This window comes from Triturus cristatus, chromosome 3_2 (genome assembly GCF_964204655.1).
Source record: "Triturus cristatus chromosome 3_2, aTriCri1.1, whole genome shotgun sequence".
Lineage (NCBI taxonomy): Eukaryota > Metazoa > Chordata > Amphibia > Caudata > Salamandridae > Triturus > Triturus cristatus.
In genome coordinates, this window is record NC_140584.1 from 1,032,411,079 (window position 1) to 1,032,483,167 (window position 72,089).

Below are 72,089 nucleotides of genomic sequence, written 5' to 3' on the forward strand. Positions count from 1 at the left end.
ACCCAAGTATTATAACATTCAAAGCCGAACAAAGTTGCCCTATTTAAATGCACCAGGCAAGCATAACCCCTGGTTTTAAAACGTAATTTCGACTCATTCAGTCAACTCCTCAATAAGTGGAAAATATGCATGTAACTTACAATAGGTAAAAAAATCTAACTGTTCTTAAACATTTCCATTTGGGAGAGAATCTGCTTATTTCTTTTGTATAGCGCTCGAAAAGTCCGATGGCCTGTTCAAGGCACCAACAGAAACAAAACGATCATAAACCTCGGATATCCCTGCATATGATCTACACATAAAAATAAGCCCTGTAAATCGTATATTTACTTGCATTTATAATACAATCTTCTACATTTTTATCTCATCTCGGACTGTAAAGGGAGTGCTCAATGGGGTTGTGACAGTCCTTCCGGTGATGAAATGACCTTGAATCACATTTCGAACACAAATGTTTTCACCCATGGTTTTTTCATTTACAGTGCCAATAGCTTAAACTCTCGCAAATGCGAGACCTATTGCATTGCAAATGCTTGTTGTTTTTAAAATATGGGCTTCATCCCAAGAGAGTGTCCCTCTCATTAGTCTTGTCTGCAACCGCTCTCCAATGGAATTCCTGTACATTCCAGGTTCACTCTCCAAGTTTATTCCTCGATGTGTGGGCTATTCACCATCACCAGCAAAGTAAGACACTCCTCTGTACTACTAGCACTTCTGTCTCATTGGTACATTTACCCAGTTGTCTGTGTGTCTTGAGTCAAACCTGTTGTAGGAAAATGCAGCTAGCACCCCTAGTCCAGTTCTGATTGATGGGTCACGTGAGTATGAAGTAGAGGACAATTAGATTCTTGTGTCTTCCGATGTCAGTTACAGTATGATGTCTGGGAAAGATCATGGGAACCAGCAGACTTCAGAGGTTCCATAGACAGCACCCATTAATAGTCGAGCACCACAGTGCCACCTGGTGGTTCGGACAGAGGGAGTGAAGGTGTGTTTTAGGGAGGGGATCTGTCAGGATTCAGGCTAAAACACAGACTCAAGGGGACTGAAGTTGCTGGAACACAGGCCAAGGGAAGCTGGGATGGAAACGCTAGACTGCTGCCTAATAGTGACACACATGTAGTCACTTGGTGAGTTGATATCATTTCCGGGTCAAGAGGGGTAGAGTCCTAATTCGACGTCTTGGGAGCATATTCCTGTGCCTGTCATGACGTTGCATGGGGTCATTGGCTTTCCAATTCGCGCTTTAGGTTGCACCCGGTTTACATCCTCTCACTATGGTTTTTCCAATTCCAATGAAACATTCTATCCTGTTCATCTGCACAAACATTCAGGAACGACATGGGCTTTTTACGGGTCCTCAATACCGAAGCCTAACAGGCCTCCCCCATCTCTTCTGCGCTCCTCTATCGGGAAGAAGAAAAAGGCTTCTATTCACGCGTCCTATCCACTAATATCTGCTCTAATTACAGTACCACGGTGATGAGAGGACTAATGTTATCTTTGGAGGAAACCACCAGACACAGAGTCTTTTGGTTCCTCTTTGAGACCCCCAGAGAACACTGTTATTTGGACATCATTTACCCATTTAGTCATTTCCATATATTTCTTCATGTGTTCTTGATTTCAGATTCATTAATTCATTGGTTTTGGATTGTAGAACATACTTAATTTCAAACGTAGTCCTAAATTACACTTATTAAATTCAAAAGCATTTCTTAAACGCAGAGCTACACGTGAAGCTTCCCAGCGCTAAAATGTCTGCCAGACTCCTTGGGAATCATGATTATATAAACAAGTATGTTTTAAGCTGTTTCCTGAAACTTATACAATTGTCATTCTGCCTGAGCACTAGAGGAAGGGGATTCCATAATTTGGGAACCAAGTGTGCACGAGCGCCTCCCACTCCTGGCCTTATTTGCCTTTGGGCCGAACAGCAAATTTAGGTTCCCAGTTCTTAAATCTCTTGTGGGAAAGTAGGGGTGAATCAATTGATGAAGAATGTGTGGCCCCTTCGTATACAGAGCATAGTGAGCCAGGCACAAAGCTTTAAACTGGATTCTTTTTGTATCAGCAGCCAATGTAGCGAGGCTAAAGCAGGCGAAGATGTCTGATGCTTTGGGATTCCTAAGAGAAAACAGACAGCAGTATTTTGGATCACTTGGAGTTTCTTAATCTTGGATTTTGGGCAACCTAAATATAGAGTGCTTCCATAGTCCAACCATGATAGTATCAAGCCCTGCACAACCACGCCTTCTACAGGGCTTGGCAACCAGCTAAGCAGCTTCCTGGGGGTTCTCAGAAAACCAAAACAAGTTGATGACCGTTCTCCAGCCTGGGCTTCTATGGTAAGTTTTCTATCAGTGCTGATGCCCAGACCTTTTACTTTTGACATGGAATATGGGAGATGTCCTGTGGACTTGGGGCAGCTGAGATCACCCCATAACGAGAGATTATGCCCAACTATTAATACCTCTGTCTTAGTGCCATTAAGTTTTAGGCAGCGGGCTGCCATCCAATCTGCAACCTGAATTGAGGTGGTGTCATACTGCTTTGGAATCGGGAGAGATGGAAAAAGTTATCTGTTTGTCACCACTGAGAAACCATGGGAACATATAATGTCTGCAAGTGGGTGGACAAAAAGATTTAAAAGTGTGGGGCTCATTAAAGATCCCTGTGGAACCCTGCATTTTAGATGATAGTAGGCTGAATAAAAAGGTCCTTCTCTGACTTGAAAACTTCTGTTTCTAAGGACAGAGGTGAGACATTTGCGTGCTAGACCAACAATCCCCACTTCTTCCAGTCGTTTAAGCAAAATTAGATCGGACACCAAATCAAATGCTGCATTGAATCCCAGCAAAATGATTGCAGCTGGTCAACATTGGTCGAGGATCTCTTTTAACTCTTCTGTGACCATTAGGAGAGCTGTTTCCGTGCTGCATCCAGGCCGAAAGCCCGTTTGAGTAGAGTGCAGTAGGTTGTGGGCTTCCAAGAAGCCAGAGAGATGTCTATTAATACATTTCTTAAAAACTTTACTAATGCCTAGAAGTGGTGATTTTGGCCTGTAGCTCTCGGCAAGCCCCGGGTCCATGGAGGATTTCTTTAGCAGAGGTCTAATGATGGCATGTTTCCAGGCTATTGGAACCATTCCACTCTCCAGTGACCAGTTGTAAATATCAGTCAGCACTGCAAAGATTGTCTTCTCCTTTCAATAGGACTTCAGAAGGTACTAGGTCAAGTGGGGAACCTGATTTCACAGATTTAGCATGGATAATCTCATCTTCCCTTCCTATTGGAGGGAATGAGGCTAGTTCCTCTTTCATTAGGACCTGCCAGGACCGCTGAGTGTGCTCCTGCGGTATGGTCCCCCGCCAAGGCATCGTAGATGCTGCTAACCTTACCCAGAAAGTAGTCGGCAAGCATATTGCAGCAGGACTTGGATGGAGGAGTGCAAGAGCTCATGTTGGCAGGTTTCACAAAAGAGTTGAGTATATCGTAAACGTCCTTGGATGAATTGGAGGAATTTTCGATCCTCGAACTGAAGTCATTAATCCGAGCTTTTGGAACAGCATATTGATATTTTTTTAATGCTTTTTTGTACAATACTTTACTCCTAGCATCATAGCTTATCCTCCACTTACTTTCCATTCATCAGCACTCTTTTTTTTTTTATCCTACCAGCTCTGCTGAGAACCATGCAGCCTGTCCCTTCAGCCGGCTGGTTTTGTGCAATCTCAAAGGTATAAATTTATCATTTTTTTTTTCCTTTCATTAAATGTAGTATTTATTTTGAAAATGTATCCATGCATGTCAGGAATGGACTTAAGTAAGGTGGCATCCCAACTAACCTAATTTAATTTAGACCAGCACCGACTAAACCTTGGCTGCTGTACAGGAGAGGCCTTCTTTCCAATTTTTAGAAATGGGACAATGTAGTGATCCAACCAGCAGACTGGGAGGGGATCTTCCGATTTCATATTAGAGACATTAGTAAAATTGGGTCAGGAAGATGTACGTTTATGCGTGTGGGACCTTCCCAGTTGAGAGAGCTGTATTGTAGCAAGATTGTGCAAAAGGTATATTACATGGTCACAGGTGCTGTCATCAAAATGTAAATATAAATCACCAAGCAGGGTGAAGCTGGCTTTTAGAAAGCTTTGTTCGGCCAGAATGTCCGGCAAAGCATGAATAAACTGTGTAGCTGGCCCCGGCAGGCGATGTACTAAAAGTCCATTGAGGGTAAAAGTGGGAAAGAGTTCGATCGCAAAACAGATACTTTAGCACCGCAGAATGGTGCTTTGGGTCAAATACCTTTCGAGATGTTCTTTGAAGATTATCACAACCCTGCCTCCTGCTTTGTTTTGGTGATTGCACCTGGCTATGGAGTAGCCCTGAGGGAGTGCCACTACTGCATCAGGCACACTGCCTTGTTTAAGCCAAGTCTGAGTGAGAAGTAAGTCTTCCAGCTGCATGTGTTCAAGGAAGGTATACACCTCGAATTTGTGTTTAGGGAGAGACCTACAGTTAATCAAAAACTTGCACCAGTTATCTTTGTTTGAGTTCCAGAATGTAATATGTCCCTTGGCCTCTTTATGTCGAACTGCCCTATCGTCTGGCTACAAGACCTGCATTTAAATGGAAAACCCTTTGGGTCGAGGCTGTGGTAGAAGTTCTCATCTAATGGGCGCTTTAGAGTTATTCGGATGAGTAATGAATCATCTTTTTGGGTGAACGGGCAGGGGTTCTGGCCCCTGGCCGTGTCTGTGACGTGGGCGGGCACAGACGGGCTTGTCTTTGGCGCCCTGGCCCTCATTAAGTAGGGAGGCCTTTTTGAACATCTAGATCGCTAAGCAAAATGCCGTCTCCGGTGGTCTGAACCACGGCTAGTGCACTGGACATGACTAGAAAGTAAAATGCCAAGCTCAAATATGCTGAAAAACACCCCCTGTCCTTTCGTCCCCCTTTAGCCCAATAGAACTTTTGAAACTTTCCAAATGCAGCAGGGAACAAAATGAAAACATTAAATCACAGGTGAGTACAGCCTAGTGCAGTGCAAATACACAACTACCTTGAGCCAGAGAGACGACGCCTCCCTGCCCTGGCCCTCATTAAGTAGTAAGGCTGGTTTAAGCAACAAGAGCGCTAACAAAAATGGTGCCTCCAGTTGACTGAACAATGACTACTGGCAATCAACATGGCCAGAAAGTAAAATACTAAGCTCAAATGTGCTGAAAACACCCTCCGTCCTTTAGCCCCCTTTAGCCATATAAAACTTTAAAAGCTTTTCAAATGCGGCAGGGAACGAGAATTAAAACATTAACACACTAAATCACGGGTGAGTACAGCCTGGTGCAGTGCAAGTACACAATTACCATGAGCCTGAGAGACCAGGTCATAGCTATGAAACAAAGGACTCTGGTTTTCAGCTAACAAGGCTTCCCATTATGCGGCACAACACCTTTAAATTTATGACCAGGAAGTCTAGCTGGGACTTTCTGGGGGAATATACTTGAGCCCGTTTCCTCTACCAGATTTAAAATATATATATACATTTAATTTTCATTTTTAACAAAACACAGAGGGACAATCATGCGCAACAAGCGCAGATTTCAGCAAATTTCTAATTCAGCTGCACTGAGACCGTAATGTAAATTGTGGGCCTTTCATCCAGGCTCCAGGGCACAAATTACTAATACAACAAATGTATCCTGGACAACACAGCGACAACCATATATTATACTTGCCCTCCCGCTCAGATTCAGCCCAATGTATTGTCCGTCGTCGTTCCCGATTCAGCCCTCATAGAATCCAGCCAATAGAAGCCCGTCCACCAGCCCCAGGCCTTATAAAACTTTGGGGACATGCCCTGCTCCAGTAAGTCACTGCCGCCATGTAAGTGCCCATCCCATTTCTCCATTTACTTATGGAAGGAGTCTCAAGTGCACCCCAGTGCCTCGCTATGTCTCTCGTGTCCGCTCCTAGTCCTAATGTACTAAACAGGAGTTTGAATCGAGAGATAACCATCATTTGGGATACCCAACAGGACAAATTTGGAATCAAGCGGGATCTGGACCTCCAGTATATGGGAGAGCTCTTGAGTAATTTGGGTCCAGTAGGTCTGTATGTGTGGGCATTACCATAATGTGTGTAAGAAAGAACCTATTGCCTCGGTACAATGACAGGTCAGGGTCGGTGCTTTGTCCATTTGGAATAACCTATTACAATCAAAGTATACACCCTGTGGAGAATTTTGAATTGTATGGGATGGAGGCGTGCCTTAAGAGCAACTTTCACGGGGTGTATCAATGCGGCCTCCCAGTCAATATTCTCAAACTCACCTAGGTCTCGTTCCCATTGCTCCCTTAATTTAGATAGTCTGGCATGTTATAATTGATAGTGCTACATGTCTGGGATACTGCCTTTCTACCTAACCCTTCCATTAATAAGTGCCCTCTAAGTGGGGCATATTCAGCGATTTCCATCTCAGCTATCCCCTTTGCTTGCCAGGCATGACAGAGCTGTGCATATTTAAGGAATTGGGATGGGTTTAGATGGTATGTCTTCTGGGCACAGGAGAAGGACATGATATCACCTGCTTCAAGAACATCTCCAATTTTGGAAAAGCCTATTGTGTCCCATGTCTTAAAGCCCCGCACTTTTGCGGTTTCCTTTAACCATTTCCTGGTCCATAGGGGCATCTCTCTTGTGAGTCGACCCCAGAGTTTTCTAGCCCAACCCCATGCCATCAAAGCCACTTGTGTTGCTGGTGCCAGACTGTGGGAGCCCTTCCCTCCATACAAGCATTAAAGATATGAACGCTTTTCCAGCCCTGCCCTTTCCAGTCGAAATGTAGAGTGGTCTTGGTGGGGCGTAAATCCATTTGTTGATGTTGGTAACATGTACCGCCCAGTAATAGCCTTCAACGTCAGGGAGTGCTAAACCACCATTATATTGAGAACGCTGTAGCGTCCGGTTCGATATTCTCGGGTGTCCACCATCCCAAAGTAAAGTCTGTAGAACCTCATTGATCTTAGAGAACGTTGACTGAGAGATAGGATAATATATATTTTGAAGGGAATAGAGCAGCTTGGGTAGCGTAATCATTTTAAAAAGGGCAGTACAATTAGAAACATTCAATCAGGCAAAGCGATGGGACCGAACTGTCTCCCAATAGTGCTGTATAAACTCACTGCATCTAATGTAGCTCCTCACTTGTTAAAGATGTATATGGAGAGCCTAATAAAAGGTGCTCTCCCAGAAAATCAAAGACTTGCCTCCATAATAGTAATACACAAACCGGGTAAACCTCCAGATCAGTGCATCTCCTATAAACCAATCTACAACGTAGAAGCTAAAATTCCAGCCAAGGTCCTGGCATACCGACTTCTACAAATCATAACTAAATTAGTACATCCTGATCAATATGGCTTTATGCCTGGCAGAAATACGGGTGTTCATTTGTGGCGACCCCATGGAGTGTTGGGTTGCGATGATAAAATGGTGGTCCAGTTGCTTGATGCATGTATGGCCTTCGACACCATTGAATGGTCATACTTCTTTGCCGTGTTGGAGCACATGGGCTTCGGCCCTAAGTTTCTTTTCTGGCTGAATCTTCTTTATTCTAAACCTCTGGCTCAGGTGGTTGCAAACGGTCGGACTTCGCGGGTATTCCCCATCCAGTGGGGTACTAGGCAGGCATTTCCTCTCTCACCCCTTATTTTTGCACTAATCCTTGAACCGTTGGCTGCCTGGGTGTGTATGGACCCATTGATCCGCAGCCTGTGAGACAGTGGAATGGGAGGATAAGATATCTATGTGTGCGGATGATATACTATACACTACACAACCCTCCATCGGCAGAATATTAGACATTTTAACCAATGTTGGTAATTACTCTGGCTACACTATCAACTTGTCCACATCCTTTGTGTTTATTCTCCATGGGAAGATGCCACGTCTGCCACCTGAATGTGGGATGATTATGATATTTAGGAATGTATGTCACTACAGATCCGGTGTTATTTCACGCAAATAACCTTCAGGGCCCCCTATTACGTCTTAAAAGTGATATTGAACATTGGAGATCAATACTGCTCTCACTGCTTGGCAGAGCGGGCTTATTTAAAATGATGACACTGCCTCTTTTCCTGTACGTGCTGCAGAATACAGCGTTCCCTGTTCCCACCTCCTATTTTAAACCATAGAAGGTGAGGTTAGAACCTTGCTATGGGACAATGGTGCCTCGTATCGCTCTGACTAAATTGACAAGAGGCTGGTATGATGGAGGAATAGCCCTGCCAGGTATTCAAAAATACTTTTGGGCAGTGTAATTGGCTGTAATTAATCAGTGGGTTCACCAACCTCCAGAAAATCCAGCGTATCGTATGGAATGACACATCTTACAACCAGGAGTGTATTTATGTGCACTATACACTCGCCAAAAACATGAACCCCTAGCGGGACCAACTGCACTTGCAGTTCAGATTTGGTTTGCGACTCTCAAGACAGGTTGGGGAAACAGGATTACCCAGGCCACACCACTATGGGATTCTGAGCAGTTAGGCATGGGCATGCAGAGGAAAAGCCCAGGCTTTGATAAATGGGGCCTTAATAGTATCTCTAAGAGATCTTTGGTCTAAGGGGATGGTGAGTCCATTACTGAATTACTGAATGTGACTATCAATGGCGGAGACCTTCCGATACCTGTAGGTGTGCCATGCCTTAATGGCATCAATCCCCCGAGGTGAGGTACTTCAAAAAGCATCGCCATTAGAGGAGAGATTTCTAGACCTTCATATGATCGGAGGGGCGATCCCCCTCACTTATAAAAAGTGAATTAATAACTCTCCTGATACACTCCTCCCCTAGCGCCACCGCTGGGGAGCAGACCTAGATAACCCGACTGACGAAGACTGGCCGGAAGCGTTAGCCTTCCCTAAAAAAGTGGCGATCAGAGCACGTTTTTGATTAGCGCAGCTTATAGGTAGAATGATTGAGTCAACTTGTCAAAGGAAGTGTGGACAGGAGGGGTCCTTTTTTAATATTATTTGGGAGTGCCCTGTAATTCAGAGCTTCTGTTGTGACTTGTATTAATAGTGTATGTGAAGACAATTTTACGCCTTTGGCCACGTGGTCTTAACTGTTGGGAAGCTACGGACTTGAATCGTATGGAGCAGACCTGGGTGACCCTAGGCATGGTGATTGCTAAACTAAATATAGCTCGTCTTTGGGGGGCTGAATCAGCATCACTTTTTGCATACCTCTATGCTGGAGCATCAGATAGTTCTTTGTGCACACCAATTATATGTTTTTTTTTTCTGGCACATTCATGGCCATGTATTCGTGCAAACCATGCATCAGAATGAAAGCAGCTAGAAGATAACTGAAATGTAGACACATTTTTATTTTTAATGCATTTGCTCAAAACTTTGTTGCATTCCTCAAACAAAAACGCTCGAATGCTAACAAAGGAAATGTTGTCATTATAGTCCGAAATCCGGCAACACCAAATATGTGTAGCTTTTCCTAGGGAATGTATTCTACACAATGAATTATGTAATGTTAGTGCAGATCAGTAAAATGTGGCAGAATCACTGTTTATGATGCTCTGTTCACTTTATGACATATATCAAACTCAACAGTATATGAAAAGTTAAAAAGTATATGTTTTCCAAGTTGGTGCAGCCTAATACATATACTGATGCGAGCCAGATCTCCCTGGCCCTAAATAACTGCCCAATAGAACAGTCACAAATGGCAGGAGTTTAGGAGTTTTCCCATAACATGGTAATTCCCTCAATTAGGAACACATACCTGTCAAAACATGACCCCAGCTTTGTTCCTCTTGTCTCCTGAGCATGGGGATACCAGACATGTGTGGGCTTTATATGGGTTCCAGTTTCCCACGAAACGCAAAAGCAAGGTGCTGTGCACTTCTGCTAATTTCGTTTTCCTTGCATTTCCCTGTGGAAGCATTTTTTGGGGCACCCTGTACATGTGTGGTTTAACATATGTTAGGAATGGTTCGCTATTTCAGGTGGTTTGCGGTGGATGTCATCTCCCTTTTCAGTTTTATACGAACCACATGTACCACAGGGACCCTTAACCTCCCCCGGTGGATTGTATCTGTGAAAATAAAAATGTCTTCTAGAGCAAATGTAACTTTTTTGCCAAAAGGTTTTTCTTTCCCTAAGTAGCAGCCACAAGAGGCAACTAACACACTCAAGTAACATCTCTCAGACGTTGTGTCTACACTGAGCAGCGTTGGGGCCATTTTGAGCGAGGACACTATATAAGCGTTCTCCTTGGTCATCATCTGCGCACATTGAGATTCGCTGCTGCACCTGCCTGGTTGATATCTACTTTCCTTTAGCTGAGGTTGACCACGACCTGCATCTGTTATCAATTTTCTGTTCTGTTTCTTTTACATGTGCCATTCTGGTTTTTCTTTTTTGACTTGCAATTGTAATTTCCTTTGGACCATTGCTCGGACCTCATTTTGTGCAGAGAACTGTGCTTAGTCTGGAAATTGCCATATGGTTAAGACCTTTGCTGGAGTTTATCTTCTACCTTGCTTGAACTACTTTTAAACAGTCTCCTAATTGTGAACTTTTTCTACCAGTGACTATTTTTCCTTCAGTTACCTCTCCTTTACCACGTGTCTTACGTTTGTATTTACTCCTATGTTGTAACCTATTGCTCATTGTGTTTTCTTTCATTTTTAATTTGTCATTGGGGCCTTGTGGCTGGCTTCTTTTCTGTCTTAGATTTGCCAATTGATATGGTGGGCAGCGGTGGTTTGTTGCTGTCGTTACTTCAGACAACATCCTGGGTCTCCTATCTCAGGAACTTAATTTATGCCAATCTTACAGTAATGAAGCATTGCCACTTCTTATAGCAAACATATACCCCTTACCACAAGTGGGTAATTCATGAAGCTCCCTTTCTACGGCTGTCACCAGGTGGGTGGGCAGAGTCTCCAATTGCAGGCATCTTTATGGAGTAAGCACTGCTTTGGCCAAAACCGAATCTGCATGTTCAATTCAAACTCTATAACCATACATAATTACAACTCACATTCTTTTTAACTTCTTGCACTCAAACATTCCACAATCATTCCTCCACAAAACAACTGTAGCATTGTCCAAACACAGGACTATTGAGAGTCCTCCACCTCAGTGAAGTTCTGAACATTCATCTGGAGATCGTGACTTACTGCTGACATGGGTTTCCTCAACTAAAATACATTCAACAATTTGCTCGATTTGGCATGGAACGAGAACACAGGAAAGCGAAATAATAGTAGTTTCCCAAAAAGACTGTATGATAATGATGTAGCGCCTAAAGGTTTTGAAATTTGTAGGGGTGCATCATATTCACCTTTAGTTGGCACCCGCATATAATCAATGTATATTTAGATGTGTCGTGCGAAATATATTAAGAAATTTATTAGCTATATCGCAACATAGAAGTGGTAGAGATGTGAACACATATTGTGAATGTATTCAGTAAAATGCATGACGATTAGTTTCCGTTCAATGCAATGTATTAGGTTAAACGTGTGACATGATTAAAATTACTCATGTAGGTCGCTTATTCATGTATATGAAAGTAAAAGCACTAATGCTTAGAATGTGATTTAATAGCGTGTTTAACCGAGTAGAGGCCCGAATGCACATATATCGTTGAGAAGAAAGGCCTGTTATTTCTTATGTTAGCTGAATGCGGTAGGCCGCAATGATTTATTCTGGTAGAGGTTTTGGGCTGCAGTAAATTGTAAAGTTTAAAGATGCAAAGTATTTCTTCATCCCATGATCTCACCGCAGGTGCAAGGACAGTTGGTTCGTTAGTAGAAAAGGTCTTTGTCTAAGAGTTGAATTATTGGGGAAGCCAGACATGGGAGTACTTTGGAATGTGCCAATCGTAACTCCTAGTGCGGACGGTGTCTGGTACCTAAGGCCAAGCTGATGGACAATGGAAGATGGACAGCTCTGGATGGAAAATTACTGGAAGAAGACCTGGTCGAGGAGGTGTCCCAGAGGGCGTGTTCTATGATTTGGGGATTGTATTAGGGACAGCGCCCATGGGTTGACTAGAGAAGAGGTGGGCGAGGAGCTAGAAGGAGCACTTTAGATCAAGCTCTCTCTAAGTGAAGACTTCTTAGGAAGTTTCACTTCTGACACCTTTTCACGATTTCTTGGGTCTTAAGGGAATGTTAAGCAGGGATGTCATCTAGCATAAAGTAGGGACAGAGATGCTTCTGTTTAATGATTCCTAATATTGACATTGGCTTGGTAGTTATCTACCTCATGCTTTTAGAAGTTGTACTTTTGTTTATATTTAGTCGAATGCGGATTCTTCGTAGAGTAGCATTTGTGTTAGTGCCTATTTACCTGTTGTGCCTTGTGCTAAGGTGCCTATATCTGCAGATGTTTATGTTGATAATAAAATTCCGAGAGCAATAGAGATTGAGTTTCGAGTCCTTAATTATATCAAATTGCGGAAATTATTCTCTGATAATTGTGGTTGCTCCCTCCACGCTATTGGGCAAGTAAAAAGGATCAATCGACCAGAGTGGGTTCTTGGAGATAAATGGAAACCAAGAAAATTGGGCACCAGCAGTTGGTAGCAGAGTCGGATGGTTACTTCCGATAGCGAGGGACGATTAGAATAGGATAAGGGATCCTTGAGACCCATAGACGATAAGTGATGGTGAATCATCAGACGGTGAGCAGCAGACGACGGCGGATGATGAACATTGACAGCGAGTAGCAGTGCGGCAGGAAGCAGCAGTTCGTGGAGTGAGTATGAATAGAATGAGATGTTGTAGATTGCGGTGTTGATTCGTGAATGTTGAGTGATTGTGAGATCAGGCTGTGAGCGCGCGCAGCCCGGGAATTGTGGTGTGGAAGACACCCGTGGTAGATTTTGTTGACCACCCAAAGGAGATCGTGAGGTACCATCAATCACCTGGACCGAGATAGGGGGAGCGAATGTGTGAGTGCATGACTGCTCGACGCTGGTCGTGGGTTGCTGTGTGTGGATTTGGGTATTTGTAACCTATCAGAGGCGAACTGTCTGGCCGGACGGGTACAGACAGTTGCCAACCGAGTTCAACAATTTCGAGAGACTGTGGACGAACAGTCAGAGGCTGTGGACGGACAGCCAGAGAAGTAACTTGTTTGGGACAAACGGTTATTTCAGTGTATGAATGGGACGAGTGCAGGCGTGAGACGTAAAGCGTAAAGAAAGGGAACTGCTGCGAATGAAGGAAGGTGACGTCAGAGAGTGTCGCGCTGCGATAGGCTGGTTGGTGTTAGTCGCGCTGTTATTGGAGGGTTCGACATCAAGAGGTAAACAGAGTGTGGGATCGAATTTTGTCAATCATGAAGTGTTTTAAGGTTTTTCGAGAACTGTGTAGAGGTGACAAACATGTAGTTTCTCGAGGAGGAGAAGAAGCTCCTCCTGAGGATACTCCAGCACATTACATGGCAAGGAATGTGGGATTGCATACGATAATTTGGCTTGAGAATTGGCATAAAATGACTCAAAATGAAGGAGAATTAGCTTTCCAGAGATATGGTTCATTTAGATTAGAAGTGTTGTACCAGTTGAAGTCTGTGATGGCGTCCTTACGACCTTTGCCCAGACCAACATAATTTGAAGCGCTGCATGCGTGGATTAGAGCAGCGCATGATAGGAAAAGAGACAAAAACCAGGAAAGAGTGAAAAAGTCGATTAAGGCGTTCCAGAATGCCAGATGGGATGCAGAAGATAAAAGATGGAGAGCACAGGCAATAGAGGGAGATAGACTGTATCCCTTATTGATCACTTCAGAAGAGATAATAGGTGGAAACTTACCCCTTGAGAGAGTATTAATATATGGACCAGATGAATTACTCTTCGTAGCGAAGGATGAGACTCGGAAGGCACGAGTTGCACATGAGAAATTGTCAGAATTGGCTAAGCGATATGAGGTGGATCTGTCCAAGACTAAAACATTGCAAGGAAGTCATAGGTTGCAGTACAGTGACCAGGAACTGGAGGAGAAAAGGGTTACCGGACTGAGGACCCACATCAGAGATCTGATCACAGCCATGCGTGCATGGATGATGCTTGATAAATGGGAAGAAAAATGGTCCAAGAAGAAAAGCTCTAGGAGAACGATAGGAGAGACCCCACCTCCGGGTGGAGGGGTGTTGGAGATAAGGAATTTCCCTTCAAGGGAAGTGCAGAATGGAGGATGCATGCATGTACCCTGGAGCAGGGGTGATTTGGCGGCGTATACCAATGATTTTCCCCGGCTTAGGGAGAAGCCCGCAGAGTGGTATAAGCAGGTTGACCGCTTTGTAAAGATCTCGAAGGTATTGTGGATCGATCTGAATACCTTATTTGATATTGTGGTTCCGGGAGATTTGTGGGCAGCATGCAAGATTGCTGTTGAGTGGCCGGCTTACGAGCCTGATAGGAACGCGATCACGAATGGTCCGTCACCGCTAGTGATGAGGAAGTACGAGCAAGTGATTACTTGGTTGAAGTCGAAGGTCTCACCACAAGACATCGATTGGGTGAAGATAGACAGGGCAGTGCAGGAACCTAAGGAGACGGTACATGAATTCTATGAGAGACTCTTGCAGGCTTTTAAGCAGTACAGTGGCCTAGATGCGTTGGACACAAAAGATATGGGACAGTTTGTTTCAAAGTTTGTGTTGGGATTGAGGCCAGAGGTTAGTCTCATGATACAGCAGCATTTGATTTGTTGGCAAAACAAGCCTGTTGATGAGATTTTACGGTACGCCCGATATTGCACAGATGAGATTGAATCCAAGCACAGGAAGTTGAAAGATAACTTGATGCTTGTTCAGATGCAAACCGCTCAGGGACAGCCTAATGGGGGAGCGTTGGTAAGGAGACAGAGAAATTATCAGGCGGGAAATCAGAATGTTCGGGCAGGGAAGGCCAAGACCAATAGACCCTAGAACAGGTATGGATGTGGCGACATTGAAAAAGACTACAGCATGTCATCAGTGTCACCTGGTTGGACACTGGAGACGCGAGTGTCCCCTGAACCCATGGAATCAGATACAGCCGGAAGGAGAAGTAGTTCAGGTCCCTGGGGCGGAGGCGGTACCGACAGTGACTAGACCTAAAACGATAAAAGGGGGAACTGGTGTTCCGCAGGTGCAGGTTCCCCAGCCACCCAGAATACAGAATGTACGGCAGGGAGCTCGAACCTATTTGCAAATGCCAATGTTTGAAGTGAGTGAGGAAAATGATACAAGCCTGTTGGCACGATCATGTTCAGAGAGAGATAAGGATTTCATGCTCAGAGCCATCCTAGAAGTAGATCAGAAAGGACCCTTTGTGGAAGCAGACCTTGACGGTCACCCTACAACCTTTTTGGTTGATACGGGGGCTACCAGATCGACTATAAGATCGGCAGTGGTTCCAGGTCTAGCTCTTTCTGGACAAAGTATCCAGGTTGTTGGTGTGGCAAATAAGAAACTGATTAGTCCACTGACGGAGCCAATTCCAATCAGGATAGGAAATTTCAGTGATCGACACCCGTTCGTGTTGTGCGATTCTAGTCCGGTTTGCCTGTTAGGGAGAGATCTATTGTGCAAGCTCAACTGCACGATCTACTGTACCCCGAAAGGAGTGGAGGTACAGACGAGAGACAATGACGCGACCTTTAAGGTTGCAAATCAGCGTGTGTGTGTGGAAATGTACCCAGCATTGACGGCGGAGGAGCTTCCACTTGATCTGAGGGACTCAGTGTCTATTGACGTATGGGACCTTAGTGGTGAGGAGATTGGTTTAGTCAAGGGAGTAGACCCAGTGAAAATCCAGATTAAACCAAACGTACAGTTTCCGAGGACACCCCAGTATAAATTATCTCCTGAAACTATTACAGGGATTAAACCTGTGATTGAGTCTATGATCAAGCAGGGAATACTAATGGAGATTATGGGTAGCCCATGCAACTCGCCTATCATGGGACTACAGAAACCAAGTGGGAAATTTAGGATTGTGCAGGATTTGCGAAAAATAAACGAAATAGTTGTTCCATGTTGTCCAGTGGTACCGAATCCATCTGTGATCCTATTTCAGATCCCATGTGAAGCTGAGTGGTTCACAGTGATTGACTTGTGTCAAGCTTTTTTCTCGATTCCTCTACATAAGGAAAGCCGATTTCTTTTTGCATTTCGGCTGGAAAATCGTGTGTTAACGTGGTGTCGTATCCCACAGGGGTATACAGAGAGCCCATTTATTTTTAATCAGATCTTGAAGAAAATTCTTGAAGGTCTTGTGTTGCCACAAAACTCTGTTTTAGTGCAATACATTGATGATCTGCTTGTTGCGTCGGAGACGGAAGACGCCTGCAGGATTGATACCGTTGTTCTGTTGAACTACCTGGGAGAGAATGGTCACAAGGTGTCTCCAAACAAGCTGCAATACTGTTTGAGCGAGGTACAGTATTTGGGGCACCGAATTGAGAAAGGCAAGAGAAAGGTGTCTCCAGATCGTATTGATGCGATTTTGAAAATGACGGTTCCCTCGACTCAGAGGGAAGTCAGAATGTTTCTGGGAATGGTGGGCTATTGCCGCCAGTGGATCCCAAACTTTTCCTTTGAAGCGAAGCCTTTACAGCGGCTGACGTGTAAGGATGTGAGTGATCCGGTACCATGGGATGATGACTGCTTAAGGTCATTTTTGAGGGTGAGAGAAGCTTTATGCAGCGCGCCAGCTTTGGGAATGCCAGATTATAACAAGGCATTCACCTTATTCTGTTGCGAAAAGGAAGGTTGCGCATTAGCAGTGTTGACTCAGAGTCACGGAGGTGTCCGTAGACCAGTTGCCTATTTTTCAGCTACTTTAGATCCAGTAGCTTCTGCGTTGCCCGTTGCTGCAACAGGTGTCAGTATGGAAAGATGTGAGAGCATTGTGATGGGTCATCCGCTTACTGTTCATGTGCCACATTCTGTTGAGTTGTTGATGACTAGGACTAAAACACAGCACCTCACAAGTAATAGGTTAACTCGTTATGAGCAAGTCATCCTTGCTGCAGACAATGTGACGCTGAAGAGGTGTTCTGTTTTAAATCCTGCTACACTGTTGCCTATTCCAAATGTAGAAGATGATGAAGATTGTGAGGACCATGATTGTCTCGATGTGACGGAACTATGCACCAAACCGAGACCTGACATTGTCGATGAACCGCTACTAGTTTCAGATGAGATTTTCTTTGTGGACCGTTCATGTTTAAGAGACAGTGTTGGTCGACTGAGAGCAGCGTTTGCTGTGTGTACCATCACAGGGGTGGTTGAAGCCGCTTGTCTAGAAGGGGTACACTCCGCACAGGTGGCTGAGCTTATTGCCTTGACCCGTGCCTGTTTGGCCGCTGATAAGATCCGTGTAACGATTTACACGGATAGTCAATATGGGTTTGGTGTAGTTCATGATTTCAGACACCTATGGTCCCACAGAGGGTTTATGACATCTTCTGGTTCACCCATCAGAAATGGGGATTATGTACGACAATTGTTGGAAGCATTGCAAGGACCAGATGAAATTGCTGTTGTTAAATGTTCTGCACACACTAAAGGAAAAGATTTTGTGTCATTGGGTAATAATTACGCAGATGAAGTTGCTCGATTTTGTGCAGAACAGGGATGTAATTTTACTGAGAAACATGTTGTGGAAAGCGAAGAAAAAACAGATTACAATGTGATGTTAGCTATGGCAGACTCATGGGAGGAACTGAAACAGCTGCAAGATGGAGTCTCTGATCAGGAGCGGGACAGCTGGATACGAGCTGGATGCGAGAAGGGAGATGTGGATATATGGGTTTCGAATGATGGACGAGCTGTGTTACCGGAATGTTTGCTGAATCCCATGGCGAGGTTGATACATGGTGCTGTACATCTTGGCAGAGATGCAATGATGCGAGTGTTTCGTCAGACATGGTACAATCCGAAGTTTCGGACGGTAGCTGAAGCTGTGTGCCAGAGGTGTGTCACATGTCAACAGATGAATGTAGGAAAGAGGACCGCTGTGACGTTGAGTCACATTGGTAGGTCAGGTGGACCTTTTAATAGAATGCAGCTGGATTTTATTGAAATGCCGAAGTGTAATGGGTTGAGGTACATATTAGTCATAGTATGTGTCTTTTCCAGGTGGGTGGAGGCTTACCCGACACGTAGGTGTGACACACTCACCGTAGCTAAGTTACTATTGAGAGAACTAATCCCGAGGTACGGTTTTCCGACCTCTTTTGAATCAGATAGAGGAACGCACTTCCACAGTGAAATCATGAAGCTGCTTTGTGCTGCCTTGAATGTAACCAAAGATTGCACTGCAGTTACCGACCAGAGGCTATGCAAGTTAATGGAACTTTGAAAGCCCGAATGGCGAAAGTGTGTTCTTCGACATCTTTGAAGTGGCCAGATGCATTACCTTTAGTTCTCATGAGACTCTGTAGTGTCCCTGATAGGAGGACTGGATTGTCACCCCATGAAATTCTTATGGGAAGGGCGATGCGCTTGCCAGCAATACCTGCCACTGCTTTGATTGACATCACTGATGATATGATTTTGGACTATTGTAAAGGCCTGGCTGATGTGGTCCGTTCTGTGTCTCAGCAGGTGCAGACAGCAACGGTTCCAGCTGCAAGTGACCTGTGCCACGACTTGTGCACAGGGGACTGGGTATTGGTGTGCAAACACGTGAGGAAGAGTTGTCTGGATGCTCGGTGGCGTGGGCCATATCAAATCATTCTAGTTACGAACACAGCAGTGAAGTGTGGAGGATTGCCAAACTGGGTACACGCCTCCCATACCCGTAGAGTTCCAGCACCCTTGGAAGAAACAGTCCCTCTCGAGAACGAGAACCCAGTTGAGGTGGCAGAGCCATCTGAGAGGGCAAGTCAAGCTGTAGGGGTTGCTGACGCAGCTGGTTGTGCACTAAACCAAGCCGAAAGGGAACATGAAAGATACACTGAAACGGACTCGGAAGGAGAAGAAAGAGCTGCAGTGGGCAGTACCGAGTCAAATTCTGCTGAAGAAGAAAGCAGTGCACAGGGTACCAGTAGGGAGAGTGGAGGTGCCACAGAAGCAGAAAGGGTTTGGCCCGTGAGTCAGAGACGGGTAAACTTGAGATCGGCACCAAGAACAGATCTCGCCCCAGTTTCCGAAGAATCAGAAGCAGAGCAAAGTGACGAAGATCGACCCCAAGGTGCTCTGAGAAGATCGAAGAGAACAAGAGTGCCGTGCCAAAAGTACACCTCACCAGAGTGGGCATACACAGTGACTGAAGCCAGGTTTGCTGAACACGGGAAGGTTGAGATCGATCACACTGGTCAGCAGTTTCCCGTTTCCGAGAGTGGAAGTGTTGTTGAGGATTCCAGGAATGGAGATCGAAGGAATATTGACCATCAATATTCCGAATCCGCCACTTTTGAGCATCATTGGTGGTCTGATTTTGGAAACGCTGGACTTCCCAACCTTTGCAGTTATACCAGCTCCCCAAGAACTGACAACCCTTAAACTTGAAATTTTGCAGGGGGTCCTAGAGCTGTTGGGATCGGCAGTTATTCTAGACCGATTGTAAAATTTGCTGTATATAAAGTTTGAAAAGAAAATAACCTAGGCTCGAGAGGAAGAAGAATAAATTTAGGGATTTTCCGTTGGAAGGCGAAGAAGAACTATGGAAGTCTTCCTGATCCAAAGAGATGAGAAATTGAACTTTGTTAGAGGTTTCCACGGTTTAAGAGAGCAGCTGAACTGAATTGCTGGATGAGAAAGAGACTTGTGTCAGCAGAGACTGTACTGAACATTGAGAACATTTCAAAGATGGCGGAACCTGGAAATACACACCGTAGAGCCAAAATAGTGATAGGCACACTGTTAGGGGTAGTGATAGCTGTTATATTTGCAGTAGTAGTAACTTCGTACATGATGGCCCATAGAGGGGAGGGGGAGGTTCAGGGAACACCCACCCCTACCACTCTAGGACAGGGAGGGGTCACTATTAGAGATCAGAGAGCTTGGACGCTTGAGGAGAGTCGTATGTTTCATATAGATTTGTCTAGAACTGATTTTAAACTTAATGCTTATGCAAAGCTGTTGTATGAGTATGTTGATGCGATGGATGCGAAGGATTGTTATGTGTGCATGCAGTTGCCTGATTCAGTAGATGAAGGTAGTAGATACCACCATCTCCCATTGACATATGGGATTTCTTGTAGCTTATTGCTTAGTTTGTTTTATGAAAGGAAACAGTTTGAGTATTTCTTTTCAAATTATGATAAGTACTTCCTGAAGTTCCGGCATATAAGCATTTGAATAAGTATGATTATTACAAGTCAGAGGATAGACTTCGGAAGTATTTCATACCGACTGTGAAGCTAGATACAGCTTATGCCCATAGACATAATTTGACATGTTGGTTGTCCGAAACGGAAAAGAATTTCATAGGTCAGATAGAGGATAGGTATAGAAAACTGACTCAGACACGAGATAGAGGAGATAGTCCAGTGGATTGGACTTATGAGGAGAGATTGCACAAATCTAAGGGAAGTTATGGACCGATTGCATTAGATGAAGTACAGAAGGGGAAATTGTGTGTTGCCCGTCCTCAAACTCCTAAGGAGAAGGTTCCAATGGGGCATAGTACGTGTGATCATACCTTTACCATGGAGGACTCTGCTAAGAACTTCTTGCAAGGTCCGGTACAGGTGATTCCGACTGTGTATTATGTATGTGGGAGGAATGCATATGTAAAATTGCCTGCGAATTGGTATGGTACGTGTTATTTGGCTATCATTTTCCCAAAGATTTATCATGCTGAAGATTTGAATCTACTAGAGACGGGACGTCATTCTAAGGTGCGCAGAGCTGTAAGTGCAGGAGCGGTGATTGGTGATATATTAGGAGTGACTATACCTGTGGTGGATGAATTGTCAATGAATACGGCGAGGTCATTGCTGTTGGTGAATGGAGAAATGTTATCGATACGGAATATGGTTTTGCAGAATCGACTTGCGTTAGATGTATTATTGGCAAAAGAGGGCGGAGTCTGTAAATTGCTGAAGGTCCAGGAATGTTGCACGTATATTCCAGACAATAGTAAGGACCTGGAGAAATACATAGACAACATTACCACAATCCATAAGGAAATAGTAGATTTGACTGAAGAGAATGTGTGGGAAAAGATTGGTCAAGGATTTGGTCGAGTGGGGACTTGGTTTGCGAACTTGGGAATGGGATTTCTTGGATCTGTGTTGAAGCCAATAATAATTGCTGTGGTTTGTGTGATCTGTCTGTGGGGACTCGTAAGAGCCTGGAAATGGTACAGAGGGAATAGGGTCGAAAGAGCCCTCAGAGCGAATGAGCCCTCAGAGCGAATGAGCAGAGAATGGCGAGATTGCAGGACCGTCAATATCAGAATCTTAAAAGGATGGAAGGGATCCGACAGAGTAGAATGGTAACAAGTACCGTTTAGATCAGCTTCTTATTTCAGGAGAAATGAGAATATGATGGTGTGATGACAGTTGTCATCAAAGGGGGGAACTGATGTAGCGCCTAAAGGTTTTGAAATTTGTAGGGGTGCATCATATTCACCGTTAGTTGGCACCCGCATATAACCAATGTATATTTAGATGTGTCGTGCGAAATGTATTAAGAAATGTATTAGCTATATCGCAACATAGAAGTGGTAGAGATGTGAACACATATTGTGAATGTATTCAGTAAAATGCATGACGATTAGTTTCCGTTCAATGCAATGTATTAGGTTAAACGTGTGACATGATTAAAATTACTCATGTAGGTCGCTTATTCATGTATATGAAAGTAAAAGCACTAATGCTTAGAATGTGATTTAATAGCGTGTTTAACCGAGTAGAGGCCCGAATGCACATATATCGTTGAGAAGAAAGGCCTGTTATTTCTTATGTTAGCTGAATGCGGTAGGCCGCAATGATTTATTCTGGTAGAGGTTTTGGGCTGCAGTTAATTGTAAAGTTTAAAGATGCGAAGTATTTCTCCATCCCATGATCTCACCGCAGGTGCAAGGACAGTTGGTTCGTTAGTAGAAAAGGTCTTTGTCTAAGAGTTGAATTATGGGGGAAGCCAGACATGGGAGTACTTTGGAATGTGCCAATCGTAACTCCTAGTACGGACGGTGTCTGGGACCCAAGGCCAAGCTGATGGAAGATGGACAGCTCTGGATGGAAAATTACTGGAAGAAGACCTGGTCGAGGAGGTGTCCCGGAGGGCGTGTTCTATGATTTGGGGTTTGTATTAGGGACAGCGCCCGTGGGTTGAGCAGAGAAGAGGTGGGCGACGAGCTAGAAGGAGCACTTTAGATCAAGCTCTCTCTAAGTGAAGACTTCTTAGGAAGTTTCACTTCTGACACCTTTTCACGATTTCTTGGGTCTTAAGGGAAAGTTAAGCAGGGATGTCATCTAGCATAGAGTAGGGACAGAGATGCTTCTGTTTAATGATTCCTAATATTGACATTGGCTTGGTAGTTATCTACCTCTTACTTTTAGAAGTTGTACTTTTGTTTATATTTAGTCGAATGCGGATTCTTCGTAGAGTAGCATTTGTGTTAGTGCCTATTTACCTGTTGTGCCTTGTGCTAAGGTGCCTATATCTGCAGATGTTTATGTTGATAATAAAATTCCGAGAGCAATAGAGATTGAGTTTCGAGTCCTTAATTATATCAAATTGCGGAAATTATTCTCTGATAATTGTGGTTGCTCCCTCCACGCTATTGGGCAAGTAAAAAGGTTCAATCGACCAGACTGGGTTGTTGGAGATAAATGGAAAACAAGAAAATTGGGCCCCAGCAATAACACATCATCTTAGAACAAAGAATGTGCAGGCAAATAAGGTACTCAAAAGTAAAAGTTTAATCCAGTTCACAAGGGGTAGGGTTTACATCATCACCTCCACCGTTATCTCCACCTCCATTGTCCCCACCCCCTCCGTTGTCTCCTCCTCCCCCATTGTCGCCACCCCCTCCACTGTCTCCTCCTCCCCCATTGTCCCCACCGCCATTGTCCCCTCCTCCATTGTCCCCTCCTCCATTACCTCCACCTCCTCCATTACCATTGTCGTCACATATAATTACTGGCTTGATCAGAATCTCACTAGATTTACAGTTTCCAGGGCATACACCCTGCCAGTGAATCTTATTCTTCGTATTTAGATTTGCAAAGCGACAGTTGTCATACCACCAGCCTCCCCCGCCAACAGATGCACAATTCTCCTGGGAGCGGTCATTATCCTGATCATAAGCAGAGAATTTCATGTTGTCGTGTGCTGCATGGGCGACATCAGTGGTCAGAGCATCGGGGGCAGTGCCTGAGTATTTGCCTAAACGTAGGCGGTAGCACCCAGATTCCCCCTCCAGGCGGAATAGATCATAATCAGCAATTTGTTCCTTTCCATAGGCATCGCGTAACAGGAAGCGAACCATATAAAACTTCTGTTTTGTGATAAGGTGTATATGTTCGTTTCCCAGCCAGTGGTCCCCCCGAAGATCACCAAACCCTCTCTTGTAGCTTGCCCAGTTGTTATTCCAAGTGATTTTCGTACTGTAACTGTTCTTTTGTACCACAGTCCAGCCGCCACCTCCTCCTTTCATGTCACAGTGCACCACCAAATTGCGGTTGATCTCAGGCTGAACAATGTAAAGTCCGCTTGGCTGCCCCGTTGATAAGTCAGCACAATCACCAGGAAATCCAGCTGTCAGAAAACAGACAAAAGTTTGGCTTAGAGAACGTGTGTGCCGCCTTGCAACTCCTTCTTTTATTTCGCATCTACCCGTCTTTAATTTTGGCAGTGCAAAACTTTGGGAGTGGAGTAAAACTTCTTTCAATATTTTATACCGTAGAGATTAGGGGTTCTGTTAAAGCTAGATTCCATAGCTTAGTATGTGAAACCTGCTACACAAACCCTTTTTCTGTTTCTAGGACTTAGCAGTGGCATGTGTAGGAATCTGTTCCCTTCAGGTGAAAATTGTTTTTCAGTATGTTGTGCAAGTATGTAATTCAAGGGTTGCCAGAGCGGTTCAAGGGGTGCCAAAAGAGAGGATTTTATCATGTTAAATGAGAGGGAGGATCAAAGGTGTGCAATCAAAAGAGATTAGGGTAACAACATTAAGGTTCGAGTTCACTCTTTTTTTGATCTCCTTTAAAAGACAATCAATCAATGTGTTTTGCAACTTTACAACAGCTTTATCTGATTGAGACTTCTAGCCTCAGATTCCTTACCTTAGAATTATCCCCAGGAGTCAGACTGGATCCAGAAAGTTTTTCGTGAGCAGTACCCCTGCTCGCCAGTAGGTGACGTCGCTGGGCTCTGCATGGCGCTCGCTGCCTCATTCGTACCAGAAGTAACGTGTGCAGTGCCTATATAGGAGTCGTCTAGCGCCAAGTCTTTTTTTCCATGCCAGACAGAGCAGATCCAGAGAACAACTACTCCAGTCACTTTTTGACTGACCTTTTTTAACCCTTTATTAAAGATTTTTTGAGACATTAGACCTGATTTAGATCTTATCGGATGACAGATATCCCGTCCACCGAAATATAAATCCCATTATATCCTATGGGATTTATATTTCGGTGGACATGATCTCAGTCACAGTTGTCACAGAGTTACCTGTCCGCCATGACCTAAATGAGGCCCATTGTCTCCTGGTGTGGCAGGAATGTCTGCGAGGAAGGCTGGTTTTAAGCTCTGTGGCACCTGTAACCGGCCAATGTCAGTGAAATACCCACACCTCATCTTCCTCTGGTGTCCAGAGCACAACCACGATGCCAAGGCCTGCGTTGATTGTCACGCCATGCACCTTCAGGCCTTGAGGGAGCGGTCTCTCAAGCTTCTTGCCACTCGATGAGTGACACAGCGACAGTCTCAACCAAGGTCGAGCGAAGGTCTGGGATCAGTTGCAGAGCCATCAACAAAACAAGAAGAAAAACAAGAAGCCGAGGAGATCTTCAACTTCACCCCCTCTGTCAAAGTCATCCTTTGAGATGTGGGATGGTCAGCATTCTAGGCCTGACTCCGTGGTTGAGCCTGCGATTTTCCCATCTCCACGCCTCTCCGTGTTTCCTCGAGTCAAAGAGCAACCCCGGCCTACTCCGTGAGCTTTATGAGGCAATGCACCCCATATTTTGGTGCCCCATTCCCGCTGGCACCCCTCAGGATGTGTGGGGGGGGTTAAGGGGCTCCTACTGGTTTTTCGGCTGTAGGTTCCACCCTGTGCCAGTTGGGCCCCTTGGATCCATGATTGGATCTGGACGTACGCTGGTAGAGCCACCTCAACCTTCCCCGAAGCTAGTCCCATTGCTGACATCCCTGGTGTGCCCCATTTTTATCCCTGACTACCAGGAGTTGGATGGGCATCGTCCGACGTCGGCACTGACTGGAGGCATTCCATCAAGGCCCGAGCTGGAGCCCTATACTTATGGGCTAGGACTTGGGGAAGATTGAGAGGAGTCACTGGACGATTATGAACACCAGCCCCTGGACCCCAAAGAGGGCAACTGGTGTGAGCATGTGATGAATGCCAGTGGACTGTACGCCTCCTCAGATACTGGCTTGATCTCTCTTCCTCCTGTGGCTACGGAGGAGGAAGCCCTCATTTGCAATGGTGGTGAGAAGGGAGGCTGAGGTCCTGAACATTTAGCTTCCCTCCGTGACTGTCATGACCAATGTCTTGACGGAGGTGCTTCATGCATGAGTCACCCCTTCAGAACTGCTTCTCTCTTTTAACCAAATCCTCACAGACATCCTGCTCAGGGTCTGGTCCAAGCCCTGCACAGGGTCTTCTAAGAATATTACAATTGCTCAGCTCCATCATCCTACTCCAGGGAAGTTCAACTTTCTTCCCCAACACCCCACCCCGGAGAGCTTGGTGGTCTAAGTCTACGTTTCAAAACTAACTCTTGGCACATTCCCTACTACTCCACTCAACAGATAATCTACGAGGCCAGATACCTTAGAAAATATGTTTTCTTCCACTAGACTGGGACTGTGGTTGGTGAACACAGCATGCCAATATTCCCACTCACTCTGGAACTTTGTTGCGCAGGTGCTGCCTTTGGTCTCAGAGGAGGTCTGAGCCATAATCTCCCAAGCTATCCCAGACAGGAGGGATGCAGCTAAATTCATTATGCATTGTGGGCTGGATATGCCTGACTCACTGGGCAGAGCAGTTTCTTCATCGGCACCCCTTAAACGCCACACCTTGTTGAGAACCATTGGCTTTTCAAGAGATGTCTAGGCCTCGCCCATGGACAGGCCCTTTGATGGCTCCCGTCTCTTTGGAGACAAGGCGGACTCAGTGCTAGAGCACTTCAAGGACAGCAGAGCTACGGTCGGGTCATTGGGCCTTTCCATGGCTCCTAGCCAACCCCAGTCCGCCTTCTCCTCCTTTTGTAGCCACAGAAGAGGCTTCCAGTCACATCTTTACGTGTCCGGCCACCATGGCGCACAAGCCGCTGTGTGGCTGAGTGTGTTACACACAGACTCCGTGGATCAGATAGCCAGAGGTCGGCCAGTCCACCACTCTCCCAGCAGCTGCAGCCTCTAAGTGTCTTTAGTTTGCCCACTGACCATCATAGGCACACAGTGGAAGTCAGGATACACCATCATCTGTACCACTGGAGGTCGATAAAATTCGACGCAGGGTTCCCCAGATTGCCCAAAGGGGCTGTTCCCTCCCCTTCGTGACCCTCCACCCATGCCAATCACTTGCAGCAGGCTGACGGACCGTATCTCCTTAGTTCTCCAGGAAGGGGTGGCTCTTTGACTAAGAGAGCCACAGAGAAGGTGCCGGTATCAGAACTAGGTTGTGGTTGCTGTTCCTGCTTCTTTCTGGTGCCCAAGAAGGATGGAGGCCTTTGTCCTATCCCAGACCTGTGCCCTCCTGATTTCTTCCTGAAAAGGAGAAATTCAAAATGCTCACACTCACTCAAGTCCTGTCTGTTCTTGACCCAGAAGACTGAATTGTAGCGCTGGACTTGCAGGACACATTCTTCTACATACCCATCCTTCCTGCCCACAGACGTTACCTGCAGTTTACAGTAGGTCGCAAGCACGTTCAGTTCACCTTGCTCCCTTTTGGCCTTACCAGCGTTCATTGGGTGTTCGCCAAGGTGATAGCGGTGGTAGGTGCTCATCTGCAGGGATCAAAGGTGCCAGTCTTCCCCTAACTTCACTACTGGCTGTTGAAGGCAGGCTCGTCCCAGAAGTTGGCTCTCATCTCCAGACTACAGCGGACCTCTTGCCCTCACTGGGGTTCACTATCAACATGCCGAAGTCACACCTGACTTCCTCTCAGACGCTCCCTTTCATCAGAGCTGTTCTGGACACAGTTCAGCTTCGGACTTATCCTCCTGCGTGGTAAGCCCAGGATATTCAGGCTATGATACCGATGTTTCAGCCTCTATCCTGGGTTTTGGTAAGACTAACTCTGAGGTTGGTGGGCCTCATGGCCTCCTGAGTACTGCGGGTGAAACATGATTGCTGGCATATGCGGGCTCTGTAGTGGGACCAGAAGTTTCAGTGGGCGCAGCATCAGGGGACTCTCTAGGACATGGTTCAGATCTCGGTGGGCAATGCAAAAGATCTGCAGTGCTGGTTAACGAACCGGGATTGGGTTAGCAGCAGACCCCTCTTTCTTCCCCAACCAGATCTGACAGTAGTGATGGTTGCATCGCTCTTGGGCTGGGGCAGCCATCTGAGAGAGGTAGAGATCAGAGGACTCTGGTCTCTGGTGGCATTTAGAGTGGAGCTCTGAGCGATCCGACTGGCATTGAAAGACTTTCTACCCTCTATCAAGGGATGGCTAGGGCAGGTGTTCATTGACAACACCACCATCATGTGGTACTGCAACAAACAGGGCAGGGTGGGGTCGTGGACCCTTTGCCAACCAGCCCTGCATCTCTGGACATGGCTAGAATGTTAGTGCATTTCCCTGGTTGTTCAACACCTGGAGGGATCTCTGGGTGCTAGAACAGACAAACTGAGCCGTAGCTGCCTAGTGGACCATCAATGGCGTCTCCATCTGGAGGTGGTGCAGGGTGTCTTTCAGCAGTGTGGAGAACTTTGGTTAGATCTGATTGCCACCTCCGAGAATATTTAATGTCAGCAGTTCTGTGTGCTGGAGTTTCAAAGGTGGCTGTCGCTCAGTGATGCTTTTCATCTTGAGTGAAGCTCAGGCCTCCTGTACGCCTTTTCACCCTTACCACTCCTGCCCAGACTTCTAAAAGAAGATCAGGAACAACTAGGCCCTAGTCATCCTTGTGGCTCCAGACTGGGCTCAGACAGTCTGGTATCCCAAGCTGTTGAGCATGGCCATCTGTCCTCCGATCTGGTTGTTCTTCGGGAGGATCTTCTGTCACAGGAGCAGGGAAGGGTTCTCCACACAAACCTGTGCAGTTGCCAGCTTTCAACCGTCTGCTTGAAGTTTGTAATGTTATCTTGGCAGCCAGGCGTCCTTCCACCAAGAAGATGTACACCTGCCGTTGGTGCAAGTTTGTGGCATGGTTTTCAGAAATATAGCTTGATCCCCTTTCTGTGACCCTTTCTCAGGTCCTTCTGTTTATTCTTTCTCTTGCCCAGCAGGGCCCTGCTTTGTGCACCTTAAAAGGCTTAATTTCTGCCATCTCAGCATTTCTGTGGTTGCCACAGCAGCCATCCCTTTTCAAGTCCCCTATTGTGCATAGGTTTCTGAAAGGTCTCCGGCACTAGTTCCCACCTTAACCCTTCATCATGCCTCAGTGGGATCTAAATTTAGTCTTAACTTTTCTAAGGTGCACTCCTTTCGAATCGCTACACAATTGTTCTATCAGGCTCCTTATTTTCAAGACGGCCTTACCAGTGTCAATAACATCTGCCCGGAGGATAAGTGAGAACCAGGCTTTGTCATCTAAGCCTCTGTACCTTATCCTCTTCCCAGACAAGCTGATCCTTCGCACTAGAGCTTCCTTCCTACTGAAGGTGATCACTCCCTTTAATGTAGGCCTGTCCATCACCCCGCCTACCTTTTATACTCCACCTCATCCCTTTAAGGAAGAGGAGAGACTCCACTGGCTAGACCCAAAAAGAGGGTTGTCATTCTACCTTGAATGAACAAAAGAGTTCTGTATGGACGACCAACTCTTCGTGGGGTATCTCGGAGCCCAGAAAGGGAAGGTGGTACAGAAATGGACCATCTCCCAATGGAATGTGCTCTGTATCAAAATCTGCTACGCATTGGCCAAGAAGCAACACCCTGAGGGTTGCATGCTCCTTCTACCAGAGCCAAGGCTGCGAACACTGCGTTAGCACAAGGACTTCAGGTCCTGAACATATACCAGGCAGTAACGTTGGTATCTCTGCATGCGTTTACCAAGCACTACTACCTTGACTGTCAGGTCCGTACAAACAGGCATTTTGCCTGCTTGGTCCTGTTGGACCTTTAAGTGTGAAATTGTTTTGCATACCCTCCGCCAGAGAGTTATTGCTTGGGTATCTATTCTTAGGTATGGAATCTGCGGCTAGAAGTCTCTATCAGATGAACAAGTTACTTACCTTCGGTAAGGCCTTATCTGGTAGAGCCTCTATCTAGTCAAAGATTCCTTACCGACCCTCGCATCCTCCCAATCTGTGAACAGATTTATAGATTTAGAAAGTTTTCCCCTTTCAGGGCCTAGTTTCACACATCAGTGCTTAGTACTCTTCATGGCTCGGCTCTTCTGACGTGGAAAGTTGTGCACGTCACTTCCACCATGGACGCTGCCGTCTATGTCACGTGGAGACAAACAACGCCACCTACCAGTGTGCAAGGGTACTGCTCACAAAAACAAACCAGATCTAGTCTGACGCCTGTGGATAATTCTAAGTTAAGGAATCAGCGGCTAGATAGAGTCTCTACCAGATAAGGCATTACCGAAGGTAAGTAACTCGGTCTTTAGGGCCATAAGTTCATTGTACAACATCATTCTAGAAAACTAAATAAGCATATATAAATTCAACAATAAAACACATATATATAGTATATTGCATCTGTACAGAGGTGTGAATCAGTTGAGCCTAGTATGATTGGCAATTGCTGCTCAGTTCTAATTGGTTGAACGCCTGCCAAGAACTGCTGTATTTGTCGTTGACATGGGAATGCTCGAGTCATTTCAGTCAGATATAGGATTTTGGTTTAGCATGTAAATAATTTGTGAGGAGGCACTAATGGGACTTTCCAGTGGTGCTGAAATGTGGCCTTGTGCATCCTAACTATGTGTGATTTTTCTTTGGGAGGGCGCTGGGCAGAGATTTCTTCAGAAGGGGACACCGTAATCTCAGGAACCAAAAGCCAGGATGGGCCAGCATTTAAGTCATTGAAATGCATTTTGTCGAGGTATCACCTGGTCCGTTGCAATCTCCGTAAACAGGGATAGGGTTGAAGAAGGCAAGGAGCCATTGAAATCCTAGATTTAATTTATTTCAGACTTTTAGAATAGTGTGCTGTTTGCATAATTGTGTAGTGGTGTTGTAGACTGACGTGACAATTGTATAGTGATGTGACAGTAGCAGTGTTTGAAATGATGGTTGTAGAGAGTAGTGTGACACTGGCGAGTGCTACAGTGGCTGCTTTAGTGTGATATTTGTTGTAGTCTTTTGTCAGTTGCTGTAGAGCGTTTTGATGATTGTTGTTGAGTTGTGTGGACGCTCAGCATGTTGCAATTAGTGTTGTAGAGTGGTGTGATGTGTACAGATGGGTGGCGTAGCAGTTATCCTAGAGCAGTCTAACAGATGTCGGAGAGCTGTATAACATAGTTGTGATGATTAATTTCGAGCAATGTTGCAATTACAGACCCAAGCCGTGATTCCTCAAATGGGTCAGGCAGTTTGCATAGACTGCTGAACAGCATTGTAGAATGTTGTAATAATTGTGGTAGAGCTGTGGTGTGATGGCTGTTAGCGGTGCAACAGTTGCTGTTGTGGGGTTGGGAAGTTGCCATATAGTGTTGTGAGACTGTGTAGAGTGTTGTGATTGTTGTAGAGCCATATGCCAGTTACTGAGTTGTGTAATCGCTGCCTTAGGGGTCTGACAGTTGTGGTTATGTGACATTGCTGTAGAGTATAATAATGATTCTTGTAGGGCTCTGGGGCACTTGTTTAGTGCTATGACACTTGCAGTGACTTTTGTGGAGTGGTGTGATGGTTGTTTGTGAGTGGCGCAACAGTTGGTGTACAGAAATGTAACAGCTGTTGAGTGTCGTGAAGTACTGTGATGAATCAGTTATGCTGTGTAATGTAGAAGTGCATTGTTGCTTTATCAGTTGTGTTTTGGTGTTACCCCATACTGTTTCTCAGTTCAGCTTGTCAAATCCAAGCAAATATATACGCCATCCATGCTCTTAAAGACTAGACGACTACTTTTCTAGAGCCCCTTTAAACCCACTCATGACAGTAGTGTCAGTAAGATCATACGGTGGCTGCCCGTGGTCTGGCTAACCCAATCTGAGAGGAGAGATTTCTTTGTGGTGCTCTGGTCCTGGAGAGAGCTCTAATCGTGTTTCTGTCGAGGTGGGAGGAGTTGCATCCCAGTCGTAAGATGGCGATATAAGGAATGAGCAAAAACAGGTTTCAGTGTGCAGTAGAATCAAAGTCTGAGTCTTGGATGGGGGAATATATAAAGGGACAGACCTAGAGTTCAGAAGGGAAGCTTTGATAGGATTTAGAGATGCTTCACTGGGTTGAGAGGATGTTCTACTTCTCAGGCTTCTGTGGCAGATACATCTGTGTCTTTAGGACATCTAGCTGTGGGGACTGGGGTGGTAATACACATTATGGAATCTGTAATTGCAGACAATTTGGGTTTCTTTAGTGGTAAAGTGCATGGAGGAATGCTCGGAACCACTGGGGATGGTGTGCGTGTTGGGCTCTTCAGCTGTAAATGTGTTCGGTGTAGCTGGACTACACTAGGAAGTTGGTTGGCAGAGTGGCGCTGTGTCTAGGGGCCGCGGTGGTTGTCAGGAGCGCTGTTCATTCGTCATTGACAGTATTTCGGTCTATGTCAGTGTAAGAGTAGGTTTCTCCAGATTATGGTCAAGACTACATTCGTTTATGTTGCCATTTTGCTGTTTTAGTTGCCAAGAGGCGTGTGGTTGATGAAGGTGAGCTGGAGGAACTGGGGTCAGTAGGAATGAGGTTTATGGTGTGAGTGTCAATGTCAATTATATTAGAATCCAGGCTGGGACTGATATATATCCCTGATTAAGATTTCTGAGATGACCCTCAGCCTTTGGTGTTTTGGGTATTTGAAGGTTGTTTTGGATAGGCGAGCGGGGAATAGGACGTCTGGGGTGAGGCTGCATGATGCTGGCGACTGACGTGATATGGAACTCTCTATAGGTTTCATGGCCAAAATTGGATCATTTGAAATAATGTATAGGCTGTTGATCTTGAGAAACAGATGTAGAATGGCGCAGCTGCAGGACGCGTAGAGCTCATGTCACATTAGGGGCTAAGGATGCGCATCACAATTATTAGATCTGTGGTACGACATCGCCATTAGTGTGGCTTACCATTGGTTAGCTGCTGATATGTAGAAATCGGAGTAGTATGTTGAGGTAGTGTGTGCCGGGGTTCAGCAGCAGGGCTGTGATGTGACTGTGACTTGTCTTTCGCAGAGTGAGCGCTTCATTCCCATTCCAGGGCGCCATTGCGCGTTGGCTGGACTTTGCAGTGGAGATACCAGGGAGACAGAATGTAATTCATCGGCTGGTATCGCTGCTGAAAAGTCCGTCTAGTAAAAGGTTTTTTTTCCTTGAAATGGGGAATAACTGGTCCCATCCGGATTTACTAGTTGTTTTACTTGCTAGTTTTTCACCATTTTGGCAATATAAAAAATGCATCCATGTTCCACTCTCTCTGGGCAGATGGAAAGTGCATGAGGGACTGCCTTGGGGTTTGGGGCAGGGTGGGGGGGTGGATAGTACTTCAAAACATGCTTTGGCCTGCCCATGGGGCTGAAGTAACACAACTCATAGTGAGGGCCCAAGTGTCAGGGAGTAAGCACAGCATTGTCCACCTACTCTTCCTTACCTTCCTGCATGTTTGTCAGACAGCCCACCGTGGGCCCTCTCGCTCTTGTGAGTACTCACCGTGCCCAGCATTGGATTTCGGGTAGTTCAGAATCTCGTTCGCGCTTATGCCGTTCAGCAAGTGGCTGTTCTCGACAGCCAGCGACACGGACCGCCCTTTCCTGCGTAGCTGTGTGGCGCTGACACACACTGAGACCAGAAGCAGCGCACAGAGGCCGCGCATCGCTTTCCAAGGCACTGCGGGGAGGAAAAGGCAAGAGAAACATAACCCGCTTGTTTCCAGGAGGTGAAGAGGGAATGTGGAGAATGGGAATGAGTCCCGGGACACAGATGAGGGGGAGAGGTACAGACTGAAGGAGAGGAGAGGAACGAATAAAAGGAGGAGGGTGGATGCGAGTGATGGAGCAGGGAAGATTCCTGTCCACCCACAAGCTCGCATCACCAGCACAGCAGGATTCCCACGAGCGACTGGCGCCCCAGGAGCTGACACAGCAGTGATGCATTCGCTCTCACAAACCCGCTGTGGCAGCCGCAGGCCTGGAGCAGGTGCGGATTAATCCTCATTGACGACGGTGGGGAGAGATTCGAGGCCACCCACCACCTCTGGCAGCAGGGAGGGCTCCCTCCTCAACTCCGACAAGCCACGTCTGGAGCAGGGGCGGGTTTCCACCCCCCACCTACCTCGAGCTAAAATCTGCACAAAGGGGGATTCCACACACCTACTGCCTGAGACATGCTAACATAAAGAACACGACACAGCCGCATCGACCCACTCAGCAGCTAAAACAGGCTAATTTATGTCGCTGGGATTCACGCCCACCTGCAGGATCCTGCCCACTGAAGCACACACATATTAACATTAGCGCACCGGGATGCCTTTCCCTTCATGTAGTCTGCATTATAGGGACATGTAGAGCAGAGTGGCCTCTGCAGCCCACAGATGCCACCTGCCTGTCACTCAGCCACGGATTCACGTCTGACATGCTCACTACTGCAGAAGGGATAGATTCTCACCTGCCTACATTATGCACATGCTAGCATGCACACAGGATGGTTTCTACTCACTGAGGGGCAGATGTACAAAGCTTGTTTGAGGTTGCAAATGGCCCAATTCGCAGAATCAGGCCATTTGTGACCGCAAAAAAGATTTTTACAATGAACAAAAGGCAAATTGCAATTCAGTAACTTGTTATCAAATCGCAATTTGTTTTTGCTTCCAAGAAGGCAAATACCGATTCGGTATTTGGAAGGGGCGTTCATTCCAAATACTGAAACAGAATGCTATGTACTACTTTAGACCAGATTTTTTCGACCCACAACATTGAATTAGATAATCCTTTATCATTAACCTGGTCTGACCATTTTTTGCTCACTTTCTGGATACATGTAGAGAGTCATATGCCCTGGTCCTTATCTACCAATCAATCTAAGGTAATCAGATCTTTTAAAAACATTACCCCCGAAACCCTAGCGGAAATAATAATTCATCACCCCATCCCTGTTAAAGGTCCTCTTGAAGACGCAGTATCCGCTTTGGAAGAGTGGCTCCACAATTGGACACTTCACCTTGCCCCTCCTAAAGTTCATAGGGCCGTGCATAACAGTCCCTCAGCTCCTTGATTTTCTGAGGAACTGAGGAAGAGTAAAAAAGACTGTAAATGTCTTGAGCGCGCTTGGAGGAAAAACTATGACCCCCAGAGCAAACTCATATACAAGCTGGCTCTCAAAATCCACTACCTGAAGGTCCGCAATGAGAAGAAAAACTTTTTAGCTAAAAAAATAGACTCCGCTAACAACTGTAGCAAAGAACTTTTTACGGTAGTGAAAGATTTAGTTTCCCCTATTGCTACTCAGTCTTTTTACCCCCACATCTGAATGGACCACGAATATTGCTAAATTTTTCTATGATAAGATTAAGTCCATTCAGGACTCTTTTTGTTTATCCCCACGGCAAGACCTGGCCAATGTTTCGGACCCCATAGGCTGCTCCAAGGCGGGCGCTCTAGTAGAATTCTCTTCGATATCTTTGGACACCTCTCTAACTATTATGAGAGCGCTTAAATCTGGGTCGCCTTCTGACCTGTGCCCTGCCAAAACAATAGCATCTGTTGCCGAAGTTGTGAATCCTGTCGCCAACCATGTTATGAATCTTTCACTTAGCACCGGCAAAGTTCCTGCTAGATGGAAACAGGGCAAAATACTTCCTCTCTTAAAAAAACCTTCTGCCGACCCAGCCGCCACCAGTAATTATAGGCCTATAACATTGCTTCCTTTTTTTGCAAAAGCTTTGGAAAAACATGTGAATGCAGTTATTACCAACCATCTAGAAGCCACGAATGCTCTACATTCCAGTCAATCGGGCTTTAGAGCAAACTATAGCACTGAGACAGCTTTGCTAGAAATTTCTGAAAGCATTAAAAATACTCCTTACAGAGGAGGAAAAGTAGTTTTAATACTGCTTGATCTCTCGGCCGCTTTTGATACCGTGCCCCATTAACGTCTCCTCCAGAGATTGAGAGAATGTGGCCTAGGGGGCACGGTTCTCAGCTGGTTTTCCTCCTTCCTTAATGAGCGCCAACAATCGGTTTGGTCCCCCCCTTTTTCTGCAGATATTCCCCAACTTAATGTGGGAGTACCCCAGGGCTCTGTGTTGAGCACGACTCTTTTTAATGTTTATATGGCCCCCCTGGCTTCTCTTGCTGAAAAATTTGGAGCCAAGATTATAACATATGCTGACGACTCACAAATCGTGTTCACATATGGAAAGGATGAACCTTTTAATGAAAGTCTAATTAATGAATGTCTGTCCAACATTTTTGGATGGTTCTATCAGAACCAGTTGTCCTGCAATTCTCCCAAAACCAAAATTATGTTTTTTGGACATACTCCAGGGGATGAGTGGAGGAACTGGTGGCCTCTGGACCAACCTTCTCCTTCTAGCCCTCTCACCACTGTGAAAAATCTTGGAGTCTTATTAGACTCGGATCTCTCCATGAAGTCACAGGTGAAATCTGTGACGGGCACAGGTTTCAGGCTTCTAAAAATGTTGAAAAATTGTCTCTCACTTCTGCCCCTACCACATAGACAGACAGTAGTTCAGGCCTTAATTATTTCAAGACTGGACTACGCGAATGTCCTCTATCTGGGCATCCCGAAATTCCTTGTTAACCGTCTTCAGTTGGTCCAAAATGCGGCGGCTAGGGCTATTGTGAGGGTTGGTCCTAGGACCCATCTGGCCAGCCACTTTAAAACATTACATTGGCTTCAAGTAAAAAATGGAATTAATTTCAAGGCATTGGTCCTTGCTTTCAAAGCTCTTCACGATAATGTGGCCTCTTATCTCAGAAAGAGAATCGCTCCCTATTGTCCAGGGAGGACGCTAAGATCCTCAACACAACACCTGCTAGTGGTGCCTAAATTTTTCCTAACTAGGAAGGGAGGTCGTTCCTTTCAGGTGATCGTTAGCAAGTTATGGAATTCCCTACCCTTGGCCCTCAGAAGTGACCCTGAACTTCTTAGCTTCAGACGCCACCTTAAGACCTGGCTGTTCCATCAATAAATTCTAAAGTCGGTAACGATAGGACGGAAAGCGTGTGTGATCTCTTTTTTTCAGGCAGTTACTCTTAGCGCCGGGACACTCTTTTTGAGTAGCCGTGCGCTCTATAAGTCCCCCTTAACATAACATGTATTAATGTTATGCGACCAAACTCCGTTTGCAAAACACTAATATTTTACCACCAGTTTTAAACTGGTGGTAACCTATTCGCAAAGGGGAAGAGGTGTGCCTTCGGGACCTCTTCCCCCTTCGATAATGTTAAAAAAATATGTTTTAAGAGCAGGCAGACCACTGCCTACTCTTAAAAAATGAAACTCCAAAGTTTAATTTTTCTTTTTAAATGCTTCCCATTTTCCTGTAAGGAACATGAGCTGCATTTAAAAGAAAAAAAGATTGTTTTATTAAAAAGCAATCACAGACATGGTGGTCTGCTGACCTCAGTAGGCCACCGTCCCTGTAATGACTGCGTTTTCTAATGGGTTGCAAATTGTGATCTACCTCATTAATATTCATGAGGTAGATCTATTTGCGAACCACTAGGAATCGCCAATGAAAATCAAAAGAGTTTCATACATTAGGAATGCCGATTTCCTAATTGCGATTCAGAGATAATCACAGTTTGGAAATCGGTATTCCTAATATTTCTACATCTGGCCATAAATCAACTAAACATACTTTCTTCTACATCACAATGACAGCATCCTCTGCCGGGCCTCAGTCACACGTGGACTTGCAGAAGAGAACAGTTTCTACCCACTGAATTACCTACAGCACTCTCACACTTGTAGGAGAGAGTCTCACATGCCTACCTTCAGTCAGACAGGAACATGCATAACAGAAATGTTTCTACAGACTGCACCACCCCAACATGGATCCTTGTACAGCAGAGAGAAATTTTCACCTGTCTACAGTCAGTGGCATGGAAACGTACAGAACACAAAGATTTCCACCCACTTAATCATATACTGCTAAGAGACGTCCTCAGCAATACATTCTATGACGGGTTGTGCAGAGAGTATTAATAAGTCAAGCTAAAAAGCCCCCACAAACACAGGTTTTTAGACATTTAACTGGAATTGCCGAGATTTTATGCTTAGAGGGTATAACCAATAAGCGTTCAAAGTCCCAATTAATTATTTGTTGGAACAGACTGATGTACCAAAGAAAAAGAGATTTCCACTCCCCATTAAAAATTAATTTCAACGTTAAGTAGAGAATCACGCCTACCTTCTATAACAAGCTAAAATATACATCATAAATATTACCCACCCACCACCTACATTGAACTAAGTTTAAAAGAAGGGTGAAATTGCCACTTACACTTCTAGTGTCTAGGCTAGCATTGAGAGATCCCCATCAGCCACATTTGCTCTGAATTCACGCATCTTCTGGCTCTTTTCTGTCAACTTGTCCTCTTCTGCTGGCCCCCTCTGGATTCCATATCTCATGAGCCCCCTGTATCTTCTTCTCTACGCTAACCCATTCTGCTCTGGATTCCACATCTCATGAGCCCTCTGTACCTTCTTCCCTACGCTGACCCTTTCTGCTCTGGATTCCATCTCTCATGAGCCCCTTGTATCCTCTTCCCTGCGCTAACCCATTCTGCTCTGGATTCCACATCTCATGAGCCCTCTGCACCCTCTTCCCTACGCTGACCCTTTCTGCTCTGGATTCCATATCTCATGAGCCCCCTGTATCTTCTTCTCTACGCTAACCCATTCTGCTCTGGATTCCACATCTCATGAGCCCTCTGCACCCTCTTCCCTACGCTGACCCTTTCTGCTCTGGATTCCATATCTCATGAGCCCCCTGTATCCTCTTCCCTGCGCTAACCGATTCTGCTCTGGATTCCACATCTAATGAGCCCTCTGTACCCTCTTCCCTACGCTAACCCATTCTGCTCTGGATTCCACATCTAATGAGCCCTCTGTACCCTCTTCCCTACGCTGACCCGTTCTGCTCTGGATTCCACATCTCATGAGCCTTCTGTACCCTCTTCCCTACGCTGACCCTTTCTGCTCTGGATTCCACATCTCATGAGCCCCCTGTATCCTCTTCCCTACGCTAACCCATTCTGCTCTGGATTCCACATCTAATGAGCCTTCTGTACCCTCTTCCCTACGCTGACCCGTTCTGCTCTGGATTCCACATCTCATGAGCCCTCTGTGCCCTCTTCCCTATGCTGACCCTTTCTGCTATGGATTCCACATCTCATGAGCCGTCTGTACCCTCTTCCCTACGCTTTGCCTTTCTGCTCTGGATTCCACATCTCATGAGCCCTCTGTGCCCGTTTCCCTACACTGACCCCTTTCAGCTCTGGATTCCACATCTCATGAGCCCTCTGGGCTCTCTTCCCTACCCTTTCTGCTCTGTATTCCACATCTCATGAGCCCTCTGTGTCCTCTTCCCTAAGCTGAGCCTTTCTGCTCGGGATTCCACATCTCATGAGCCCTCTGTGTCCTCTTCCCTAAACTGACCCCTCCTGCTCTGGATTCCACATCTCATGAGCCGTCTCTGCCCTCTTCCTTACGCTGACCCTTTCTGCTCTGGATTCCACAACTCATGATCCCTCTGTACCCTCTTGCCTTCGCTGACCCCTTCTGCTCTGTATTCCACATCTCATGAGCCCGCTGTCCCTCTTCCTTACGCTGACCCTTTCTGATCTGGATTCCACAACTCATGATCCCTCGGTACCCTCTTCCCTATGCTGACCTCTTCTGCTCTGGATTCCACATCTCATGAGCCCTCTATGCCCTCTCCTCTACGCTGACCCTTTCTGCTCTGGATTCCACATCTCATTAGCCCTTGTGTCCTCTTCCCTACGCTGACCCTTTCTGCTCTGGATTCCACATCTCACAAGCCCTCTGTGTCCACTTCCCTATGCCGAGCCTTTCTGCTCTGGATTACACATCTCATGAGCCCTCTGTGCCCTTTCCCCTACGCTGACCCATTCAGATCTGGATTCCATATCTCATGAGCCCTCTACGCCCTCTTGCGTACGCTGACCCCTTCTGCTATGGATTCCACATCTAATGAGCCCTCTGTGCCTTCTTCCCTACACTGACCCTTTTGGCTCTGGATTCCACATCTCATAAGCCCTCTGTGCTCTTTTACCTACGCTGTCCCCTTCTGCTCTGGGTTCCATAACTCATGAGCCCTCTACGCCATCTTCCCTACGCTAACCCCTTCTGCTCTGGATTCCACATCTCATGAGCCCTCTGTGCCCTTTTCCCTACGCTGGCCCCTTCTGCTCTGGATCCCACATCTCATGAGCCCTCTACGCCCTCTTCCCTTCGCTAACCCCTTCTGCTCTGGATCCCACATCTCATGAGCCCTCTGTGCCCTCCTCCCTACGCTGACCCTTTCTGCTCGGGATTCCACATCTCATGAGCCCTCTGTGCCCTTTTACCTAAGCTGACCCCCTCTGCTCTGGATTCCATATGTCATGAGCCCCCTGTGCCCTTTTCCCTACGCTGACCCCTTCTGTTCTGGATTCACATCTCATGAGCCTTCTGTGCCCGCTCCCTACGCTGACCCTTTCTGCTCTGGATTCCCCATGTCCCTGTCCTCCCTCGCTGCTCTGGATGTTCTTTTGTTGTTGCATACTTATATAGCGCAAACCCGACCCAAAGGTATTGGAGCGCTTTACATGAGCACCAGTTACATTTCACAAGCACACATTCATTTTTTGTAGGCACGGGGAGATTAGGTTAGTTGCCCAGAAGCACAGGAAGCTGAGCCGACGCAGAGCATCTAACCTGGTTCCCCAGCTCCAAAGTCAGCAGCTCTGACCGTAAAGCCACAACCTCTTCCACACATCTCCTGACCCCTCACTGACCCCGTCCTCCCTCTCTACTCTGCATTCACAGTCTCTTGATCCCTCACTGTCCCCATCTTCCTTCGCTGCTCTATATTCACAGTCTCTTGACCCCTCACTGTCCCCGTCATCCCTCGCTGCTCTAGATTCACAGTCTCTTGACACCTCACTGGCCCTTCCTCCCTCGCTGCTCTAGATTCACAGTCTCTTGACACCTCACTGGCCCGTCCTCCCTCGCTGCTCTAGATTCACAGTCTCTTGACCCTCACTGGCCCCGTCCTCCCTCGCTGCTCTAGATTCACAGTCTCTTGACACCTCACTGGCCCTTCCTCCCTCGCTGCTCTAGATTCACAGTCTCTTGACACCTCACTGGCCCGTCCTCCCTCGCTGCTCTAGATTCACAGTCTCTTGACCCTCACTGGCCCCGTCCTCCCTCGCTGCTCTAGATTCACAGTCTCTTGACCCCTCACTGTCCCCGTCCTCCCTCGCTGCTCTAGATTCACAGTCTCCTGACCCCTCACTGTCCTCGTTCTCCCTCACCTGCTCTAGATTCACACACCTCTTGACTCCTCACTGTCTCCGTCCTCCCTCGCTGCTCTAGATTCACACACCTCTCGACTCCTCACTGTCTCCGTTCTCCCTCGCTGCTCTAGATTCACACACCTCTCGACTCCTCACTGTCTCCGTTCTCCCTCGCTGCTCTAGATTCACACACCTCTCGACTCCTCACTGTCTCCGTCCTCCCTCGCTGCTCTAGATTCAGTCTCTTGACTCCTCACTGTCTCCGTCCTCCCTCGCTGCTCTAGATTCACACACCTCTCGACTCCTCACTGTCTCCGTCCTCCCTCGCTGCTCTAGATTCAGTCTCTTGACTCCTCAATGTCTCCGCCCTCCCTCGCTGCTCTAGATTCATACACCTCTTGACCCTTCTTTGTCCCCGTCCTCCCTCGCTGCTCTAGATTCATACACCTCTTGACTCATCACTGTCCCCGTCCTCCCTCGCTGCTCTGGATTCACATATCTATTAACTCTTCTGCTTCCTGCTGCCGGAAACGTGCATCTCTTGACCTCTCTTGCCCTCACCACACTAACCCTTTCTGCTCCGGATTCACACATTTCCTGACCTCTCTCGGCTCTCCTCGTCCAACGCTGACCTTTCTTGCTCTGGATCCCCACCTCTCTTGCATTTTCTGGGCCACCCCTGCACCCTTCCTTTTCTCCGCTGAAGCTTCTTGTCCTGGGTTCACACTGCTCATGCTCTCTACCCTACTGGTCTTTTTAATCCGGGTCCTTTTGCCCCTCTGTTAACCTCGTTCGACTCCCTTCTCCCCCCCCCCCCCTCTTTCATGCATTGATGCTCCTCTAGCCGCACCTCTATTCTCTGCAATCTCAACCTGCAAATCACGGACTAGTGCTTTCTTATTTTTGTATTTTCATTTTAATTCCCCCAGAAGGAAAAATCTCAGCTCCTGCTCTGTCTCCGGGTTGCTCTCATGCAGAATGAGCGCCTTGGTAGAACTTACCCATGCTGGTTGTGATCCTGGGGCTCCCGGTTTGCATCCACCCCTGGCAGCTTCTCCTCTCCTTTATACATGTGGCTTTGGGGTGGCCCTGTACCACCAGGTGTGTCTGCCCCATCCATGCGACAGCTGGCACAGGGCAAACGCAAGCCTGGGGCCCGCCCTGAGATGAGCGCGGTTAACGGAGATAAGGTGTGTGTGTAAGGAAAAGGTGTGGAGTTCCCCAGCACAGCTGCGGGCTGGATACTGGCCCAGCCCACACAGCTCCAGCTGCTGAAGCACTAGAGAGGGGTGACACCTTTTATCAGAGACAAGTAGTGGCCAGGCACGGTTCAACATCATGCCAGGGCCTGTACATGGTTCTTGGCAACCCCAGGCAACTTTAAACTGTTTCAAGGTGGGATCTAAAACATTCCTTCACTCAGGAACCATCCTGACACATTGTACTGAAACCAAGCCGGGAAAAAAAAACCCTTCCATTTATATCACGTGCACCTGGTCCTTTATTCTTAATTTAAAAAGGCGGGAGCATCTCAATCGACGTTCAAGCACTACGCTTGCTCCCTTCTTGGAGACAAACCAGGGCCTGACACTTCTTGGACTTTAAAAAAAGGCCATACAACCAACACCCAAGCATTGAATTAAAGAGGGGGAGGATGGGGGAGGCAGGGCCAGACTGGCCATAGCGGGCACCGGGTGTTTTCCCGGTGGGCCGCCAGGGTTGGTGCCGGTTTCGGGCACCGTACCTCCATTGCGCTCTACCATGATCTGCAACAGATTCAGGACACATCTCGGCACTTCTGAATCCACCTTTAACCTATCCCTGCAACCCACAGGAGGGTATGACTACTTTGTGTGGAGCCCTTGTCACTAAATGGCTAATTGTCAGTATACTCTATTTCTACGGACACATTAATGTGGCTTCACATGTGCACGTGTCTCAAGGTGCATTCACATCTGCACGTCAGTGTAGCTGCATGTGTACAGACAGGGCCGGTCGTAGGATATGTGGGGCCCCGGGCAGAATAGGAACATGCGAGGCCCCTATAATTTGCATAAGATTTAACCTCACAGGAAGTGACATCATAGGAAGTAATAACAATTGGCCATTATTTATATGGCATTGATGAAGCTGCTTTGCAAGAAGCTACTTACCTAGTTTGGATATCAGTAACATGGTTAAAATAGCATTAATAATCCTAATAAAATACGTACATAGATATTAAATTGCTATTAAGTAAGTTTAAATGTAGTTTGAATGGAATGAATGAAAATGATATGCTAACTTGTCATTCTGATTCTGGCACTAATAGATGTCCAAAAGAGAGTTGCAAACTTTACTAATGTGGAGAAAAGACAGTTTTGAGTGTATTTTCAAAAGACTGAAGTTACACCACAGCTCAAGAGGGTGATAGTTCCAGTCCTGCACAACTAGAAAGGAGAAGGATCTGCCTCCTATCAGGGCCATCTAAATTTTAGGATGGCACAGTAGTTTGGTTGGCACAGAGTATGGGGTTCTGGACTGAACGTAAGGAGTGCTGTAGAAAGATAGATCCTTTTTAATGCAGTGCACAACAGCATATGGATAGTGCCTTGCAGATAGAGGGTTTCGGACCAAAAACCCAGCAGACAAGCATAGAGGTGAGAAGAACTGGCATGAAGATGCAGCCATCTCAGATGAGGAGCCTAGAACGGTTCTGAATGATTTGAAGGGTACTGAATGCAAGAAGGCAGGAAGCCTAAGAAAAAGGGCATTTGCTTAATGTAGTGAGAATATAATTGACTGTACAACAGACTCGTGGTAGTGAGAGGACAGAATGATTTTCTGTTGCTTATGGATGTAGTAAAGGCAAGTAGATGACATTTTTTTTATTATATTCTGAAAACAAGAGAAGATGCTGGAAAATGAAATCAAGATTTTTTTGCTGACTCCGCCCATCTGAGCGATTGACTTACTTCCAGCAGCCACCAAAGAGAACACCATATGGTATGAGATCCTCTAAAAATGAGAACCCTTGATTTGAGACTATAAGGTTTTAATGAATTTGTCTTCATTCAGAAATCAACAGCTAGCATGCACATACAAACATATTCTTCAGCAGAGACCTGTTTGCCACTGAGGAACATCATGTTTAGGTGTCAATATGTGCAAGATATCAGCAAGTAACCAGAAATATAACACAACTGACATACACCTAAAAACAGCCAGGAGTATTGGTTTTGTCAATGGTTGTTAGCTGTTTAAGCTAAATGAGTAACAACAATAAATTAGTTACTTTCACATTGTTGTTATGACCAATAAGTAGCTACTTCACAAACATTTGCATAGAACCACAACAAGAATGCCGGACCATTGCTCTTTGTGCTCTGCAGAGAGGCCATATTTTGAATGATCATGTAAATCTGAAAACCTTTTTGACCCACAGACAAGCACAGTATATTTGTTCTGCCTGCAGCCTCAACTCCAAAGTGCTCAACTGTAGCCTGTTATAAACACCTGGAGGCAACTCAGTACAAAAGGTGCATCATCCAAGAGTTATCTGCAGTGAAATGAAATACAGAATCACACATGCTGGACATAGCACTCTTGGGGAATGCAAGATTAAGTAAAGCATGGGAAATATAAACAGGAATAACATCACTGCCATGGATTACACTACCATCAGGACTGCGTGAATTATGTGGCAGGAGAGGGCTAAATTATGTGGCAGGGTGAGTAAAGTATGCAACAAGAAAAGGCAAATTATGCGGCATAATGTGCCACATTTTGAAACAGTGTTACTTCATTTTGTTTGCCATTTTTAAACTCGGTAACGTTGGGGATTGGTTGCACCCATTAGTACCAATTTAACACCCAAATTTAGCAGTGGGAACAGAAAGTTGACTATTCCAGTTTCTCCAAGGGCCTTCCCACATGCTGCAAGAGGTGTCGCAGCATTTTTAGTAACTTTTGAACAGTTTGAGATAGAAAGCACTTTTGTTGTTAAAATCTGTAGATTTTGCAGCAGATGATGGATTATGTGGCAGCAGATGATTGATTATGTGGTAAATGCATAATGATGCACAAATCGCCGCCACCGCACAACCGGATAATTCCTGTGGCTCTGCCTAACATGCAGCATCAGAATGGGACAGAAAGTAGGACGTGTACCAAAATAAAGGGGCCCCCATTAGTGAGTTAGCTAGAAAAGTGTCCCATGTTTGCAAACTAGGGCAGTTTTCAACTTGTAAAGACATGCGGTATAAGCTTTTTGTAAGGTATGGAAGACTGCACTGATTTGAGTTTGCTGCAGGCAAAGCTTTAATATCATAAAAATGCACAGTAAAAAACGGCTCTAAAGCAGGTTAACAACTAGCCAAAAAAATGGCCTACATACTGACCTGACAGCAGGGCTTTAAGTGGGATGAAAAAAACACGTGTGGGGGGTGTCGTTCAAAGGTGCATGGCTGATGTAATTAAGGACGTGGCTTAAAAACATGTAAGCTATATAAATCTGTGCATAGCATACCGTGTCGCCCGACTGGTATTTTGCTGCGTCATTCATTGCCTCCAGATAAATAATACAACAAGTAACATTACACCTACAACAAGCCAGGACTATTGGCTTTGCCAGTGGTTATTAGTTGCATAAGATGAATAAGCAACATCTACAGCTTCCTTGTATATAATGTTGAAAATGCTTCAGTTTTGAAATGATGAGACTGAACTATAAGGAGTCTTGTTGAAGTTGCTTTAAAGGGAGCACAGGGTGGCACTGCTGCAGAGTTAAGATTTGGTTTTTTACTCTGAGGGTGAGAGCGGGCCAGTCTCATCACCTGCTTTTCAGAACTTTCATTCATTGTGCAGACACTGGATCAATGTGTTTGCAGGCAAAGTAAAGGACATGAATAAGGCCCTTTTCAATGTCCATTTTAATTTACTACCGGGTCTAAGACTCGAGGGACCCAGCACACTTTAAACCTGCTTCATCCACTTTTACATACTTGTAGGAAGGTGGACATCTGACTATGGTTACCCCCAACTTTTTGCCTAGTGTCTAGCTGGTTTTTCGACTTAGTTGGCCTGAGATCCTGCCATTCAGGGTCTCAGGCTGTCTGCTCTCTCTTTAAAATGGACTCCATGTACCCTAGGTACATACACAATTGGTAAGGATCACCTTATTGGACCCTGTACAGTGTACCCTAGGTACCCAGGGCATAGGTGTACCCTAGGCCTCCCAGGGGCTGCAGCATGTATTATGCCACCCCTGGTCTGGCCTTCCAATCAGACACAACTGGCTGATCACTCAGCTGGGGCAAGGTCGTGTAATCCCCCCTTGCTTAGATATAGTATACCTATATCTACCCTTAAAATAGACACATGTGTACCTATCAGCCACTCCTATGGCAGGCCTTAACAATCCTGGAGGCAGAGTGCTTGGTAACATGTGAGATGGTGCTCTAGCATGAGCTGAGCCTGTCTGCAGCTTTCGGAACCATGTCCTTATAGCTGTTCTATGATATAGCCTACCATATACTCTTAAAGAGCCTTATAATCTTAAACGGTTATGGTAACTATGGTTTGTCTTTATCAAAACATGTCGTGTAAGGTGTCTAACACTTTGGAATAATACCCCCATACCATTTCTGGTGATGAGGATATTATTCCCCCCTTCTAGAGGGAGAGACATGTTTAAAATCCTACTTTGCTGTTTAACTCTAATCAAAGCCTCAGCATCACAAAATGGATGCTGCTGCCACAGACACGAGTCTGACCTCCTGCTGCTGGGAGTGATCCCGGCCAGGGAGGCTTGGACAATAGGTTTCCTGCTTGGGGAGGTGCTAGCACCTCCCCAGACAGACTTTAGTGTATTGGGGCAGGGAGGGCTGAAAGAAACGAGACACTGCCTGGGGCACACAAGGTGTCCCATGCATAGTCCAGTTCAAACCGGTGCTGGGGCACTCCAGCCCCAGTCCTGGCGCGAAACTGGACAAAGGGAAGGGGGTGTAACCACCCCCCTCCCAGGTCCCACCCATAAGGCGTGACCTAGCAGGCAACCCAGCCCCCCAGATTAGTATAAGTGTGGTAGCTGGGCCCCAGGAGATTAGATTATCCTGAACCTGCAACTTGAACAGAAACTCTGGACCTTCGACATTCGACGAAAGAAGAAGACTGTGCAAACAGGCACCATCAAGAGACTTACCCTTTGCTTTGCTGAAGTTCTACGAGGGACCGACTGCAGAGCCTGACCAGAGCCTTGACTTCCAGACTTCTCCGACCCTGATCCACATCCACAGCCGAGCAGAGATCTGTGGAGGTGACGAGAGATGCGGGACCGGCTACCTGGGAAAAGTGGCGAGTATCTTCCAGCGCAGCTTCTGAGGTACCCTCGAAGTTGTGCACCGGGGATTGAGAAGCCCCAACCCCAAGCACCATCTGCACCGAAGATCAGCCCCTCACACTCCACGAGTCCTGCGTGGGGCCCTTCTGCATTTTCCTGCTTGCCGCGTCTGTCCGGTTGCTTGCCCGTTGGCTAGCAGCCTTTGCGACGACACACTTTTGAATCTTCACTGCTGGTTTGGCTCCTCCAGACTGGCTCCCGCTCCTCTGCAAAAGAGAAGCACCCCAGACCTTCCTGGTCTGCACCAGAAGCAAGTCCTCTATTCTTCGTGGGTTCCGCTTGCCAAGGCTTGGTGAGTCCAAGTTTGACTTCGACGCCGCCGACAGCAAAAGCCTTCGTGGCACAGCTCGCCCCCTGGTCCTGGTCATCCTCGACGTCTCCTGGTACCCGTGGCTGCTGCGACAAGCTTCACCTCTTCACCTGCATCTTCACGACATCGCCTGGTTCCTTCCTGGTTCCACATGGTCACTGGCTAGTGACCCAGACTCTGTCCCTTCTGCTTGCAGGTATCCTCTCTTCTTGATCCCAGCCTTGGGATCCAACGGACACTCTTCACTGACTGCCTGTCAGCAACTTTCCTTCAGGCATCCATAGAAGTCCACGACGAAACCCGATGCAAGTTCACACCTATGCACCCGCAGCCCGTGGGCTAGGTAACTTGGGTACTTCGGTGCTCACAAGGGTAGTGACTATCTTAGGGTCTAGTTTCCGAGTCTCGACTTCCTAGCTATACCAGAAGTGTCCTAAAACTGCTTATTTCTAACTGCTAGTGATTCTATTGACTTTTACGCATTACGTGTGAGTGTTTCCACTCTGCACCTGAATCCCGTGGGCCTCCCACTTCCTAACTGTTGGTAGTGTAGTGTAGTCCTAGCGATTCCCTAGGCCTAGGCCTATTCTATTTCCGTGACAGTGGTCCTTATACCACTTCTTTAGTATATGGTTTGCGTGGCCCCTAGGGCCTAACTATATTACTTACCTGTGTGACTTAATGTATGCTTGAATAAGACTGTGTTGTACTTACCTCGAATCTCATAAAGAGTGCTGAGGGTTTGACTAGAATAAATACACTTTATTTTATATATATATCTGTTGTGGTGTCCTTTCATTTGGTATTCAAGGGATTATATATGGTATCACAGCTGGCTTCACATGCCATTCAGAGTTTAGCCTAAGACTGCTCTTGTCCATGCTACCACTAGGATAGCTGGTCTATAAGGTTGACTTTACGACCAATCACCATAAGGGTATTTGGACTGATATAAGGTGTACACTAGAACTAGTGACATCATACATCAGGCCAACTTCTCACAATACTGATTCTGCTCCTCTGTGTGCACCTCTTGCCTGGCTGCCGTAATCACACCTATCTGCTCCCCTCCCACACTTTATTCCGTTTGTCTTGCTCCTTTTATCCGCCTCTCTGCTCCCTCTCCACTTGTCCTTGGTGAGCAGTTTTCATTGTGATGCGCCGCCATTCTGTCTCCAGCTCTGCGCCCTGCAGGTTATCCTGCTTTTCAGTCATACCGGGGCAGGGCCACTTCACAGGCAAGGGCATTTAAATTACCCGTCTGGTTGCTGCCATCAACATGCAGATGCAGCCATTAGGCCCACAGAGAGGGGCCAGCAGGGGAGATTGACTAAAAGAAAGAAAAACTATAAACTCCTAGGGGGCCCCCTGGGCCTCGAAACTCTGGAGTCTTTAAAGGTGCGAGGCCCCATGGCTGAGAGCAGGCGCGGGGCCCTGGGCAGCTGCCCATGCTGCCCATGCCTAGCGCCGGCCCTGTGTGCAGATGTCAGTGAGGCTCGACATTTGCTCATTCCTCAGTGTGATTACCCATCTGTATTGTTCAGTGCTCGTCTTAATGTTCTTAATCACTGCCCCTTTAGCTGAGGTGTTGGTTTTCACAACTATGCTGGCTCCCCGAACTATTCTTTAAACTGCGCGTGACTGTGATATTGACATGACACACTCACATGTGCACACACCAAGGTGTGTAGCCAACTTTGTATGTGACATGCCTTGGTGCTGTTGGGTGCATCCGTGTTCCAGGTGCCTCGTTGGCATAATTAGGACGAATAGGGTCAAATGTAGTTACAAACTTCATATGTGTAAGCACATCACCTCCCAGCCACTGCTCTGAAACCACAACTTTGTTACAGACACCTTCAGCCATCCATCAAAGAAGCCCCAGACATCCTTCTGAGACCTTCAGCATGTCTTCATCTAAAACCCCGCAGCAGGTCATCAGAGACCCTTCGTCTGCAAGAAATTACCAGCCACCATCTCTGAAAGACTCTCATAAGGCCTCAGCAGGTCTTCAGACAGTTCTGCTGGTCCTTAAAGTCTACCAGCCACTCCCCAGAGACCCTCAGACTAGTGTCAGGCCCTCCTCCCACCTTAATACACAACCTGCCGCTCCATAGTGTCCTTCAGTCACCCTGAGCTGGCCCTTAAACAGCCCAACGGCGGCTTTCAGAGGCCCTTAGCTAGCCATCAACAGCTCCCATTCAACCCTCAAATGGCCTTAGATGCCCCAGCTGATCCTTAAACCCCAACAATTTGTCCTCAGGAAATCCTAGGTCACCTACCCACACTGTTGGCCCTCAGAAGCCTTCTAGCGGCCTCAGGGCCAGGCCCATTGGTAGACTTTGTGGGGAAAAATGTACTTGTGGCCTCATGCCCTACCTCACTTCTGGACTTTGGTGAACCTGCTGTCCATCAACCACATTGCCATTGCAGATACCAAAGATTGCTAGATAGGACCGATCTACCATTAAAAGTACCTACTGATTCTGCTCATCACAAGCACAGCCTGTTCCACTTAAACTGTCCCTGGCTATGTGGCAATATCAGTTATAAACCATATCCGTGCCTCTGAAATATTACTGCAGAGAGGTCAGCGTTTTATGTAAATTCTGTCTCTCTTTTTTTTAAAAATTCCCCTTTGTCTTTTTATTCATCACATAGTTACTCTTACCCAGTTGCATAGAGTTATGTTAGTTACTTTCAGACAATCTTGAATAATCAATGCTTCGTCTATTAGTTTCACTTTTTCTTTTGCACATTCAGGCCTACAAGTCCCATTACGCTTAGCGCTTCAGACCGAAAATATGTCACTTTGTAAATGTCACCCTCATGTCATGGAGTATGCTGGCCGCTACACTTTTACAGATAGTAAAGTAAAGTGGTCTTTGAAGGGAAGCCTGGGATTGAATGAGCCCACGGGTTTGAAAAAATAGGCAGCTTTATATTTATTTGTTCATAGTATAAAGAGTATGCACTGCTGGTGACAAAAGTCCTTATCTCAAATCTGACACCAGGGAAATCACATTTACACATAATTTCTGATAGAGATATAGCAGCAGATTCCTCACCTTATGAGTATTCCCCATGCGTCAGACTGGATCTGGAAACATTTTCAGCAGTAGCTTTGTACACCCTTAGGTGATGCTGTGCAGCTTCGCACCAATGCCGTTCCGCTCCAGAAGTGACGTGCAGAGCCTATTTAGATCCCATCCTCGTCGCCAAAAATATGTAATAATCAAGTCCACACTGGTAGGTATGATTCAGATGATTTATTCAGGTTAGTTACAGGATCAGTAGTACAGCCAGTGTAAAGCCAGTGTTTGGACAGTGAAGAGCCAGAGAAGAGCCCTTAAAGAGCCACACCAGGAGCAGCCAGCCAGGCGCTCAGCCCATCTCCAACTGTGTGTTTCACAGATCAACATTCCACATGACATCATCACCCAGTGTTCCACTGATGGAGAAGTAAATAGGAAGAAACACACTGTACCAAGATATAACATATAGGCGCAGCTCCCACATGCTGATGTCAGTTCCTTTCTTTCGGCACCTCCGGACGCAGATCCCCAGCTTCCCCTTGTCTCTCAGAGACTGTTCTCCTCAATATTTTCTATGAAATTTGAAGTGTGCCAGGGATGTCTACCCCTAAAACTACAGGTTTTAAGCCATGAAGGGACTGTCACAGGCAAATGTCTGTGACAGATCCTCATCAGGTGTGCTTCTGGTGTCTGGGGTCGAGTCATGACTTCAAGGCCTGCAGTGACTGTGCATTGATGAATCTGAACGCCATTCAGGACCACGAGGCAAACTTTATATTGCCAAACATAAGTAGACTCCTCGCCGAGACCGGTTTAATTTTCAGTCCGACTCCAAATTCCAGTCCTGTTCCCGCTTCAGGAGTTGCTGAAGCTGCCTCCAGTGCTGCAGTCCATGCCAGTCAGTAAGACCTGAATGCTGATACCAAATCCAACAATGCCGGATGAGGAGCCTCCAAAAGGCTTGTCTAACTCCAAGACGGTGCCGGACGGATGTATGTCGTTACAACGCACACTTTTACAACGCATGCACTTACAACGCATTTTTTACAACGCACAATCCATTACAACGCATGACATTACAACGCAGGACACTACAACGCATTTTTAAAAACTACCTTTACAACGCATTTCCATTACAACGCATACTACCTTTACAACGCATACCATTACAACGCATAATATTAAATTGCATTTAAGGTAAGTATTAGATAGTATAGGGGTAAAAATTACTATTCTAACTCCAGGGGGTGCAACAGTAGGGTAAGTGTTGGATAGTATAGGGTTAAAAATTACTATTCTAACTCCAGGGGGTGCAACAGTAGGGTAAATGTTGGATAGTATAGGGGTAAAAATTACTATTCTAACTCCAAGGGGTGCAACAGTAGGGTAAGTGTTGGATAGTATAGAGGTAAAAATTACTATTCTAACTTCAGGGGGTGCAACAGTAGGGTAAGTGTTGGATAGTATAGGGGTAAAAATTACTATTCTAACTCCAGGGGGTGCAACAGTAGGGTAAGTGTTGGATAGTATAGGGGTAAAAATTACTATTCTAACTCCAGGGGGTGCAACAGTAGGGTAAGTGTTGGATAGTATAGGGGTAAAAATTACTATTCTAACTCCAGGGGGTGCAACAGTAGGGTAAGTGTTGGATAGTATAGGGGTAAAAATTACTATTCTAACTCCAGGGGGTGCAACAGTAGGGTAAGTGTTGGATAGTATAGGGGTAAAAATTACTATTCTAACTCCAGGGGGTGCAACAGTAGGGTAAGTGTTGGATAGTATAGGGGTAAAAATTACTATTCTAACTCCAGGGGGTGCAACAGTAGGGTAAGTGTTGTATAGTATAGGGGTAAAAATTACTATTCTAACTCCAGGGGGTGCAACAGTAGGGAAAGTGTTGGATAGTATAGGGGTAAAAATTACTATTCTAACTCCAGGGGGTGCAACAGTAGGGAAAGTGTTGGATAGTATAGGGGTAAAAATTACTATTCTAACTCCAGGGGGTGCAACAGTAGGGTAAGTGTTGGATAGTATAGGGGTAAAAATTACTATTCTAACTCCAGGGGGTGCAACAGTAGGGTAAGTGTTGGATAGTATAGGGGTAAAAATTACTATATTATGCGTTGTAATGGTATGCGTTGTAATGGTAGTATGCGTTGTAATGGAATGCGTTGTAAAGGTAGTTTTTAAAAATGCGTTGTAGTGTCATGCGTTGTAATGTCATGCATTGTAATGGATTGTGCGTTGTAAAAAATGCGTTGTAAGTGTAGTGCGTTGTAAAAGTTGCGTTGTAAAGGTTGTTCCCCGTGCCGGACTGACCTTGCCTGATGCCTCATCCGACGGTTGTTGAGGCGCAGCTTCCTCCGCTTTCCCCACCACCTTCACAGGGATGACAACACAATTTACATTCTCTCTTTTTTTTGGTACAGACTTGTTCAATGAATACAATGTGGGCGAGGAGTTTGCTCAACCATTTCACGATTCCAAATGTTATGACTTGCAGGAGGCTAGTGGTCTCGATTCCTCCCGTGAAATGAGCCTCCTCTCACCCCCTGGCCCAGCCATAGAGGAGTCCTCTTTCTACACCATGGTAATGCGGAGGACAGCTGAAGTCTTTGACTTCCAACTCCCAATCTTGGAGGTCAAGACTAAAGTATTGACGAAAGTTCTCCAGCCAGGGCAAACATCTCCCGAGCCCTTCCTCCCATTTAACTAGGCCTTAACAGACACCTTATTGAGGGTATGGGCCAAACCCTGCTCTTGACCACCAGTCAGCTGCCAAATAGTCCAATTCCATCGCACTGGGCGATCACGCTTCCCTATCTCAGCACCCCCACCTGTTTGTGGACAATGATGACTCTTCTCTCAAGTGGTACAAGGAGAGCAGGGTTACGGCACACTACTAGGGCATATCTGCCCCACCTCGCCAGCAATATCAGCTCTACCACTTCTTTCGCAGTTTTGGTAGAGGTACCCCATACCGCCAGCCAATCTATCCCCAGCATTTCGCCTAGCAGGTTTGCGGTCACTGCCATGGTGCCCACCAGCCGTGCACCTGCAGCCAACGTCAATGGGCCTTCCAGTCTGCTAACCACTTTGCAGCCCTACCCACAAAACCCCTTTAGCATACCCTTAATGGAGTACGGTCATCTGGTGGGAGTCAGGATCTGACAATTTTTGCCAGGTTGGCAGGCCATAACATAACAGGTGGGTCCTGTACATTGTTCGGAAGGGCTATGCCCGCCCCTACCTTTCCACACTGCTGCACCTTCCCCTGTCTCCCCAGTGACTGACAGAGGACCATCTTTCAGTTTTGTGGTAGGAAGTACAGGCCCTTTTGGCAAAAAGAGCTATTGAGACAGTGTCTCTAATAGAAGTGGGACATCGTTGTTATTCCCACTACTTTCTGATGGCCAAGAAAGACTGAGGTCATTGGCATCTCAATTTCTTCCACCAGAAGGAGTAATCCAAAATGCTCACCCTGGCCAAGGTCATGTCTGACCCCGACCCTGGAGACTGGATGGTGGTGTTGGACCAGCAGAATGCCTATTTCTATGTTTCTGTTCTGCGAGGGCATCAGTTCTACCTGCAGCTCGTTGTGGGAGAGGAGCATTTTCAGTTCACTGCGCTCCCCATTGGTCTTACCAGCCCCCCTCAGGTGTTCACTAAAGTAATGGTGGTGTTGGCAGAAGACCTTCGGATATCTTGGGTGCCAGTTTTCCCCTACCTCGAAGACTGACTGTTGAAGACGGACTTGTCCCAGGCAGTTGTAAACCACCACCAGACTACAGTGAGCCTCCTATTATCTTTAGGTATAAATGTGCGGAAGTCACACCTCAGTCCTTCCCAGATGCTCCCCTTCATCAGAGCCATTCTGGACATGCTTTGGTTTCGTGCCTTTCCCCCAGGAGAGAAAGTCCAGGATAGTCAGACTATTATCTCGATCTTCCAGCCTTGGTCCTGGATCTCAGTGAGGTAGACTCCGAGGCTGCTTGGACTGATGGTCTCCTGCATCTAGCTTGTTGCACATGCCAAGTGGCATATGCAGGCTCTGCAGTGGGATCTGAAGTCCCTGTGGGCCCAAAATCAAGGGGACCTCTTCAACCACATCCAGATATCAGGGGAGACTGCTAAAGATCTGCAGTGTTGGCTACTTGGACCACTATTGGGCCAGTAACAAACCCCTTTCCCTTCCCCAGTCAGAGCGGACAGAAGTGACCAATGCGTCACTTCTGGGCTGCGGCAGCTGCCTGGGAGAGGTGGACATCAGGGACCTATGGTCTCCAGCAGAATTCCAGCTCCATATCAACCATCTAGGGCTGAGGGCCAGTCTCTTGGTTCTGAAAGCCTTCCTACCATCAAGCAGAGACTCGTTCAGGGGATCATAAACAACATCACTGCCATTTGGTACTGCAGCAAACAGAGTGGATGGGGTCACGGACAGGAGGCTTTGTGCCTCTGGAGGTGGATGGACCTTCACTGAATTTGCCTGGGAATGAACCACCTGCAGGATCATTGAATGCCCGGGTGGACAAAATCTGCCGCCAGTGCTTTTCAGAGCACGAGTGGCAGTAACACCCAGAGGTGGTGCAAGGACTCTTCCATGAATGGGAAGCCTTTTGGCGCGATCTGTTTGCCACCGCCAAGAACGTGCAAATTTCAGCCATTCTGCGCAATGGCATTTCCAAGGTGTCTCTCGCTCGGAGACGTGTTCTGCCTTGAGTGGAACTTGGGACTCCTGTATGTCTTTCTGTCGATCCAGCTCCTGCCCAATTTTCTGAAGAAGATGAGGACCGACTGGGCTCAAATCATCCTGGTGGCTCTGTATTAGGCACGGAAAGCATGGTTTCCAGAGGTCCTGGGCTGGAGCACATGTCCTCCAATCAGGCTGCCCATCTGGAACCACCCACTGTCGCCGCAAAAGGGCAGGGTTCTCCGCCTGGGCCTTCACAATCTCCACCTTCATGCATAGAGATTGAGCGGTGACAGATGAACACCTTTGATCTTCCTCCGGAGGTGGTTGATGTTGTCTTTGCAGCCAGGAGTCCATCAACTAAAACTGAATACATCTGTTGTTAGCACAAATTTGTGCTTTGGTTCGCCACTAGCCATGATGACCCCATCCAGGCCAAACTGTCTGATGTTTTATTATTTGTTTTGTCTCTCGCCTGGCAAGACCTTGCTCTGGGCATAGTTTAGGGTTACCTTTCGAGCCTCTCAGCATTCCTATGGTTACCTCATCAGCCCTTTTTGTTTAAATCACCAGTTGTGATGCAATTTGTGAAACGGCTACAACGCATTTCCCTCTTCTCCATTTGTGATGCCCCAATGGGACCTCATTCTTACTTATTTTATGTGTATGTGATATATCTTGCAGATTAATGGTAAGTAAGTGATGGGCTGGTAGTTACCAAGGTCATTGTGGTTTAGTGGATCTGGCCAGTCTTGAGAACTTCTGTAAAAATGCTTTGAGCGAGGATGGCATTGGCATGGTAAGTAGGGGTAGGTGAGCATTTTCAGAGAAAGCTTCGTTGAAGGACGATAAGTTTCATATGAAGTGGGTTTGTGGGAGTTGAGTATGTTAGTGAGATCTGGGAGAGAAACAGCTTTGAAGGCTGACCATTTCGGAATTCTACAGGAAGTGTTGGGTGTAAGAATTGAAGCAGGCTTGGTCATTGGTGTGCTGTCTGATCATCTCTATTTTTGCACAGAAGAAGAGGTTGATGGCATTGCACTCTTCTCTGGATTGAGTAATTTGTGGGTCCGGCAGGGGGTGGATGCATTTCCTTTTTGTCTTGAACAGTTTTCTGCTTCTGTTGGTGGCTTCATTGATGGTGTTGGTTTAGTACTTTGCTATGGCTGAATTGATGATCTCTCTGCCTGTTGAACAGAGAGATTTCAATATCAAGATGTCCTCCATTTTCTTTCCTGTCAGTGGATGGATCACGTAAAAAAAAACAATTAACCAACAGTTGCTTAGAGTGCTTTTCTAGAAATCACTTTTTGTGTCTCCTGGTGGTAGGTTCTTTTGCTCTGTCCTCAACAGGTTAGATGAATGACACTGCTAAGGGACACTGAAGGGGCCTGAGTACCAACAAGGAGGGGGATGGCGACAGCTGGCTCCATGGGCAGCGATGTCCCGCTTTTCATAGAGCTGCCAGCTGTAGATGTTTTTGAACTCAAACTGGCAGCAGATAGTACTTGACCACAGAGACAGCAGCTAAATCAGAAACTGCACCCGTCAATGTTTTGAAAACATCTTGCACCCCCCTAGAATGTAGAATTAGGACTCGAAGGCGACACTCCGTGAGATCATTGTGGGCCCTCTGGAGATTCTTCTGGGCCCTTAAGAGGCCAATTGTCCAGCCCTGCTGCCACATAGCCTCCCCCATCAGGTCTCTACTCCTGATGTTCACAATGATGACCACACTCTGAACCTCCCTCCCTGCAGCAGGTCCTGCCCTAGGCCTTCCCAAACCGCCCCGTGAGCTGGACTGGGTGGCCACAGGTGTAGTATGTCCTGCCTGCTCAGCAGATGTGCACATTTTTTCTGTGTTGATGTTTATATTGTCAGACAGCTCATCACTACTTTTCCTCACCCTACTGGTGGAATTGAGAGGCCTGATCTACCTTTTAGCTCCTGTACCTACAAAATATCGGGAGGCCTATTAATACAGAGTGAAGTGAAGGGATTTAAGGGTCCTCGGGGTAGTGCTGGCCTGGTGGGCCTCAGCCATGCAGCCTAGGGTTGTTTGGCTCTCGTGTCCTAGGGTCCATCGTAGCAACACCCTCCCAGGTCCAGTCCCTTCAGGCGCCCGGCTGTCAGTATTCGCAATGGTGATCAATTCTGGGCTTTTCAAGGAGGTTGGTGTGGGCCCAAAGGTCACTCAGATCGCAACTCACAGGCTACAATGCAGTGCCGCAATCGAGCTTCACAATGATTGTTTGAAAAAAATAGTTTCTATTTCAAAATTATAAAAAACACACTAACTACACACAATTGTTTATACGCAATATGCTGGTGTAAAGCGAAACACACAGGTGTGCTCATTCCCTGTAACTCAACCCGCCCGTATTTGTAGAGTTGGGTCTATTAGTAAGATGCATAGCGCCAGTGCGGCATCGCTCCTCAGATCTTTCTCAGTATCTCCGACTGTATTTCTCCTTCAGATTGTCACACAGTCGTTGGCCATGAGCAGGCAATAGTGTCCTATCCACTTACAATCTGTTTTTAGCAGGGTTATGTTGGGAAACAGTTGAGTGAGACAGCTGAACCACTGTGGTGAGCAGACATAAGACACTTTCCAGTGCTCTTGAGTGACATATGCACATCACTCTGTTCCCATAAAGTAGATGGAAGAATGGAAGAGTGAGTAGTACAGGATGGGTCCAAACTACTCACTATTATGGGTGGGGATAATGTGTGCCACGGTATTGTGTTACTTAGTTGGCAAGATGGATCACCATTTTTCCATTACATGGCCTTACTTTTACGTATGATTAGAATTATGTGTGTTAGTTCAATATAAAAGGAACTAGTGAAAATAAACTCCCGGAATTCAGTAAAATTTTAAATCAAAACCCTGACCTGGAATAGTTTTGTCGCAGTGACGTATTCAAACGTGTGGATTTTTCTCTGGAAACATAAAGCAATGTGCAGTGCTTCACTTATTAATACAAAGACACCGGCTGTGCGTAGACTGTGAAGATGGCCCCTGAGTCTCCCATATCTCACAAATATTCACTGATCTTGTGCTGAAAGGTGGCCCTCTGGAGGCCTGGCGCCCCTTGGTGCAGTGGGGTTTAAACCTGCACCCTAGGGGCATGCTTTACGCCCATGCCTTTTGGCCCCAGTCCAGGACCAGGGAGAAGCGGTGCCAGCCTAGTCAAAGCAATTGTCCGCAAGCTGCTCCACTGCCCCGGGAAACCTGGGCCGTGTCAGGCAGGCAGTAGCACTGTCTGTGCACCTTGTACCAGTTGGCCTGGGTATATCGGTGGGCAGAGGTTTTGCCGGTCATGGACACCTGCTGAGGCTCAGGGCACCAGGTGAGACCCAGGGGAAGCTACTTGTAGGGGTTCTGCTTATTTCTTGCTTTTATGCAGCAGCTTTCTTATAATAATTTGGGGCCTGGAACTTACATTAATATAAATATATATATATTTTAAATGAAGGACAGGCAATTGACAATGCATGTTTTATAATCATACTGTTTTTCGTTTTTTATTTTGAGCAATGTTTTCCTGCGGTTTCAACAAGTGCATCTGTATATTAGAAGTATGTTTACATTTAGGATTTTTATGTTCAAATTGGTATGAGAGCTTTCTTTGTGCGTTGCTGTTCTGACATGCTTTAATTTGGAAAAAAACTGTTTTTGGTCTATTTCTAACAGCACTGGCACAAAATACCTGTTTGTGAAGCCCAGATGTCCTTAACAAGAGGTCACATGCTTTGAGTGACAGCTTCAGTCAGTCCTAACTTTTTAAGTTCTTAGCACTGTTCATACAAGGATTTGTGAGGCCAGTCCATGTTAACAGTAAAACAGAAAATCCTAAAATGCAGTAACAATAAGCTACGATTATTGTTTAAAGATGTGTTCCTGGAGAACATTTAGAGGTTTGCTATAAACGTAATGATTAACCTCTAGGGCCAGACCAAGAGATACACAGAAAAAAACAGACCAATTATATCTACTAGAAACTGCAGAACTACAGGCAGAAATGCGGATCAATAAAGAACAAGGAAATAAAAGGCACAAAGAATTAGTTACATGAGTTTGAGTCCAATCATAGCCCACCATCCATACGTACTGCTTTGGTATCTATTCTAAAGGTGAGGAGGATGCCGCTAGAAGTCTCTATCAGAAGAACAAGTTACTTACCTTCAGTATCACTCTTGTATGGTAGAGACTCTATCCAGCCACAGATTCCTCACCGACCAACCCATCCTCCCCATTCTGTTATTAGACTGTATTCTGTCATTGGACTTTATTAATAAGATCCCAAGTGTAAGAATCTGCATAGTGGTTTATCAATGTGCTTTTTGGCTCCACATCTAGGGGCATGGACAGTCTTGAATGCAACTGAGGTCAGTGCGCAGAAGTGACACCTATAGAGTAACCCTGGGCGAAGCACTACGTTACGCTCGCGTAGTTTGCGCTACTTCGCACTACGCGAATTGCATGTAGCACAGTGCAAACACGCATAGTGTAGCGTAGCATCGCGGTCATTTTTTGCCTGCTCGCGGTCCTCAACGTCAAGTTTGCGACTGCGAGCGAGCAAAATGACATCCCGGCGAGACTTTTTCCTCGTTCGCGACCAGCAACATCAAGTTGCCGATCGCGAGCGGGGAAAATAAACCTCCCGGCGAGATTCTCAACGTGAGGAGGTCAGCTTTCACATTGTGAGTGGTCGCGTATGCTCGCTGCCGCTCGCGATGAGAAACTACCAGTCCGCGTTGAGAAAGCTGCAGCTTGAGTAGAAATCTACTCGAGCGGCAGAAAACAACCGCTTACACTGTGCAAGATGCTGTTTGCAATGCTTGCACAGTGCGGACAAGCATCCGGCACTGTGCAAGCATTGCAAACAGCATTTTGCACAGTACACTATGCAGTTTGTGTAGCTACGCGTAATGCGAAGTGCACTTCGCGTAGCTACGCGTAGCGCTACTACGCAAACTACGCCAGGGTTAGGCCAGCCTGTTACGTTCGTAATGGAACGGCATCAGTGCAGAGCCACAAGGTGCCACCTTCTAGCACGCAGAGGTACTACTGAAAATGTTCCGGATCCAATCTGACGCCTGGGGAATATTCTAAAGGTGAAAGAGCTTTACCAAAGGTAAGTAACTTTTTCATGATGCTCTCTTGACCACAGATGAAGATGACCCCGGTCCCATGATATTGGCTGGACCACTCAGATATCTTTGAGACAGTCACCCAGCCCACACTCATATGCACCCTGGAATCTTGCATGTGACGTAGCAGCAATGTCCTTCACTGGTTCATCTCTTACCTCTCTAACTAACATCAGTCAGACTCAGCTTCCAGGAAGGAATGAAAGACGTCGCAGCCTGGATGAGCAACAGCTGCCTAAAGCTCAGCTCAGAGAAAACAGAGGTTCTCATCCTTGGACCCTCCCCATCCGCTTGGGACAACACCTGGTGGCCCTCCACCCTCGGGAACCCAACCACCCCAACAGAACACCCCCGGAACCTCAGCATAATTCTAGACACCTCCCTCATCATGAGTCACCAGATCAATGCTGTCGCCTCCACCTGCTTCAACCCCCTCCGCATCCTCCGCAAGACGTTCTAGTGGATCCCCCCCGAAGCCAGAAAGACCGTCACTCATAACCAGCAGACTGGACTAAGGTAACGCCCTCTACGCTGGAATCAACAAATCCCTGCTTCACAAACTCCAGACCAACCAGAACACCGCAGCCAGACTCGTCTTTGGCACCCCACAACGTGAGCACATGACCCAACACCTGCGAGACCTCCACTGACGCCCCGTCAAGAATAGAGTAACCTTCAAGCTACTCACCCACACCTACAAATCCCTCCACAACATCGGACCCAAATACCTCAACAAAAGAGTATCTTTCCACGTACCCAAAATAAACCTCAGCTCCACCGACCTTGCCCTTGCAGAGACCCCGTGCATCCGCAGAATCGGAGCAGAAGGAAGAGCCTTCTCCCACGTCGTGGCCAAGGCCTGGAACGAGCTCCCAGTCAACATCAGATGCTCCCCTTCCCGGCACACCTTCAAGTAGATCCTCAAGATCAGGCTTTTCAGCTGACAGAGAGCTGCAACCCCCTCAGCGCCTTGAGACCCTCATGGGGGAGTAGCGCACTTAAAAAAAAACCTGATTGATTGATTGGGCATGTCTAGATCACAAATGATCCCTATCAATTGCAGAGAGGGCTCCATACTGTCTCCCAGCATCTTCAACCTATACATGGAGCAACTTGGTGCTCTACTCACAGATAACCGCACCTAGGTTCACCAATATGCAGATGATACACAATTCTACCTGAAAGTCTCAACCGCTTCAGACATCCAATGCCTCAAACACTGCTTGCACATTAGTAAATGTCCAGTATTTGTAAAGCGCGAACAATTACCCGAAGGTGTCAAGGCGCTGGGGGCTGCCGGGAAGATTAAGCGAGCTATTGCCCAGAGTCACATGGTGCTGGGCTGATCTGATGCCGGCACCGGGGATTGAACCGCGAGCCCCCGGATTTCGGAGTCAGTCGCCCTGGCTGCTGCGCCACACCTCTTCCATCTATCAAGACCTGGATATCAAGCGCCTTTTATTTTGTTCTCTAATTTCCCTCTTTGTAAGTCTTCCCCAATGAAAAGAAGATGATGTGGTGGACCATTTCAAGGAAAGTGAGCCAACAGGAGGCCTTCGTGCACCGCACCTTCGGTGGTGGACCCACCGTATTAAATTAAATCAACTGGGAAGGACTTCCGTGCAGAAAAAGTGGGTGTGGCAGTCGCTGATCCCTGTGATGCTGTGCATTCTGGAAACTGCCTGCCCTTACCTTGGATAGGGAGGGAAATGCCATTAAGCCGCAAGATTGGGCTATCTTTCATCACCATAAAATATTTTGATGTTGCTTCTAAGTCTTGTTTGCAGTTTTTCAGTTGAAATACTGCATCACAAATGTTACAGATATGCTGTTGTTCGAAATGTAAGTGCCATAGGCTATAATAGACTTGTATTTCAGCAGACGGTATAACCGCCACATTAGTCAGTCATCCTGACACCAACCAGTACAGCAAGCCCTATGTGTCTCAACAATGGTTTATGTGTCAATACTAACAAAGCTTTACCAACTATTGGTGTTGCTTTGCATGTTAACATGTTTTTAAATTAGTATGTGTACTAACATATGTATGCCGAGGCTACCTAACAAGCATGATTTCAAAAGAAAATCATTTATTTTTATATATTCTCGAGGATGTGACTAACCATTCCAAACATGAATGTTACCCATCGACTGTATTGTAAGTAACATAGGCAATAATGCACTTGTAACATGGCAGTTGGGATATTTGTCACATTACTGACAGAATATTCTGTCCAACAAACTTGAAACCAGGCTCTTCAACAAGTGGTTCTTAGGGCTCACACTCCTGTGGAGCTGGTAAAAATTAGTGGTCATTCTCAGACCTCTAATAAATATGATGCATTGGCAAACCCATGCCATTCACAGTACTCCATGACATGGATAGTATTTGTTTACCAGTGATTGGTTGATGCTTGTAGTGGACATGCAGGTCCTGGACAAGAGTGTGCACCGAGGATTGCCACAAATACAGGTTAGTTCTTCACACACACAGGTTTTGTTTGAAGTGAGGTCCATACAGTACATAAAGCGTGATAACAGATAGCTACAAATGGGAATGCAGGGCAGGTTTTAGGAGTCAACACCGTGCAGGGAACATTACTGTCATCAACATGAAAACAAAAGGTAACATTATGTGCCTGTTTTTGCGTACTGCAGATGGGATATTCCTTCACAAACATCACAGGACATGCAATCACTATAGTGCAAGTAGTATGAAGTGTATGGTATTTGTGATATATTAGACCAATTTTATGTCACATTCATCAAAATCTACAGATGAAGGAGAACCCTGGCAGAGAATTACTCGGTCACAAATGTGATGGATATCCTATCTACCTTATTACAAGTGTCATAGGATAAAATGCCGGCAGGTTATCCTGCATGTTTGTGATGGAGTAACCCTCCAAGAAACTCTAAATCATGCACATAGTGTTTTTGAGACATATACAATTATACATACTTTGTAAATGTTAGCTTGACTTTAAATTTGCATGGTAACAGATATTATACAAAACAATACCCTTTCAGGCTTAGAGTGACGCATACATTACGCAAAAAAGAAGCAGATAACTCTGGGTAGGTCACAAGTTTAGGTGGAAGGCAGCTCCAGTACAGAGCACCCTCAACACCAGCTACACTCTAAATTTACTCACCTCAAATGCCTGCTTTTCTATCAAAGTCTTTAAGCATAGGATTAGCTCAGTGCCATCCAAGCTGAGATAGAAAGGGACAAAGTCTTTTGCCATTTTTACACCAACGTTTTTAAGCATAGGACTAGCACAGGGCTATCCATGCCAAGCTGTAAAATGACAAAAGCCTTTTACCGCTCCAGGCACGGTAATACAGCTTTGAATTGGTAAAATACCAGCCAAGTCACCCTGAAATAAATAAAAGCAACCCCTTACACGTGTTTCGCTCTCATGAGAGCTCTTCAGAGACGTATAGCTTTGTCCAGACACAAGGGAGCACCCAGTATAAATTAAAACAATGCCCTTTCAGGCTTAGAGTGAAGCATAAATGTGTGCAAAAAAAAGCAGAGAACTCGGGGTAGTTCTCAAGTTTAGCTGGAAAGTAGCTACAGTATAGAGCACCCTCAACACCAGCAACACACTAAATTTGCTCACCTCAAATGTTTGCTTTTCTATCATAGTCTTTAAGCGTGGGATTAGCTCAGTGCCGTCCACAGTCATGTTTGTGATGGTTTAACCCTCTATGAAACTCTAAATCATGCCCAAAGTGTCAATTATACATACTTTGTAAATGTTAGCTTGGTTTTAAATTTGCACAGTAACATATATTATGTGTGATTTAGAGTTCTGTAGATATTTACTCTTTCACAAACATGACAGATATCATGTTGCCTTTTCACATGTTCCTTAGGATGTAATGTGTTTATGACTCAGTAACCCATTCGCCAAAAATCAAATTGCTCAATCAATCATGTTTATCTCACTCTGTAATGTGTAACTGATGTTTGCATATATCTGCTTTCAGCTTCCTCCGGAGCAAGCGAGGGAGATGCTAGCCACACTTTGAAGGACCATCATGAGATCCAGCGGGAGTCGGAAGGTCGACCAAATCTGAGGGTGAGAGGGCTGGAACAGAGGCCACTTCCCCGTCAGTCTCTGTCCTCTGACTCTGGCCAGCCCCTTGTGGTGGCCAGTGAATTATCACAGGCCATATCGGCTCCTGTGGCTGCCTCAACCACTAACACCAGGAGCACCCTTACTCCTGTCCCCCGGTACCATGCCAGGACCAAGTCCCTAAACGGACTGGGGGTCTCCTTTGCCCAAGGCACCCTCTCTCTCTCCTCCCTCCCGTCCCACAAGCACTGTTGTCAGAGGATACATTGTAGGTTCTGAAAAACCTATCTGTGGGCAGACCAAATTGTTACATGTCAGTCAGCAACTGGCTCAAGTGACTAACATCCTGGATGACATGCTCTCTGACATGTCTGCCATACAGCGAGGTACTGGCTCTGGAAGTGCCTCCTCTCACACCAGTGCTCTGCCCACACCTGCATGTATTTCCTCTTCAGACACCATTCTAACCCCTGATCCTATTCCAACGCATAACCGGTTTCAAAACCAACCCCAATTTCCCCAGCAGGTGCAATTCCTTCACCTCTCTCCACTATTCCTTCTGACCCTAAATCCCTAAATCCAATGCCCATAAACCTTGCCACGCCCTTAAAATCCTTAAATCCCCACCCTGTTCAAAAGAGTAGGCGACCAGAATAACATCTGCTGCAGGAGGATAGAGAGACCCCTGTGGGGGACATTGTAGCAAGCGCTAGGAGGCAAGGACTAACCCTGGAGTCAAGATTGAAAAAACTGTGATTTTGCCCATCCTCCACCGGACTTTTATTTTTTTTGGACTATTGACTTACAAAAAGGATGACGTTTTTTGTTGTCAATTCAATTCAATTCAAATAGCTTTATTTCGATAAACAAATATCATAAAAGCAGAATTATCATAAAAACAGTAATAAGAAAAAACAATTATGTACAATAGATCCGAGAACAGTTTACAAAAATGTGGTTATCTTGTTAGTAGACTGACAATTATATACTAATACCCGGAGATATGCGATTTATATACTTAATAATTTTTAACAGACTGTTATAAATACATTTGATTAAAAAGAGAATAAGAAAAAGCATACTTCATATACAGCTATTTGATGTCATTTAAAAGAATAAAAATATGGGAAACACCAACATAGGGGGCACAATCACATTTCCAATTTTATTTTACACCTCCCTACGCAGAAATTTAGATCTAATAAGCCAAGTACAGCCAAGATAATTCGCCATGCCACATACAAAAAGAGCTCTAGGGTCTGATTTCAAAATCCGCAGGGCAGTAATGTGAGCTGTGGTGCTCAGTTGTCGGCAGATTTGTTTAAGCCACTTTAATCTAGCCCTTGAGTATGCTGGACATACAAACATGAGGTGGGCCACACTCTCTTTTGGTGCCTCGCAGCAAGGGCAGTCCGCGATTGTCTGGCGCGGGGGGCTCCATTTTGCAGTAAGCTCACGTACCAAAAGAGAGCCCACTCTGAACTGTATGTAGAGTGCCCTATCTCTTGGGATTTGGATAAAATCAAGGTACGGCTCTAAAAAAATATGTTGTTTAAACTGGTAAAATTCATCTGCCCTCCTACCCAGATTTGGGTTGCTAAGTTCCTGCATATCAAACCAAAGCCAGTATGCTTTTTTAAGCTCATCCTTACTGGGCGGGTTCTGGCCTTCCCAACAGCTTCTAAGTCCCAATGTAAGCACAAGTTTCTTGACATTATTGAGCCAGCTAACCCTATGGTTACAGTCCAGGCCAATTACCTCCTTGAGTGCGATGGTATAACTAGCGAGTTCAGGAGTTCTTAACAATCGAGCCCAAAAGAGCAATGGCCTTAGTCTGGCAATGTCTTTAAAAGAACGTCTTCCCATGTCACTCATCAGAGGCTTGAGCGGGACATTACATGGGAGACTCACAAGCTCTCTCAAGAACTTATGTTCCGCACTGCAGTTCTCTTGCATATTGTTAAACCCCCAAAGTTCTGCACCATAAAGGGCAGAACTTACTGCCGTTGCTGCATAGATCCTGAGCGCTGGGGCAACATGTCTGCTACATGAGCGACGATGTTCCCTGCCTATTGCCCCAGTCACACACCTGTGATTCAAAAGCATCTTGTTAATATGGGGTTTCCATTGCATTGTATCGGAGAGCCGAATACCCAAATAGTCAAACGTACCACCCAAGGAAAAGATGTGGCTAAAGGGCTTATAGGGGTTGAATGTCATTAGTTTGGTCTTTGTGGTGTTAATAGTCAACCCCCTTAGTGAACCAAAAAGATGGTACCTAATTAAAAGCTTCTGCAACCCGACCGGGGCTTAGAGATCAACAAGGTATCATCAGCGAAGAGTAGTGTAGGTATCCTATCTCCTTCCAGGGCCGGGGCATCTGATGGGTTTCCTGAAGAAAACTAACCACCCCGTTCACATATAAGGAGAACAGGGTGGGGGCCATAACACAGCCCTGGCGTACTCCTCTATTCACTGAGATTCTTGTGAATTAGTGAATTGTGAATTAGTGATTGTTAAGAGGGGGTCTTAACAATCACTAATTCACAGCGGCGACGGGATGATAAGGTCCCCACTCACCGCACTTATATATTTTAATCTCACATAGTAACCCCATAGAATAAAAAATCGTTCAGGTATACTATGATGGTTTTTTAATTCACTCACTCCTTTTTTTGTTTGGGCCACCACTTAGTTTAGAAGTGCATCCCTGTCTCCAGGTGCATGCCCGCCCTCTATCAAACGCGGTTTTTAGAGGGCGAGGGTAAATTTTTGTGATTTGCCCCCACTAGTTTGGGCATCTCTTATATACAACTAGGAACGGTCCTTTCTGTGGTTCATAGCTTTGGTTGGAGGCTGACCGATTTCTAGTGCCCTAACGCCTCTAGTTCCCTCCCCGGGCCAGACCCTGGGTGTAACTGTGGTTCAATGCTGGTTCCTCCCTCCTGGGAGCGAAGCACTCTGGGGCTTGGAGTCCCCACTGCAGGCAACAAGCTGTGGCAGAAGGCACGTTTTTTGTTGTCCTTTTTAGGTCTCGGCTCGAGGGCTGCGCTTGCGCAGTCTCGCTCCGAGATTTAATGACTTGGAGAAGAGGGGCTTGAACCCGCCCCTCTTCTCCCCTCTTCTCCATTGGCTGGCCTCTTGAATGCTGGCCAGCCATTGGAGAAGAGGTTTGTCTCTCCGAACAGGCCCCGTCCTTTTCGGATTCGGGGGTGTGTTTTTTTCTACTTTTCTCATTATCTCCTCCAGCCAATGGCAAGAGGAGAGAAAAGCAAAACACGCCCCCAAATCCGGAAATGCCGCTGCCTTTCTCTGAGGCATTTCTGCTTCGCCTCGGAGAAAGGCAGTGGTGTGCTTGTTTTTCCTGCACGCGGGCCCTTTTCAGGCCGGGCCTCTTTGTTCTGCCTTCATCGGAAGCACATCGGCTCTTCTGTGGTAACAAAGGACGTAATCCTGCCACCTGCCTAGTGAAAGAAATGAAGGTCGAATCCATTCTTTCCCGTGCCCCCTTTAGCCCCTCTGTTACTCAAAGGGGAAATTGCGGAAATGCATGTACTTTGAGGATGCACCACGTTCTGAAAGTCAAATCTTATTCTTAACCGCCTTAGACACGGAATCCCGGAGGTTTGTTTCTTACTACGTTGTCTCTTTTATGGTTTTGTTGACATGGATTTTTCTAACCAATCTTATGGGTTCCATAAGGGGTGTGTCAGAATGAAACAAGTTGCAATAATCTTAACCACAAGCATTGCGTCGTGCATGGACGAGTAAAATACTACTATGCAGTAATTACAATTGTATCTATGTAGCGCTTACAACCCCTGACGAGACGTTGAAGCGCATTCCATGCGTTTAGTCCAGTGTCTTTGTGATGAGTTACATTAGTAGAAAGTACGTGGGATCTTTAGTGGTGTACGCTATCTATGTCAAGTGGGGGCACGTCTCGAAATGCTGACGAGCTCTATCGTCCTGGTCTATCTTAACGCTATTCATGTATCGACCTCCGAAAGATAAACGGCCGAGTGGTGCCCGTTGGAAAGAAAACTGCCCGGAAAGGACAGTAAGCAAAATTAGTATTATTTATTTGTACGCCGCTTTCTGTAACCCAAACTTTAATACTGACTTTTTGGTTGGTTGTGATCATACAGATCGCATTGGAATGTTTAGTGGCTGTGCACAATAGCCTTTGCAGCTGGGGTAATAATCTATTGACCTATCTAAAGCTGTTTATAAAGTATTTGTTTCGCATTTTTTTTAAAATTCATAATAAAGACAGAAGAAAATCTTGCCCGAACAGGAGCGGCCCGCTGAATATTATTTTGTATGTTGATGCAGACCTATGGCGGTGGCCGTATTGCTGTCGTATTGACCTTTAGGAAGGCGGCGCTGCAGTTTCTCCGACCACAGGCAGGTAGAGAGCTCTCCTCAGTGTAGAGGGGAGGGGGGGGGATCCAGTGTAGCCCCGCTCCCCGCAGAGCTCTGCGGGGACTTAAACAGGAAGTAGTGAGTGATGCTTTGTGTCTGGGATGTGATTAATGGCTGAGCTCAAGGGGGGAGGGAGTCGGGGGGCCATTATCACACCAAGTATGTCTACAGAGGGGTCAAAGATCACTTCAGCAGCTGGAGCAATGTGTGTATAACTTGCAGTCCGTCCGCGGAGCGGGGGGGAGGGGCCGCATTGCTGGCATTTCGACGAGAGGTTATTGCATCTCTTGACCAAAACAAAAACATTTGCCCTAAGGCCGCGGCTTGGAGGAAGACTGCGGAAGGGAGGCGAATACTGCATGTCTGCGTGCGCGCCCATCTCCCCCATATCATTTAACTCCGTTGAACGTAGCAAGAGAATATACCTGCAAATCACTATCAAGCCTTCTGAAGTCTGTGTGTGTATGTGGCTCTGTGTGGGTGGCTATTTTTGTAGGTGGCTCTATGCGTGGGTGGCTCTGTCTGTGTGTGGGTAACTGTGTGTGTGTAGGTGGCTCTGTGTGGGTGGCTCTATTTGTGTGTGGGTTGCTCAATGTGAATAGCTCTGTGTAGGTGGCTCTGTGTGTGTGGGTGGCTCTGTGTGTGTGGGTAGCTCTGTGTGTGTGGCTCTGTGTGTGGGTGCAAATGCAATAGGTCTCGCATTTGAGAGAGATTAAGCTATTGACATTGTAAATAACAATGCCGTTTCTTTAAATGTTTTAAAAACATACACAAAAATAATGTCATTAGCAATGCCAATAGCTCTAACTTTAACAATGCCGAGACCATTGCATTGTAAATGCTTGTTAACTTTTATTTCTAAAATTATTATGATTGAACCTTTTTTATTTGTTTTTTAGTTATAGACATCGGTGGTTGTTGAAAATGTTATGTTTGCCATAAGGGAGTGCGTATTTTAATATTTTGTTTATGCTAACCATTGACTTCAATTTACAAGTCTTGTAATGTCATATGTATAGCATTGTGGGATATGTAGTTCATTCTGTTTACCAAGTGTTATAGAGGTTCCTCAAAGTGGTGGTGTGAGAACTAGTGTGTGTGGCATGTAGTGATATTGTGTGTGACTACATTTTGCATTCATTTTTTTTGTAAATCTGTTTATTGTGTTTTTGTTATATAACAACTTTAAAAACATCAAACTCAACAATGAGCCTTGTTGTTGAGGCATAACCAACATTTGTATCATCACAATTGTGTCTTCAACTATAGAGAGTTCGCTATCACGGTCGGATCCACGCCAGGTTCTGGGACAAAGTCAATGACTTGCTCCACTAGTTTTCTTCTATGTCTTATGTCTATGTGGATGCATCCCTGGGTCTGCCATCCTCTGTGTTTGTACCTGCACAATACAATCATTCAATCATATTCCCCACACCTTGGTAAACTTAAGTGGACACCCCTGGCTGTGCATACTGATTCTTCAGCCTTAGAGATATGAGAGCAGGCCCTGCTATGGCCGCCACAATAAAAGCCAGTAACGCTATCTGGCTTATAAATTTAGACAATAGTTAAGAGCTAATGGGGATTCCTGCTTGTGTGACAATATCTGGATGAATTACCTTATGCGATGTATTTCACAATAGACCATGCCAAGTAAACCTTATTCACACAAATGGTCTATTTGATTGCATCATGACTCAACATCTTATTGTTTGTGTGACCTGATATATTGTTTAAGTATATCTACCTACTCACTTGGATATACCTCTAGAAAGGGGAAGCTGCTCAGCGGGTTGCTAAGAAACACCCAAACAGATTGCGAAGGGGAAAGCATGATGGCGGCCGCTTGAGATGGCCATGCTGCAGTTCTCTGACAGGATGACAAACTGAATAGTAAATCACTGATTATCTCGAGGAAAATGCTGTTGGAAATCGTGACATCTTAACAGGCTTTGTTATCACAGTGTTCAGCTCCCTGCATTAGCTGCTGCAACATTGCCTTGAGGCAGAGAGAGTTGCTACCTGGAAACGGCTCCTTGAGGCAGTGGACCACGCTGATTGCAACAGCGTTCCTGCATTGTTCCTGGCGACCGGAATGGGACTGTCGGTGGCAATCAAAGAGGAAAAGCCGCTGTTACCCCTGTGCGGAGCGGGACGATGCACATTTCGGCAGCCACGCCATCCCAACAGTCCGGGCGCCGACTGCTGCAGACTACTTGGACGGAGACCTCAGGAGAGAGGAAGGGTAAGGGTGGGCCTGCGCCCCAGCAGCGCCCATCCGGCTAGTCTGTACTGGAGTTATTTTGAGGTTCCACTGGGGGACCTGATGCATCCCGCCTCTGCGAGCAGGGTACTGAGGATCTGGGCAGTGGTGAGGCATCTCGTCAAGACAAGGAGACTTTGGTCACACCCGCAGAATAACCGCTGCCCCCAGGAGCGGGGATAGGGGCGGAAATACAAACACTCCTCATACCACTCGACGCAGAAAAGGTAAATGCTTCTACTTGTTTGCTTTCATCTGAGAGTAATCTAAAAGGCTGTGCTAAGGATCCTACAAAGGATATTGTCCAAAACGAAGCTCATTAGCCTATTGCAGATTGAGAGGGGGGTATGCTGGACAAAGCAGAAATGGGCCAACGCGTGATGTTGGAGGAGAGGGATAGCTCCCCCTAAACTCCACTAAACCCCATCAGAGGTCTAGAAAAAGTCAACAGTCATTGGCACTCTCCACAGGACTAGAGAATGAGACTAAGGATTATGATCCTGAGACAAATGACTGATTTTTTTCTCTGTCGGATGAGACATGGTCTGCAGATGGATCAGGGTCACTTATGGAATATAGTGAAAATGAAAGCTTACCTGATACTAGCGGTGTTGATTCAGCTTAACAGTGTGTAATGTGGCAAGGAAGCCAGGACGACAAAATATGAGTGGGGGGAAAGATCTTAAGTGAGATTATTCTCCAATGGTGCAGTTGATTGGTACTTGGATCACTGCTCCTCAAGATGCC

The 72,089-nt window shown here is 46.2% G+C and overlaps 1 protein-coding gene across 1 annotated transcript; it reads right to left on the minus strand.

Annotated features, from left to right (window-relative positions):
- Nucleotides 1–22,892: 22,892 nt before the first annotated feature.
- LOC146859047 (fibrinogen-like protein 1-like protein) lies at nt 22,893–42,094 on the minus strand. Its single transcript, XM_085649676.1, has 3 exons — nt 41,997–42,094; nt 33,161–33,337; nt 22,893–23,753 (listed from the first exon to the last, which is right to left on the minus strand). Exons 1-3 carry the CDS (start codon nt 42,031–42,033, stop codon nt 22,915–22,917), a joined length of 1,053 nt encoding a protein of 350 aa, XP_085505802.1. The 5' UTR covers nt 42,034–42,094; the 3' UTR covers nt 22,893–22,914.
- Between the last annotated feature and the right edge of the window lie 29,995 nt (nt 42,095–72,089).

Excerpts from the sequence above, each read along its gene's own strand:
- LOC146859047 (XM_085649676.1), bottom strand. The coding sequence starts at position 42,033 with ATGCAAACCGGGAGCCCCAGGATCACAACCAGCATGG. Across the intron at positions 33,338-41,996 it reads CAGGATCACAACCAGCATGG|TGCCTTGGAAAGCGATGCGC; the intron begins GTAAGTTCTACC and ends TCCTCCCCGCAG. Across the intron at positions 23,754-33,160 it reads GAAATCCAATGCTGGGCACG|CTGGATTTCCTGGTGATTGT; the intron begins GTGAGTACTCAC and ends GTTTTCTGACAG.